Source organism: Liolophura sinensis, chromosome 1 (assembly GCF_032854445.1).
Source record: "Liolophura sinensis isolate JHLJ2023 chromosome 1, CUHK_Ljap_v2, whole genome shotgun sequence".
Classification (NCBI taxonomy): domain Eukaryota; kingdom Metazoa; phylum Mollusca; class Polyplacophora; order Chitonida; family Chitonidae; genus Liolophura; species Liolophura sinensis.
The window spans coordinates 94825726-94897814 of record NC_088295.1 but is presented as its reverse complement, the minus strand read 5'-3'; the positions used below and the strand labels follow the sequence as shown (position 1 = coordinate 94897814).

Genomic DNA, 72089 nt, shown 5'->3' with positions numbered 1-72089 from the left:
TGCTGGTACATTTGTATGCGTGCTAAAATAAGCAACTTGATTTCATGTAAATCATAGGCTGACGTCTTGCAAAATAATGTGATATTGTGACAAATTATCATTTTATGCTTTTTACATTTTTTTATATAATTTTATCAGGTTGTGTTAATGCTTTCAGTATCAGGTACTTTGAATTGTACACACATGTAGATATGTAGTCTTTTTATGAATTTAACATAATTGTTTGACGTGATAAACTACTTACGCGAGTTAGACATGAAGTCCTGCAGTTTGACCTAACGCAGGCAGCTGTCGAGTGATAGGAGATATTTTGCTCTGACATTTAATAACTGTAATAAAAAATATTTCTTTGTTTTCTAAATATACATTTGCATCAAGTATGGGCTTATAGCTTTAAGATGAATTAAATGATGGCACAAAATAACAGTAAAGCGTTTTTTACACGCTGAGTTTGGGTTTTCACATAAGTTGCCTCTTGATACATTATGCGGCAAATAAAACTTGTAAAAATTTACTGTACTGTTCATTCACGCGCATCAAGATTATTATCACTTTGATAAAACTACAGACATAAGACTTTTAATGTAATTGTAGTGTCATTTTATGTCCACAAGTCAGATGTATATGTACAAATTTCAACCTTGCAACATGGTCAGCATTAAGAAGGTTGTTAGTGTGTTTTTATATTTTCAAATTGTATGAGTTAAAAGTTTTAAACAGACATCAGGTGTCTAATACAGTGACAGCGAATAAATACATATTGTTGGAATGAATATTTGTGAGATATAAAGAAAGTTTGGATATGAGAACAAAGCTGTATGTTTTGGCTATTTGTAAATATATATACTTTGGAATTCTTTTTTACGACAGCTTCCCCAGTTTACAGTCAAATTCCTAAAAATAATCGTACACTGACTGTTGATTTAAACATGGCATGCATTTAGAGGTAACTGGATGTTTGCAGATGTGGGTTCATGCAAGACAAGCTTGTGTTCGCCTGAAACGGGCTAGTGTTCGCCTGAAACGGGCGAATACAGTTGTTGTATTTTCGATATATCTATAAGAAGACAGGCTTAACTTGTCCTAAAATCAAACATCTATTTGGTCAGTCCTTTGAACCTACATGCATGTATATCACAGTTCTCATGGCGGCCTCATGCAGTTAACCGCAAAAATGTGCACTTCCTCAAATCCTCTCAAAATTACCAATAGAAATTACACAAAAATCACAAGTCACAATAACATGCACCATGCTGCTTCGTAAACCGGGTGGGAGTTTACCCGCTGCTTCGTAAACCGAGTGGGAGTTTACCCGCTGATTCGTAAACCGGGTGGGAGTTTACCCGCAACTAAAGCACTCTGACTATCCTCTATTTCAATAACATCTCTTCGCAAAAAAGTCTTCCATACACATGGGTAAATGATCAGAAGTACATATATGGTATAGGCAAATTATTATGTGTTGTCTTTATAAATGCAATAAAATTCAATGCCGGTATATTACACTAAGTTTGGTATTACCTCCCAGCGTATGTTACAATAGTTAGTATATTATACTAAGTTTGGTATTACCTCCCAGCGTATGTTACAATAGTTAGTATATTATACTAAGTTTGGTATTACCTCCCAGCGTATGTTACAATAGTTAGTATATTATACTAAGTTTGGTATTACCTCCCAGCGTATGTTACAATAGTTAACACCACGTCCTCACTTATTGATCATATTAATAATTTCAAATTATATTTTAAATCACTGCTCAACGATCTTTTTTTAAAATGTCCATTGGCTCTATACTTATTAGTTTTATTCACAACATTTATGTATTCAGAATTACAGGAAAACAAAAATAATAAAATATAACAATATATATGTGTAGCTTTCGTGTATTGCAGAAATTCGCAAGAATTCAGGTAATATAAGTCCATAATGATCTCATTCACTCTTGAGATGAATCGAAGTAGGAATGAATGTACAGTAAATATTGTGACTATCTTATCGATCAATAAGAAATCGATAATCTGGTAGTGCTCGGATTCATAAATTTCATAGTATATAATGGTAAATGTCATCAGCTCACAATAGCTGAAAAAAAAAAACAGAAAATTTATTCGTTCATTGTGACATTTTCGATGAAGGTGTTTTATGTATAGCATGGGATAAGTATGAAATTTAATACATTAATTTTATATTAATCACACCTGAGACTGAGTATCATTTACCTATAACAACCAACATTTTGTAGTTCATATACAAATCACATTTTGAGACTGCATCACACACAGCAGTTGACTTTTATGAGTGAAATCTCTGGAGAATGAAAGGCGCAATACTTTTTCCTACACCACCATTTTCGTTCTGTGTAATATGGGGCTACAATTGGCTGTGATGAATTATGCATGGTTTGGTGACCCATCGTGTAAGCGAAATGTCTACAGGCGATATGAATGGTGCTTCCTTGGTACGTTACGTTCAGACTTAAAGCAAAGCTATCCAGATATTACCTTTTCATTTAATCCTCTCTGACACCTGCAGAAAGGCATGCATATACGACAAGCCAGATAATATACTGGTAATTTGTAAGCCTACTAGTGTTTTGTGTAAGTACTTTGTATTAGTAATTTGTGTAAGTGCTTTGTACTAGTAATTTGTGTAAGTACTTTGTACTAGTAATTTGTGTAAGTAAATCTTGTTACATTGTTAAGCCGCGAATCTAGGGCCGTACTGAATTGTACAACATGTACGAGAAGAAGTTTAATGAGCAAACATAAGAAAATAATGAACTTCAGTCACAGGCTTCAAAATACAAATGGGATAACATGATGCTCATTGTAATAGGTAAGGAAATTATTCACCAGAATAAAGTCTTGTTATTGAAACTGCAGAAACAGACACAGTTAAAATGTAAAACAATCATGCTAAACAAATGGTGTTTGGAATTAAAATAGATTATCTAGGTATAATTATACGCCAAGCCGGAACATGAAGGAACACATTCAGAAAGCATTAAGATTGAGGTATTAAATTGCACTGTGCTTAGAAGATTGTTCCCCTCCCCATCCCCCCACCGATACACTCCCCCACCCCACTCCCCCACCAATCCACCCAACACCCCCACCAATCCACCCCACACCTCCATCCCGTCTTACTGTATTCGTTAAAAGCAATGTTTGCATGAACATGGATATTTTATTATAAAGGATATTAAACATTTCCCATACATACGCTATCTGAATGTACGCAATTGCATGTTTGAGTACCGTAATAAATTGTTTCAAACATGATCAGACTTAAAATGTTTAAAAAAAGATGCCGTCAGAGGTTATGAGGTTTTTTCTACAAGCGACAGAATTTCCTGGAATGGTGTGTGATCAGTGACCGTAACGATCGTTCGGAACAGTAACTGTCCAGACCATCAAACCCATATGAGTAGTAAATGTGCGATTGGAAAACCAAACAATATATTTCAAGACGCCTTCTGGGAGAGTGAAAAAATTCAAAAACCAAAACAGAATGTCCAACTCTCCCTCACAAACTTCAGCAACCAACAACAACAACAACAACAAAAAAAAAAACGTATAGGGGCTTACAAATTTGGACGTAACGCTCTGGGCACGTCCAGTAAGACAACAAATAGGCTTCTGTCTGTGACCAGCCAGCTTTACTACGGAGATTAAACTAGAGCTTATGGTAGTATGACCAAACAGATCACCAATAAGCACACAGACCCATACTAAACTGTACCGAGGTCAGATAAAAAGTTTGTGGGAGTCCAGTCGAGTCAGAAGTCGCTTGAATTATTAGTTCTCCTATTACACATACAGGCCTAACCTTTTTTTTCTTTGCTAGTGATTTCTTTCTTTTGTCCAGTATGTAGGCTAAGTTTACTAATGTGTGCCAAACAAAGAAGTACTATAGTGATTGATTTTGTCCTGGTTATGCTGACAGAATCCGATCGGGATGCGTAAAGAGTGCGCTGTATATTGGGGGAGTGATATATGGCCTAGAGGCTGGTTGGCTGGCAGCAATAGCTGGAGGCTTGAGACTGAGCCAGAACGTAACACAAAACTGAAGAGTTCCCCTCAGACACTACCAAAGGGAGGTTATCGTGTCAGAGAATCAGCACTGGGCCGTCACGCCGGGAATTGGGAAGGCTCAAATCTTACATAATATACACAGCTTATTACACGAGGTCAGCTTGGCAATGTGTACAGAGCAAATAACTGGATGGCAAGATGGCTGGATACTGATGACGTTCAGAGACTTGATTTCACTTCTCTGTGGCAATAAATGAGAGATTGTCACGCACTTGTCAAAAATATCACACTGTATTCTTAACTTATGGAGATTTGAATATATTTGATTACGTTTGTGGCGAGTGGGTCGGCGAGCATAGTGGGACACCCTTGACATAACGTTCACTATAAACCGGTGAGGTGCGGGTGACTACCGACAAATTTACTTGCAAAATGACAAAAGGTCACATCTCTACGAGTTCTTATCTCTTCTGGAAATGTAGCCTATACTGGGGTCTAGGTACCGGTATGTGTTCTAACAGTAAAATTTGGGAATAATCCTTCCGTGTAATCGTTTGCAAATGTCATGTATTTATAAGCCAGAAAATTAAATCTCCAATTTACCAATGTACACGTGAGTATAAGTCTATATTATACACACAGGTATTAATAATCGCGATGGAAAGGCTTCATGAGAAAACCTACCCTCGGTATATACATTATATGCAGTACATCAGACCCGTTAGTTTTCTGAGGGTGACAACCTGACTCTGGGAATACCGAGCCAGACTGCATTGCAGGCTCAGCTGTATACAAATAGTACATCAATTGCAGACAAATCCTCGCTACCGTCACACAAAACAGTCTGTAACATCACAATGGCTACCTACATGTATTTGAGAAAAGATATAAAAGTAAGAATAAGAGATCTTGCTTGACAATAATCCATGAATGATGCGGGCAGGTATAGGTGTGTACAGGATGGGGCTCTCACGTGGACATGACCAGATTACATAGACTGCCTACATGATGTGTGTAGCACAAACAGGCAATGTCATGTCTGCCATGTCAGTGTTATACGTCGAGATACATGAAAGCAGAATAAAAAGGGGAAAAAAACATTGTGACACAGAGATCATGAATCATAAGAGTAAGAGGTGGGAATTTCTGTACACAGAGTGATACGAGCCGTAACCGTTATAAAGACAAATATGCAGGTTATATGTTCAAAAATATGGTTCAAATATACACATATAAACATATATCTATACATATATAAATATATGTCTACACATATATACACACGTCACACTCCACATTTCACATCCCATTTCAGTGCTACTTACAGAGGGAAAAATTTGTACCTGCATGATATTCCGTGCTTAATAATGAAATTTGTACCTGCATGATATTCCGTGTTTAATAATGAAATTTGTACCTGCATGATATTCCGTGTTTAATAATGAATACATTACTGTTGAGGATTTTAACAACTGATGTGAAGACACACGAGTATACAAAACTACATAGGTGTTTTCACATGGTAGAATTATCATTTAAATAGTTCAAAGAACAAACATGTTTGTTTTTGTTTTTTTAATTTTTACTGACTCTCCTTGGCAGTCTTTATCTTTTATCCAATATTTATTTATAAAATCTTTCCCAGTTGATACCTATAGCTTTAGATATGGGCTTTGATTTCGATGGGCGACCATGCATGTCTGAGTGTTCAGCAAACAGTTGCGACTTTCCCTAATGCTGTCAGCCATAACACGATTTTTAGGCAAGTTAGCTTTGGGCCTGACCATTCACATGCGAAAAGGAAATCGACCAGTCCACTGTCGAAAAAATATTTTAATTTCTAAAAATTGGGATGTTAAATTTCTGATTCACACTTTGAAAATTAAAACACCTTACTCCCTATTTAATTCATGTTTGTTATAGTACATAAGTGATAAAATTGAGCATCATGTAGTGATGTTCAATTGCCGCCTAACTGACCGTTACACTGAATATAGCGATGTTCTCTTGTCGCCTAATTTGACCGTTACACTGAATATAGCGATGTTCTCTTGTCGCCTAATTTGACCGTTACACTGAATATAGCGATGTTCTCTTGTCGCCTAATTTGACCATTACACTGAATATAGCGATGTTCTCTTGTCGCCTAATTTGACCGTTACACTGAATATTGCGAAGTTCTCCTGTCGCCTAATTTGACCGTCACACTGAATATTGCGAATTCCTCTTGTCGCCTAATTTGAGCGTCACACTAAATTGTCCTGGTGGTCTTTTCCAGGTGACTTCGTAAATCAAGGTTAAATATACACGTACAAAAAACTTTCACGACGCCGTATCAGTGAAATATTCTGGAGTAGGGCGTAAAACACCAGTCAAATAAATAAATAAATAACTTCCACGTTGAATAGGACATTAAGTTTAAGGGATTATTTTTCAAAAAAGTAATTAAAATAAGAGTCATAATGAACCAATTGTAACTTTTTGGCACAAATATATTTTTTTTTTTTGGTTTTTTTTTAATTTCTGCGAGTGTCTCTCACAGAGAAATATTCGCTGAAGGGACACAAAATGGAGTCACTGCGTAAGTGAAAATCAGCTCAGCGTGTTTTTATTGCCTGTATGTCCTTATTCCTTAAACAGTGATCTGTACTTGAAGTTTTTGCTAACACTTTGCTGAAAAATAAAACAGACCTGACAAAGTATCTAGCGTGTTGAAACACACCCCCATTTGTTGTGTTCACATAATATTCTCAGCTCCAGTATGTGTACTGTAATATGTGGACAATATAATATGTGTACTGCAGTATGTGTAGGTCTACTGCTAACAATATGTGTACTGCAGTATGTGTAGGTCTACTGCTAACAATATGTGCACTGTAATGTGTGCACTGCAGTATGTGTAGTTCATGTCCAGTGTGCTGGTTGAATAGGCTGTAGAGAAGTAGATGGGTACGTGTCACTCCATTGACTTGGCAGATGTGGAAGCAGCGCCCGTTTGTGCATTCCACGCCACTGTGTTGTAGTTGTCATATATAGGCCTACATGTACCCCTGGGAAACAATTCCGGCTAACTCACTTCTAGGTACCTCCAGCATTGATTCCCTGCGAACTAATATGTTTGTGATTTGACCAGTAAATAGTAAGAAATGATTGGATATTTTTTAAAACCTGTTTTTGAATGATGACCAATGGAAAATAACACACAGCGTAGAGCAAGTCTTAAACTTACACACACGACCCACCAGCAGGTTTTACTCACCTGTTTCACACTGCAGGTAGTGTTATTTTTTTAAAAATTCATAGTGTACTTTTTGGTTGTTTTTTTTTTAACTAACTTACCATAGTTGTTGAGTTCATAAGTCCTGTGGTGAAGCTCAGAACCCGCTATATGGTATAGTCTAAGATTCATCCCCTACGTTACAACATTATCCAGCCTCATCAAACCAAACATTCATACATGTATTTCTGCATGACGTATTTAGCAAAATATAAATAATTCATAAATCCACTAATTACATGCATTCTTGACAGTGTATACACTTTTCAATTTTCGTAACTTTTTTGTACACTCCACAAATGTAAGAAAAGTTAAAAATTGACAGTGATCATACAAGTACAGGCACGACTGTGACTGAAAACATGAACGCAATTCACTGTCCCAGATCGCGGTCGTTGATGTGCATACAGGTATAACAGTAGGATTTCTGATGTGGAGAAATAAGACAAAAGTATTCTCACATCATATATATTTACATATATATATATATACGTGTTATATATATATATATATATATATATATATATATATATATATATATATATATGATTGCAAGTAATCTGTGTACATGTAATCATTTTAAACCATGACTAACACCAGGCATTTAAGACCAGTCAAATAAATAAATAAATAAATAAATGAATAACTGAATAAATGAATAAATGATCTCAATGATCAAACGGTACTGTGAGAAATGTTTCGGTTGCAAGACGTTAACAATATACTTCCACTTATGTACCGGTAACTTTTGAGTTCCTGAATGCGAATTAACATCCTACATTAATTTCTACAGAACGTGGGAAAGTTCGTTTCTTTCAAAATCTCCTAATATGTTATACCAAAGCTTAAAAAATATTTTAACTTCCTCCACAGCAGAGAGGTATTTATAGGAATGGATGTGACAGAACAAAATAGAAATGTAAATTTAGAGAAAAAAAGACAAGCATAATAATCCTGGAGATTAAGAGAAACCATCCCTGGCCATAGGGATAGATATACTTATATACATTGGGAAGATGGGGTGTGTTTATAGAAAGATGTTACGGTCATGTCTCTGAATATGATACTGACGAATGCAGACAAATTAGACGTAGTTCTTAACTGGCCTGGGATCTCATTGATAAGGCGATGGGGGTACATAGACATGTAGTCAGGGATCTCTGCTCCTCTCTCAGGCTAATCACAGGGCAGGGCAAAAACTGTGCGCAATTGAGAGCGGGAGCGGCGGACCAGTTGGTGCAGCGAGAGCTCACCGCTCCGCAGTTTGACCTCCCATTGGATAACGGGCCCGACATTTTGGGCGGGGTGATGCACACGTGGTCCTGCATTATCATATTCAACCGAATGGCCTATGCTGGGGACTAGCTACAAGCCGGCTCGCTCGCTCTGTCTTCCTTCACCCCTCACCACCTCCGATCATGTAAGTATGCATTCACTTTAAAACATAAATAACAGGCCCAATCAATACATTTTGAAGAATTTCTTCTATTCCGACTGATTACGTATAGTGGCCATGGTATAGAAACATGTGAGAGGCGGGTTGTGTGTGTAGTACGGCCGTGTCGTGGTCAGTATCGGCGCTCGGCACCGGCTTCGTCCGCCGCTAACAAGCCATAGCGTACCCACAAAGAAACCCAAACAGAACTTCTCCACTTCATCACACTTCCATTGCGCTTTACTTTTAGTAATTCTGTCTAGATGTAACTTAACACCAAAGAGGCAGACTTAAGTGGGTTTTTTGTGCTACGACAAGGCAGGGATCATATATCTCCAAAATGCCAGCATCCAATATGGCGCCGGTCTGTGGTTTGAGGAGACCCTGGTCTGCCCTAAGACACTGCGCTGCGACGGAAATCTGCTCAATGTACAGTCTATCAACAACATTCAGATCTTCACATATTCAGAGTCCCCAGGGCTGTTAAGTGCAAAAAAAGCCCAATGCTGCCCGCTAGCCAAGAACGGGAGTAAGGTATAAGTCACGGTGTGAGTGGAGGGGATATGACAATACCCCAGAGATGAGACCTTCCAAGCAGCCAGCATATTTATTGCAGAGGTAGGCATGGTCTGAGGTCAGCTACTGGTGACTGGTGATTACAAACATTACTGTGAGAGACTTTTGATAAGGGCTGTACTGAGGGCTGCCAACAGACCAGCTCTCCCATTCTCCCTCCCTCCCTCCGGCCCTTCGTCATGACAGCCTCCTTGTCTTGTCTGTGCGAACCAAAACTGTAGGTTCAGCCTTGTGTCAGGCATCAGACAAACATTGCATACAGGTGTGTTCATCATCACAGGTTCACATCATCACAGGTACTGAATGGATGTAGCATTACATAGATACGGTGATGAATAAAGCTGAACTGAGTGAGTGGATTGTGTTTTGTTGTCATTGTTAATGCATGTGTATACGATTTGTGTTTATTGCCTGCAGAACACAGGTTTCTGCTGGATAAAATGCTGGAACAAGTATATAATACATTATATTTTTTGTTAGCAAAAATGCACTGTCGTATTTACATATATTCTCCAAAACCTTAGCATTGTACATGAAACCTTTAAGTTAGGTTTTACTATAAAAACAAAAAGCCTGTCACAACCTGCACAAATGTTTCCTTAGACTCACAGCATAACCAGTTTAGTTCACGAATGCAACCTGTTACAAAAATGTACCATCAGTATGTAGAGACCTGAGCCTTCGAATATCAATGTTCTTTAGTGTGGTTTGAAAATAAAGCCATGTAGCAATAAACCGTACTAGGAAAGTGGAGTTATCACGTATTATCTCACCCTTTTTTAGAGTTTAAAATGAATATTGTCATGCTATAGCACTTCGATCCAGGTTCCCATGTCTCATCAATTTGCCTTGTATATTACAGCTGTGCTTGCCTAAGCCCATCCCTCCAAAACAATCGTCACTGCTGCACCGTACACTGATGGGAGATAATGGCGATCGTCATTGCAAATACTGTTTACATTGTTCTTTGTTTATAGAGTAAACAATCATGGCTTACATGTTAGCCAGATCTGCATAACAAGAAGTTTTGGGGACTGGGTTAGTTGTGATCAGGATGGTCTATCGTCATGTGCCAGATTTGTGGCGCGGATTTATTTTGTAACGCCTTGATTGAACATCGAAGATCGCCCCGTACCCCTCTCCCCGTATCTCCATCGGGTTGACTCCCCGAGTCCCCGTGGCCTACCCTTACAGGTGTCCGTGCACTCCATTTGATAGCCTCCACGCTGATTCACGGTGTGAGTGCAAGAGCCGTATTCAGACCCTTACAACTGACGACCAAATCAAATTGGCAGACAAAGGTTTGCGTGTTCTTTTGAGGACATTTATGCATCCGATGTGGTTTTCTCTCCGTGCTACCTTTCAGCCCACACTCTCCCCATCGCCACACCGATAACACTATGATTTACATCCGTTTTCAGGTCTGTTTGCGATTTGCACTTTTTAATATCTGGGTCAGATCGATCTGAAAATAGCTGAGTAGTTTTCTAAATGTCACGGTGACCCGCTTACGCGATCATTGTTAACCGTAGTCTGTTTATGGAGGAATGTCAACCAACATACACGACAAAGTTAACAGCGCCATGCCGTAGCTCCCTTCTCACTCGCACCTCCGACAACGCCCAGTCACTCCCCTGAACGTTGCAGTCACCATCATTGGTAGATAGATGCTAATATTATTGGTCACGTGACACTAAAATAGCAGGACATCTCAAATGTATTTGTGAAAAGAAAGTAGCGTGTACTATAATGTTTGGATATACACAGCACTTTACACGTAGTCATCTAATTTCTAACATCATGATGAATGGTGCACAGCCGTCACCCCTGAATACAGTCTGTCCAAACAACAAAGTATATGGTAAATCACAGCTAAATTAACAGACATAGTGTCCCAACATAAAACAATTGATAAAAAAGATAAATTTGCTCTACTAAGCCAACTTCATCATGGTTGAATGAAGTCCATATATAGTCCCTGTATATTCAATCCAAAAGTAAAATTCTAGCTGCTCCATGCCCATATATGGTCTCTACATATTTAATCTAACACCAAAATTAACTGCGCGATGCCCATATATGGTGTTTACATATTCAATCTCAAAACAAAATTATTGTTAAGGGATGCCCATAAATAGTCTTTACATATTCACTCTCAAAACAGGATTATAGCTGAGCGATGCCCATTTATGGTGCCTACATATTCAATCTCAAAACAAAATTATAGCTGAGCGATGCCCATTTATGATGTCTACATATTCAATCTCAAAACAAAATTATAGCTGAACGATGCCCATATATAGTCTCTACATATTCAATCTCAAAACAAAATTATAGCTAAGCGATGCCCATATATAGTCTCTACATATTCAATCTCAAAACAAAATTATAGCTGAGCGATGCCCATATATAGTCTCTACATATTCAATCTCAAAACAAAATTATAGCTGAGCGATGCCCATTTATGGTGCCTACATATTCAATCTCAAAACAAAATTATAGCTGAGCGATGCCCATTTATGATGTTTACATATTCAATCTCAAAACAAAATTATAGCTGAGCGATGCCCATTTATGGTGCCTACATATTCAATCTCAAAACAGGATTATAGCTGAACGATGCCCATTTATGATGTCTACATATTCAATCTCAAAACAAAATTATAGCTGAACGATGCCCATATATAGTCTCTACATATTCAATCTCAAAACAAAATTATAGCTAAGCGATGCCCATATATAGTCTCTACATATTCAATCTCAAAACAAAATTATAGCTGAGCGATGCCCATATATAGTCTCTACATATTCAATCTCAAAACAAAATTATAGCTGAGCGATGCCCATTTATGGTGCCTACATATTCAATCTCAAAACAAAATTATAGCTGAGCGATGCCCATTTATGATGTCTACATATTCAATCTCAAAACAAAATTATAGCTGAGCGATGCCCATTTATGGTGCCTACATATTCAATCTCAAAACAGGATTATAGCTGAACGATGCCCATTTATGATGTCTACATATTCAATCTCAAAACAAAATTATAGCTGAACGATGCCCATTTATGGTGCCTACATATTCAATCTCAAACAAAATTATAGCTGAGCGATGCCCATTTATGGTGCCTATATATTCAATCTCAAAACAAAATTATAGCTGAGCGATGCCCATTTATGGTGCCTACATATTCAATCTCAAAACAGGATTATAGCTGAGCGATGCCCATTTATGGTGCCTACATATTCAATCTCAAAACAAAATTATAGCTGAGCGATGCCCATTTATGGTGCCTACATATTCAATCTCAAAACAGGATTATAGCTGAACGATGCCCATTTATGATGTCTACATATTCAATCTCAAAACAAAATTATAGCTGAACGATGCCCATTTATGGTGCCTACATATTCAATCTCAAAACAAAATTATAGCTGAACGATGCCCATTTATGGTGCCTATATATTCAATCTCAAAACAAAATTATAGCTGAGCGATGCCCATTTATGATGTCTACATATTCAATCTCAAAACAAAATTATAGCTGAACGATGCCCATATATAGTCTCTACATATTCAATCTCAAAACAAAATTATAGCTGAACGATGCCCATATATAGTCTCTACATATTCAATCTCAAAACAGGATTATAGCTGAGCGATGCCCATTTATGGTGCCTACATATTCAATCTCAAAAGAAATTATAGCTGAGCGATGCCGTTATATGGTCTCTACATATTCAATCTCAAAACAAATTATAATTGGGCGATGCCCATATATGGTTCGTGAATACCCTATCTGCACGATGAATCATAACTAAGTGGGTACACAAATGTGGTCTCTGAATATCACATCTGAGTACTAAATCATAAGTAGGTAGAACACAAATGTGGTCCCTGATTATCACATCCCAATACTTAATTATAAATGGGTTGTACACAAATGTGGAACCTCAATATTACATCTGATTACTAAATTATAAATAGGTGGTCACAAATGTGGTCCCTGGATATCTCATATGGATACTAAAATACATCCATGGTCCCCGGATATTTGAAAACAAAAGCATAGTTGAATAACGCAAATATATTCTGTCTGAATATCCCAATAATGACGCCCGGATATAGTCCCATGAACATCTCATCAAACGACATGAATACATGGTTCTTGAATATCTCATCTGAAGGACAAGAGTACATGTTTCGTGAATATCTCATCTGAACTACACGAATACATGATCCTTGAATATCGTATCTGAAAGATACGAATATATGGTCCGTGAATATCCTATCTGAACGAGCTCATGGCTGACTGATGCATGCAAGTGATTCCTGACCATTCTATGGATATCGCTTGCATCTAAACACTAAAGCAGGGGTGACTGAGGCATATAAGTAAGTGGTTCCCGACAATTCCGTGACTATCGCTTGCATCTAAACACTAAAGCAGGGGTGACTGAGGCATGTAAGTAAGTGGTTCCCGACAATTCCGTGACTATCGCTTGTATATAAACGCAGCTAAAAGCAAGACTGACTGATGCACATATATTTTCTGGAATATTTTTACGAATAAGTAAAACCATGTAGCTAGAAATGTTGATGTGTTTTCAAGGTCAAGGTCGTATTCACAGTCCCTCGGATCACACCTAAGCCGTAGCATGAAAGCATTCGCAGTGGATATCTGCTGATTTCGAAGAGGATATTTTGACCTTGAGTTTGGCTGAAGTACTAATTGTAGGCTGGACAACCAATTCTAGACGGGTCTACCCATTCTAGGCGGGACTACGAGTTCGAGATTGGGCCATCAGTTTCCAGGCTGGACTAGCAATTCCCTGCTGGACTACCAGTTCTATGCCGAATGTGCCAATGGTTCATACCAAGACAGCATGTAAATAAAGACAGTATTCACACCATGTATTTTGGTTTAATCTCAATATGTTTGCTCATTTTGAAGACTTTTCAATTCCTTAACCCTGTATACCGCAGCAAATAAAACATTGCACATCACACTTCCATACAGTCCCTTAACACTGATTATCATCGCATAGCCTTGCTATCGCGCATTGTCGTTGAACATCCCATCTTTAAAATTGAACATCAGCCCTTCGCCTTCATACTGAGCATTATCTTTCGACTTCAGATCTTTATTGTCACTGTGCAATGAACATCTCCTTTGCTAGCCTTCATATTGTTAGCTATATCCCTGAATATGACATCATTACACACTGAGCATTAGCTCACTGCCATCGTTTTGTGCTTTTCCCGTAGATATCACATCCTTAGTCGTAACATTGGGCAAAACATCATCGCCTTCATATTCTTTGTTTTAGCCTTGTACATCACACCCGTATGACTCAAGAAACAACCCGTAACAAATTCCCCGAGATAGTGCATGTCTAATTCTGACTCCAAAAACAACTTCTAACAAATTCACCTATATAATTCATCTCTAGTTGTGACTCTAGGAAACAACCTGTAACATATTTACGGATATAATTCATGTCTACTTGTGACTCTAGGAAACAACCTGTAACAAATGTACGGAGATAATTCATGTCTACTTGTGACTCTAGGAAACAACCTGTAACAAATTTACGGAGAAAATTCATGTCTACTTGTGACTCTAGGAAACAACCTGTAACAAATTTACGGAGATTATTCATGTCTACTTGTGACTCTAGGAAACAACCTGTAACAAATTTACGGAGATTATTCATGTCTACTTGTGACTCTAGGAAACAACCTGTAACAAATTTACGGAGATTATTCATGTCTACTTGTGACTCTAGGAAACAACCTGTAACAAATTTACGGAGATTATTCATGTCTACTTGTGACTCTAGGAAACAACCTGTAACAGCCTCACCCAGATAATACAGTTGCTCACAATTCCAGGCTTATTTTTTAAATCCCACGCCATTTTACGGCTTACACAAATATAAACCTCATAGCCGTATTGTATAATTATATATTTAGATAGACACATTTAGCCAAAACCGAATTTACCAACGCTTCACGGTATATGTATGGGTAATTCGTGTAGCTTTTTGAGTCTCCACCGAACTCGTCAGGGATACAACAGTACTACAAAGATGTACTACAAAGTAATAGCATGTGTCCTGGAAAGGCATGTCTACACATGACAATTTTCTGAGCTCAATAAACGACGATACTGATAAAAGTTATCGGGGCAATTATCATCGCTTGTCTGCAGTAATGTAGACGTAGAAATCTGCATCCTAATCACAGCAGCGCCATAGTTAATTATAAGTAAAATAAAGTAAATAATAAGTAAAATAATTATAAGGGATATAAGTTGCTGTAAGATGTACATCAGGAAAACGACCGCTCAGTTAGGTCACATGTTAACCATAGAAGGTGGGCTCTATAGGTCACATGTTAACCATTGAAGGTGGGCTCTATAGGTCACATGTTAACCATGGAAGGTGGGCTCTATAGGTCACATGTTAACCATGGAAGGTGGGCTCTATAGGTCACATGTTAACCATGGAAGGTGAGCTCTACAGGTCACATGTTAACCATGGAAGGTGAGCTCTATAGGTCACATGTTAACCATGGAAGGTGAGCTCTATAAGTCACATGTTAACCATGGAAGGTGGGCTATATAGGTCACATGTTAACCATGGAAGGTGGGCTGTATAGGTCACATGTTAACCATGGAAGGTGGGCTCTATAGGTCACATGTTAACCATAGAAGGTGAGCTCTATAGGTCACATGTTAACCATGGAAGGTGGGCTCTATAGGTCACATGTTAAGGAAGGTGGGCTCTATAGGTCACGTTAACCATGGAAGGTGGGCTCTATAGGTCACATGTTAACCATGGAAGGTGGGCTCTATAGATCACATGTTAACCATGGAAGGTGGGCTCTATAGGTCACATGTTAACCATGGAAGGTGGGCTCTATAGGTCACATGTTAACCATGGAAGGTGGGCTCTATATGTCACATGTTAACCATGGAAGGTGGGCTCTATATGTCACATGTTAACCATGGAAGGTGGGCTCTATAGGTCACATGTTAACCATGGAAGGTGGGCTCTATAGGTCACATGTTAACCATGGAAGGTGGGCTCTATAGAAAGCTCTTTAGATCCCCATGATTCTTGAAATATATCATTATGCACATCTCAGCCCGCCTCTAGTTTTACCGGAAATAGATTTCACATACTTCTTGTGAAGCTTATCCCGACCAAAGCCCGGATAAATATGCCATTTCGTGTGGTCAGATGTTGGATTCTCACCTTGTAACAATTAGATCGTTTAGTACGAATACATTAGATATAAACTATTGAAGATTCCTGTATTTTGCTCGACCCTGACTTAAGCTTTGGAGTTCTATTTGTCTAGTCGTGAAGCTAATACAATTGTTTGAGGATAGGCATGTAGTAATGAAGCCTGATGAAAACAGGAGAAGTGTGAAGATCAGTGTGATAATATCGACAAAGTTGGATAAGATTCAAGTTCAAACTTCTACTGAGGCAACAGTGCTATTCATACCGTTATCACTGACATTCCATGTGATGGTGGCTGTACATTATAACACACATTAACGTTGAGACTCTCCAAGTGGCTTACAAAGAAATCTGCGATTGCTTGTCACAGAACTTCAGGATAGCAGCACATTTGTATACCCAAGGTTTTGTGTGAAGACACAGACCGTAATCTTCTGTCAGATAATTACATGTAGTCACATTAGTTTGTGACATGACATTAAGCATTCTGGTTCCTTGGTGTTAAGAATCGTGCAAAACGATCTAATGTCTAAATGTCGCGCTCTGTCGTTGCCTCATATAAATGCTTCAACCATGTAGATGAATTAAACAGAGGTATTCCATGTTGCTACAATAGTCTGACAATGATGCTTGATTTAAAACAGACTGGCGTTGTACCTTTACAAAAACTAACATTCTGACAATGTGACCTTTTAGAGGGTCTGGAAATGCAACCTTGTAGAGAACAATCTGGCCTTTTGGCCTTGTAGAGTCCATTCTGACCCTTTGACCTTGTGCAGTCTGGTCCTTTGACCTTGTAGATAATAGTCCGGTCATGTAACCGTGTAGAAAACAATCTGGTCATGTGACCTTGTAGAGAACAATCTGGCCTTGTGAACTTGAAGAGAAGTCTGGCCTTGTGAACTTGTAGAGAAGAGTCTGGCCTTGTGACCTTGTAGAGTGTGGCCTTGTGGGTTTGTAGAGAGGAGTCTGGCCTTGTGACCTCGTACAGTCTGGCCCTGTGCCCTTGTAGAGAACAATCTGGCCTTGTGACCCGGCAGAGAAGAGTCTGGCCTTGTGACCTTGTAGAGAAGAGCCTGGCCTTGTGACCTCGTACAGCCTGACAATTTGCCCTTGTAGAGAATAGTCTGGCCTCGTAACGTTGTGCAGAAGAATCTGGTCTTGTGATCTTGTTGAGAATAATCGAACCCCTTGATCTTGTGGAGAACAATCTTGCCCTTTGACCTTGATCTTGTAGTCTGACTTTTGTGACCTTGCATGAAATAGTCTGGCCTTGCAAACAACTCTCTAATCACACGACCCTGTGTTTCTTATCTATTGTTCTTTAACGCCATAGTCAGGACTTTTTCAGTTCCAAGATGGCGGGCAGCTTCATTGGTGGAATAAACCAATATGACACTGTATAAAATATTCCGAACTTGTAATGAATAATCTGACAACAGTTCACCTTTGTACAAAAAGTCTTGTTCTGACATTATGCAAAGCGGTTAAGAGTTTTGAACTTGTAGAGAAGAGATGGTCAAGTAGAAAATACTTTTGTACAATCTTTTGACCATGTAGAAAGCAGATTGACTTTTTGGATTCGAACATTGATGTTTTTCCTTGTGATCTTGTAGAGTACAATCTTACCATTGGACCTTGCAGAGTACAATCTTGTCATAAGACCCTATAGAGTACAATCTTACCATAAGACCCTATAGACTACAATCTTACCATAACACCTTGTAGAGTACAATCTTGCCATAAGACCCTACAGAGTACAATCTTACCATAACACCTTGTAGAGTACAATCTTGCCATAAGACCCTATAGAGTACAATCTTACCATAAGACCTTGTAGAGTACAATCTTGCCATAACACCCTATAGAGTACAATCTTACCATAAGACCTTGTAGAGTACAATCTTGCCATAAGACCCTGTAGGTACAATCTTGCCGTAAGACCGTGTAGAGTACAATCTTACCGTTGGACCTTGCAGAGTACAATCTTGTCATAAGACCTTGCAAAGTAAAATCTTGCCAGAAGGCCTTGTAGAGTACAATCTTAACGTAAGACCTTGTAAAGTAAAATCTTGCCATAAGGCCTTGTAGATTACAATCTTGTCATAAGACCTTGTAGAGTACAGTCTTACCATAAGACCTTGTAGAGTAAAATCTTGCCATAAAGCCCTACAGAGTACAATCTTGCCATAAGACCCTACAGAGTACAATCTTACCATAAGACTTTGTAGAGTACAATCTTGCCGTAAGACCTTTTATAGTACAATCTTAAGACCCATAAGACCCTATAGAGTAAAATCTTACCATAAGACCTGTAGAGTACAACCTTGGAATAAGACCTTGTAAAGTACAATTTTGCCATAAGGCCCTGCAGAATACAATTTTGCTATAAGACCCAACAGAGTACAATCTTACCATAAGACCTTGTAGAGTACAATCTTGCCATAAGACCCTATAGAGTACAATCTTACCATAAGACCTTGTAGAGTACAATCTTGCCATAACACCCTATAGAGTACAATCTTACCATAAGACCTTGTAGAGTACAATCTTGCCATAAGACCCTGTAGGTACAATCTTGCCGTAAGACCGTGTAGAGTACAATCTTACCGTTGGACCTTGCAGAGTACAATCTTGTCATAAGACCTTGCAAAGTAAAATCTTGCCAGAAGGCCTTGTAGAGTACAATCTTAACGTAAGACCTTGTAAAGTAAAATCTTGCCATAAGGCCTTGTAGATTACAATCTTGTCATAAGACCTTGTAGAGTACAGTCTTACCATAAGACCTTGTAGAGTAAAATCTTGCCATAAAGCCCTACAGAGTACAATCTTGCCATAAGACCCTACAGAGTACAATCTTACCATAAGACTTTGTAGAGTACAATCTTGCCGTAAGACCTGTTATAGTACAATCTTAAGACCCATAAGACCCTATAGAGTAAAATCTTACCATAAGACCTGTAGAGTACAACCTTGGAATAAGACCTTGTAAAGTACAATTTTGCCATAAGGCCCTGCAGAATACAATTTTGCCATAAGACCCAACAGAGTACAATCTTACCATAAGACCTTGTAGAGTAGAGCCTTGCCGTAAGACCTTGTAGAGTACAATCTTGCCATAAGACCTAATGAACAATATTCTGGCCTTGTTGCCTCATGGGCAACATTCTGACCTTGTAACCTCATGGGCAATATTCTGACCTTGAAACCTCATGGACAACATTCTGACCTTGTAACCTCATGGGCAATATTCTGGCCTTGTAACCTCAAGGGCAATATTCTGGCCTTGTAAGCTCAGGGGCAACATTCTGGCCTTGTAATACTAAATGATCTGCATTTCTGCCCTTATACTGAATGACCCTCACTGAATGATCCTCGCTTTTGATCTTGTATTGAATTATCCTCGCTTATGGCCTTGCACTGAATGATCCTCGCTTATGGCCTTGTACTGAATGATCCTCGCTTATGGCGTTGCACTGAAAGATTCTCGCTTATGGCTTTGCACTGAATGACCCTGGCTTATGACCTTGTACTGAATGATCCTCAGTGGATGATCCTCGCTTATGGCCTTCCACTGAATGATCCTCGCTTTTGAGCTTCTACTGAATGATCCCCAATGGATGATCTTCGCTTTTAAGCTTGTACTGAATGATCCTCAATTTTGACCTTGTATTGAGTGATCTAACATGTACTGTGCAATGTGGACTTCGTTGTCCTCTAGCTGGGTCATGTGCCTATGTATCGAACTGTATTTAGAGTAAAGAGATCCGCCTGGCCCTGTTGGCGCCGAAACATGCCTTACTCTTCCCACTCAGGATTACACTCACCCAACACTACACTCACCAAGCACTACACTCACCCAACACTACACTCACCCAGCACTACTCTAGGTAAGTAGTGTGTACGTGAAACAGGACAAAATCCTGAGCAAACCAACAAACTTGAGTCGATTAAAGTAAACGGCTTGCGAGCTGGAACAGATGAAGGACTGGCAATTTCTGTGTCGAAACTGCCGATCGCTTTCGGTCTGTAGCATGATTTTATTGCCGCCTGAATCATTAGCGATTTTAAAATCAGCAATTTGTATGTAATGGGGTTGAGGGCAGACCTCCCAAATTCCCATCAGGCAACTTTTATGGTGAGGAACACTGAATCTGTCTGCGATTTATACATGTATACTCCAAAAACTGCAGGACGAGTTACCATAATGTAACGCTGTGAATGAACGATGAATGAAAGAGTGGCAGAGCTGATTTAACAGCAAACTGCGGTAGCAAGAATAAAACATAGTCTAGTTATCATTCAAGAACGTAACGCTTAGCATAGAGCTGTTGTTCTGGTCCGTCGTGTTTTGAACAACACGAACTTTACAGAACTGGGGCATTCATAAGGCCACACGCTGGTCACTACATATTTCATTAAATTGTCTTCAGAGTTCACATCCTGTTCTAAAGTACATTCTATACAATAGCAGCAGGTCTTTACAAATCACTGTGCACCTATAGCGTGACCCTGCATCATTGTACACCTATAGCGTGACTCGTGAATCACTATACACCTATAGTATGAACGGTGAATCACTGTACACCTATAGCGAGACTCGTGAATCACTGTACACCTATAACATGACCCGTGAATCACTACATATAGAGCGTGACCCGTGAATCACTGTACACCTAAAGCATGACCTGTGAATCACTGTACACGTATAGTTTGACCCGTGAATCGCTGTACACCTATAGCGTGACCCGTGAATCACTGTACACCTATAGCGTGACCCGCTAATCACTACACCTATAGCGTGACCCGTGAATCTCTGTACACCTATAGTGTGCCCCACGAATCACTGTAGACCTATGATGTGACCCGCGAATCACTGTAAAACCTACAGTGTGATCGTGAATCAATGTATACCTATAGGGTGACCCACGAATCACTGTATACCTATACCAGAACCGGCAAATCGTTGTTTAACTAGCATCTAGGCGTCAAAAGAGGGGCCTCAATTCGTTTACCAGTCATGAGCCAAAATGGATGTTCCAGGACAAATCTCCAAAACAAAATTCAACACAAATCATCAAGAAACTCAAAAAGTACCTGAATATAAACTAAGAAATTAACACGGATTCCAAAGAGGCCGTCAGCAGTCAGTGATGATGGAAAGAAGCAAGGAATGTTCTAGGCGAATGAAATAAATCGTGTACGGCACCATGCCAGTTTAGGTTGTCCATAATCAAAATACATATCTCAGTTGTCCTTTGATTTCAGCTGTTGATATATCCAACGTGAAGATCTTCTTCAAAACGAGGAATAAGCCCAGGGTTAAGAGGAATAGGAAACTGTTGTCGGTGTAAATTTTAGAGTGAAAACGTTTGATGGAATATCTTTGATACGCTAGTTTTTGCACTAATGACTGGTTACATTCATTGAAATGAACACACAGAATCTAACAAATGCTACAAGCTGAGATATGTATACGCCTTCGGTATATTTTTCTCCAAGTAAGGATAATTTATAAAATCCAATCTGAAACTATCCTTATTGTCGTTTAGTCGACGTAACAAAAAACCCTTTTCGTCTTTGTACAAGTCCACATAACGTGTAACATCTGGAGAGTCTGTAGTTTCCTTGAAATCCGGTAAAGGTAGAGATATGTATCTTTCACAGGTAAAGCTATAAACATTGTTTAAAGCTATCAGATCATCAACATAGCGTTTGTAAATTTTACGGAACTTAAAGTGAAGACGTTTGATGGAAAATCCTTGACACACTAGTTTTTCAGTAACAAAATTACGACGTTGATTGAAATCGTCACGCAATACACAGTATCTAACAAGTGTTACAAGGCGAGATATGTATAGCATACACGAATTACAGTATTCCTATAGCATGACCCTCGAATTACTGTATACATATAGCAGACATGCGAACTACTGTATACCTGTAACATTGCCCGTGAATTATTGTATGCTTCTAGCATGACCCGCGAAGTACTGTATACCTATAGCATGACCCATGAATTATAGCATGTCTATAGCATGACCCTCGAATTACTGTATACCTATAGCATGACCCGCGAATTACAGCATGTTTATAGCATGACCCTCGAATTACTGTATGTCTATAGCATGAACCGCGATTTACTGTATGCCTATAGGATGACCCACGAATTACAGTATGCCTACAGTATGACCGGGGAATTACAGCACGCCTGTAGCATGACTCGCGAATTACTGTATACCTATAGTGTGACCCGCAAATTACTGTAGGTCTATAGTATGACCTGCGAATTACTGCATATCTATAGCATGACCTGCGAATTACGGTATGCCTACAGTATGACCCGCGAATTACTGTATAACTATTGCATAACCCGTGAATTACTGTATACCTATTGCATGACCCGGGAAATACTGTATGCGACAGTATGACCCGCGAATTACTGTATGCCTATAGTATGACCCGCGAATTATAGTATGCCTATTGTATGACCCGAGAATTACTGTATGCCTATAGCATGGCCCACAAATTACTGTATACCTATAGCATGCCCAGGGAATTACAGTATGCCTATAGTAGGACCCGCGAATTACAGTATACCCATTGCATGACCCGCGAACTACTCTATACCTATAGCAGCGTGACAAGTTTATTACAGGATAAAACTAAAATACATCGGCAGATCCTTGCCAAGCGTCTGGACGTGAAAGTGAAAAAAAAAACAACCTACAACATGGAGACAAAATTCAGAGGAACTATGAGAGTGTGATAGCTACCTCTTGTCCACTTCCCTCATTTATGGGATTTAACAAATGCTTGAATTATGGCAACTTAAATGCCCCATACCACTGACCCAACGGACGCTCTTGGTGTCCATCGCATACTTATGAATGACCTTGCTCAGTATTACATGTACACACTGGTCCAAAGTAACGGTTCCTTGTCTTTACTCGGTGAAGTACATAATATACATATATGTTAAACTAAGTAATGATCCGTCATGGGGATCCGTCATAAGGATCGAAAGCTTGAGAAATCTTTCGCATTTACTTGGTGATGCCCAGACTTCATTATTAAAAGTAATACAAGGCTTGTTCATCACTATACATCTATACAATGCTGTGTTGATCACTATGCACATATACAACTCCCTGTTCATCACTATGCACATATACAACCCCCTGTTAATCACTATGCACATATACAACCCCCTGTTCATCACTATGCACATATACAACCCCCTGTTCATCACTATGCACATATACAACCCCCTGTTCATCACTATGCACATATACAAGCCCCTATTCACCACTATGCACATATACAATACAATACATTTTACAATGCCCTGCTGTGAACATTGATGCAATGTCCATCAATGTGAATTTACAAAATCAGCTGATCATAACTATGAATCTATGCAATATAACGTTCATACACCATACATTTATGTAATGAAGTGTTCCCTATGCGTTCATACATTGTCACGTTCATCACCATACATTTATGTAATGAAATGTTCCCTATGCGTTCATATATGGTCACGTTCATCACCATACATTTATGTAATGAAGTGTTCACTACATGGTCACGTTCATTACCACACATTTGTGTAATGAAGTGTTCACTACGCGTTCATACATTGTCACGTTCATCACCATACATTTATGTAATGACGTGTTCACTACGCGTTCTTACATGGTCACGTTCATCACCATACATTTATGTAATGACGTGTTCACTTACGCGTTCTTACATGGTCACGTCATCACCATACATTTATGTAATGAAGTGTTTACTATGAACTACACCAGGACTATTAGGACCCACATTTTTTGTGTTCCTTAGTAATGTCCTTGCTAAGACGTCTCATGTTCGCCTAATATAGGATATGTCAGCAATTTCTAGATTATGGGACGCAAAAGAGCACCCATGTGCACATATACATGCTGTGTTCATCGCTGTCCCCATATACAGTTCGATGTTCTTCACTGTGTACATATCAGTTCATGTTCAATGCCTGGCTCGTTAAATTACTTACATAATATTATTACATTACAATGCCCAAATACAATGTCCCTGTTCATAACTTTGCACCTGCACAATGAACGTTTACATTAGAGTGCACCTGAACAATGCCCCTGTTCATAACTTTGCACCTGCACAATGAACGTTTACATTAGAGTGCACCTGAACAATGCCCCTGTTCATAACTTTGCACCTGCACAATGAACGTTTACATTAGAGTGCACCTGAACAATGCCCCTGTTCATACTTTGCACCTGCACAATGAACGTTTACATTTGAGTGCACCTATGACCGGCCCCAATAGCACAGTTGGTAGAGCGTCCGCTTCGGGAGCGGTAGATCCAGGGTCAATCCTTGGTCGAGTAACAATTTAACTAAGTCGACTAAAGACTTTAAAAGAGGAAGTTGTAACTTCCTCGCTAGGCGTTCAGCATGAAGGGGATAGTGCAACGACTGGTTTGGGCCCGTACCAGTATAATGGCTCGGTCGGGGCGACTTACTTGCCTTAGCTAAGTGGTCTCAGTGAAGCAGCACTAAATAAAAGAGCGTGGAAATCCGGTCTGCAAACAAGGAGGCACATTACATACATTCTAAGGTCTCCTCGTCATATGAATGAAAAATTGTTAAGAGCGATGTTAAACCCCAAGCATTCACTCACTCTCTCACTCACTCACATCCCCTATACAATGCCCCAGTTCATAACTTTGCACCTGCACAATGGCCGTTTACCCCATTACAATGTACCTATACAATGTCCCTGTTCATAACTTTGCACCTGCACAATGGGCCATTTACATTAGAGTGCACCTGAACAATGCCCCTGTTTATAACTTTGCACCTGCACACTCGCCGTTTACATTAGAGTGCACCTGAACATTGCCCCTGTTTCATAACTTTGCACCTGCCACAATGAACGTTTACATTACAATGCACCTATAAAATGCCCCTGTTCATAAATTTGCACCTGCACATAGCCGTTCAATCAGGTGTCTGTCACAGCCAGTCACGTGCCATCCACAACCAACCATGTCACCGTCACAACCAATCATGTGTTCATCACTAACGCATTGAGCCTGTATGTGCTCTATTTACTTATTGTGGAACTCTGTCCATCATTTCATCTAAACCGATCTCCTAACTCTACAGCTGTGTGCACATTTGACTAACAAACCTATGCTCGGTCTTCTAGCTCAACATCTCTGAGCACATTTGTCTAACAAACCTATGCTCGAACAGTAATGGACGATACATTTTTCTTGGTCTTTTATTAAGTGAAGATGTTGTCTTATTATTAATTTTTCTCGAAAACCAATTGGGTTAGCGGCATAGTCACATTTATATGTGCAATTGTTATTCCGTATATTTATTTCCGTTTATCATAACAACAATCATGATGTAATCATGTTAGTAACAACAATCATGATGTAATCATGTTAGTTACAACAATTATGATGTAATCATGTTAGTAACAACAATCATGATGTAATCATGTTAGTAACAACAATCATGATGTAATCATGGTAGTAACAACAATCATGATGTAATCATGGTAGTAACAACAATCATGATGTAATCATGTTGATGACAGCAACCAATATAATCATTTGGTTGCATAACCAGCGAGAAAGCAAACTTGAGCCAAATGGGTGTTTGGGGTACCTTTACCGCTTGCGCAACGATGTCTGTGTGACCTTCTTGCCCCAAGAAGCACTGTACAGGTCATTTATTTTTCTGAATTTGCCCTGAGGCAAAGTTTGAGGAGGAGGTGGAGGTTTATTACAGTTTGAAATCGGAATAAAGTGGAAATTCCATGCCATATTTATAGTCTTTCCATGTGCACGGGTATTATATTTTCCCATTAGAACCCCCTCCATCCTCCCCTCCGCTTTCACTTGTCCTAGAGTAGTGCGCGTGACCTGGCTCGGAAGGACGTATTGGGAATCTTGGTCTAAGGCTTCCTAGTGAGGCCTGCTACCTGAGTGTGCTCCATTTCCGTAAGTCCGTGCCTTGGCTATTTTCTTTCGACACGCGAGTATAAGAAATGTCAAACACTAAATGGCCTGGTCAAATGAATGGTGATCCATGGGGGCGCAGATGTAGGACCTAACCCAAAGATAACCCAACTGCCCCCAGTTCCTATCCTGTCTCACGAGACAATATAGTGTTAACCTTGCAGTCACGCGGGAGTTCCAGCGATCTCCGACGCGTTAACATTGCCTAGCATCTTGTTTCTGTACGATGCATGCAGTTCTGTGCAATTTGTAACCAGACACTGAAATATAGAAGCTAATAATGCCTGCCGAGGACAGTAAGGGGGTGTGCATTAAAAGACAGTCACGAGCAGCTAATTCTGGGGACGAGCGATTTATCGAAAATAGATCGAGATATTTATTAACTGCTCGTTAAATTGTGTGAAGCGCACTTAATATCGAGTCGTCTTAAACTCTTCCCACATATCTCAACACCAAATTTCTCAGCATTTCGGCCGGTATTGTTTTACATAAGCAACCCTTCACGTTTATTCTAAGTTACTGCCATCGGTACAGTGATGGGGGATGTCAGACTTTGGTGAGGTGTAGGGGTGAGGATTTTAACTGCTTCTTCTACAAAAAGTAAACTCTCTCAAAGAAAAGGCAAAGTTCTAGTAGAGGTCGTGCAACAGTGGATCTGCAGACAATCATCAACTCATTCGCTCCAATATTTTGGGGCATAATAACATTTAAAACAACTTACAGGATGATTAAAAGTACGCAGCCAGTCGAACAAACTATGGTAATATGTGTAAAAAAGTCATAGTGCTTCAGCCCGGTTATCGGAATTTGGCAATCGTAGGTGATAGTTGCTATTCAGTCCAGTCTGTAATTGTTCTGTAACTTGCTGGCACGTGTCCCAACTCTTCCTCGGAGCGACATATTTGAACGAGGATAGCGTTGCCTCCAGAAAAAAGCAGTTGTAAATCTGTGGAGTTTTCAGACAGTAGCAACTCGTCTAAGAATGCCAGAAGCCGCTTGTTCTGTGCATAGGTTTATACCCTGCCTCAAACCTAGGGGGCAGCGAGCCGTCCAACCAACTAGGATAGCCCTCAGCCAATCACATCGCTGAAATGCTACAGACATAAACATCTCATGAATATGTTAACAGGCATGCATATGTGTATACCTTGGCTAGACAGAAGGAAATTATTGGCGAATTACTTGGCAGTTGATTTTGAAATGCAGCTCGATTTCATTCTATACTTGTTTAAGCAATTAATACAGTGCGTTTACTTTATTACCGATTGCAAAAGTAAACTTGCGATGAAACCATGTCGTTTTTCGTATTCATTTATTTCCTACCTTTTCAGGTTTAATTTTATTTGATTTATTAAAACGCTAATCCTTATTATAATTATTATTAATCCTTATTAAATATTATTATAATCAGATCATGATAAGCATCTGAATATCATATGAACGACTGTGTCACAGTGACATAATTCAAAAATTTTATAAACAAGAAAAACATTAAAACATCATCATTTAAAAACTTGACGTTTCGTTTTACCATGTACCAAATAACACTTTTTTTAAAAATAAAATTATATATATATATATATATATATATATATATATATATATATATATTCATATATTCTATTTCTATTATATTTTATTAACTCACATTTTATATATATATATATATATATATATATATATATATATATAAGCAGCACATGACAGTTAGGGTACCTTAGGGTTATTTATGCTGAGTAACGGCGTAACACGTTTTGAGCATTCAGGTGACTCTTGAACAGCAACCTTCTGTGTATACCCCTCAGTTATGTCGACAACTACGTATAGCTGTAAACACATTTTAGAGCTACTACACGTGCATGTATTTACACATGTATGTATTTTTAAAAATTGAAAAGACTAATAACAGACATCTGATATTGTAAATTAGTAAAATTCTAAATGTTGGTTTTCCTTCCGATTAAGGCTCCAAGTTTAGCTTAAAATCCCCTGATTACGTGGATCTAGTGTCCACTACCTTTGCACAAGCTTTTTGCACGGAATATACAAGAAACAGCAGCGTTCAGTGTGGGGCAGACATTGGCAGAGGACATCAATATCCTGGAATTCAGCCGTGAAATATGCATTTTTTATTTTGTTTTCTCTTTGACTTATTTTTATGTTTGATAACTAGATGATGGTCGGATAATATTGTGCGGATTAAATGTTGACTACATTTCTTTGCAATTCATAAAACGACAGTGCGTATTAGGACTTATAATCTAACGTGTATACATCAAGGCGTGAATATCAGCTTCGCACTCTAATCTGTGTTTGTACTTGCGTAAGACTGTCTTCGGGACTGTTTATCCAATGGTATAAACTAGAGAATAGTGGTTAGAGGATTACTGTAGAAGAGATTGGTTAGGAGATTAGTGTAAAGCTCATGCTCAAGTTATAAGTATACAAGTAAGTGCTTTGTTCAGTTCATTTAGCGGACGGTCGAATCTTTCACAAAATTCTACATCTAATGCAGATCTATAGCTATACAGTCACAGATTATACTTTAAAACAAGATGACTTCAGCCCGGTAAAATGACAGCCGTTATCCCAGGAAGAGACACGTCAGTTTGTATATACCTGTACTGCATCCAACCTTGCTTCGACTCTTATTAATACAGGCTGTTTAATTTAACATATATATATATACATGTGTTCATGTGCAATTACAAGATCAGCTTCGTCGATATCTTTGCGTAAAGATAATATAAATCCCACAGAAAAAAGCGGTATGATATAAAATAGTCCTTTTAATTTTTAAACACATACTATTTTAGTTTATACGTATGTGCCGAATAAGTTTTCTAAAAAGTTTTTCTTAGAAATATGTAAGCTGTACTGTAGCTTCAAAGTATATACATGTGTGTGTTGAATTCAGATTTCTAGAAATGCACGTCTATTTTTCACACTTAAATAAAATATGAAAACTAAAAGCAAAAGAAGCAGAAGAATAATATTCGTTATATTTCTTCTGAATAATTAAAGCTTCACATATAGTAATTATTTTAAAACACGTATACATTTAACACATGTTTTTCGTGTAATCAGTGATTTTGGCACTTCACAAGTGATATATGTGATCTAAGTAAAGCTGTACCAAGTGACTGAAGAAAACGGGGATAAGGAACTGGTAAAATTCTGCCGGTGGTGAGTCCAGCTTTGTAGTTGTGTGCCCCCATTGTCACATCGTCAGTCTATATTGTCTAGTGAATCGAACTGAATTATTGTTCCAGATTAAACATTAGACAAAAGATAGGCTTCAATATAATGAGTAATAAATATTTAATAAGCTGAGACAAGCTACTAAAGCATAGACTGGCAGATGTAATAATATTTTATCGCATATATGTGGGGTTATTAGCGTTTGTCAACTTGTCGAGAGGTTATATAAAAATTTAAATATAGCATTTTACACAGCTATACTGCTCATATAAATTGTTATCCGTAACGGATAGTATCTTTAAGCTTTAGTATATGTTAGGGTGCGTGACCGAAATAGCTGGCCGCAGTGTGACGTGATGGTTTGCTCGGTTATGTGTACATAATATGAGATCTGCTGAATGTTTTAAGCAAGGCTTTACATTGGTAATGACCACATTGGTAATGACCACTTCAGATTGAGGAAAAACTTTCATAATTTAGCGGAAATGGGATTTGGGCGTCCGGGTGTGATAAGCGGGGGCGTGAGGGCTGGGGGTGGGGGTGGTTGAAGCTGATTAAGCCTTTACATGTGTAGATCTATACAGCCACATACTCATCATGGGTGCCCATCAACTTCAGCAGAAAATGTCCACAAGTACTTCATCATGATTTAGAAGCGCATAATATGAGCAGATGAAACGGCTCTCATGAATTGGAATGCTTTATCGTAAGTTACTTGGTAAGGTAATCTCGAATAATAAACAGGAATAAACTTTTCTGAAGACAGAAGCCTCGGGATTGTTGCCAGATCTAGTATTAAGAACAACTTTGTTAGTATTAAGAACAACAGCTTTGATTTCAAACAGCAGTGCTTGTACCATATTAAAATCATACTCTTTTGAATTTCTACGTCAAATACACTCAAAACAATAATTTGTTAATATTAACAGAAGGTTTGTTGTCTGAGAGACGCTAGAATGTATTCTGTTATTATAACATGATACTTTGTCATATTCAACATAGCATATTGCTAGTTTAATAGAATCGTTTTATGTTGTATTAATATAACGTGTGTTATATTTAACAGAATAACCTGTTACAATAGCAGAATACAGTCTAGCATCACTCAGACTTTCTGTTAAAATTAACAGATTAGTTTCTGAGTGTACACAGTGGCCATTGCAGTATTTAAGTTTGGCAGCAGAATTACCACAGATATTTCAAATCAAAAATTCTTCATTTTTTATGACTGATGAAATCAATAATTCCCGACTTGTACCATATAGAAAATGACCCTTAACACCAGGTTTTCACCATCAGAAAACAGGTACGCATGAAGATGCTCAGAAAACAGAATATTCATGATTTTCTCCCAAACTTTCACAATTCCTGACTTTTTTTATAATAATTAATGACTGGGGAATTGATTCATGATCATTCCTGCTTTTTTCTGACTCTGATAACACTGTGACAAACAGTTGACCGATAAATCTCCGGACTTTTAACATTAACATTCGGCTTATTAGAAAAGACTCTTCAGTGTGTACTCAGTGAAAGGTATAAGACATGCCTATATCAAATTAGCATTACTAACAATTTAATTTTGATACGTTTTTGTGTGCCATCACATTTCGCTTCATGTAGTTAAGTATCAACAGTTTTTGTAATGTAATGTATTTAATGAAAGACAAGCATGCATGTTTTCTTGTTTCCCTATCTCGTGGAATGCCGTTTTCATAAAAAAAAAAGATGGTTTCTTCTGCACACTGTTTTAGACGAATGTTTTCAAAAATAAATTCCGGATAAAGCTGTCTGTGTGAAAGTGCTACACACTTGTCCCTGCTTTGCTCAAGTTTCAAACTAGCCAGACTTCCACGGCGTATTTGGGTCAAAGAGAGCAAGATGTCTGACGGCCCCCAATATTAAGGTCTTGTCAATCATGTACCCCAGAAAACACCCCTTTGAACGATGGGCTCGTTTGCATACGTAGTCACGCCCCTTAATGCCTTTATATGGTGATATATCCACCCAGTAATGGCGGCGAAAGGAACAGATTTAGAATGAGGAGGAAGGTCACAAACGTATGTGAGCTATTTCTGACTACCACGTGATTATTAACGGAATTTTATATAGAGAGAATTTCGAATTTCAATTTCCATCGTGTACAAAAAAGTTACATGTATATGGGTGTTGATTAACAAATCAATAAATATGACATGTCTTCACGGTTTTCAGAAGAATCCTTTTCAAACTAATAAGACTCTGTATAATTAAAAATGCTGCGTTTTTGCCAGCCATTATGTGAACAGTAGTTGCAATGATTGAATTAATGACAGACTTATCTACCCATGCTATTGTCTTCCATTATAAAAATATCTAAAATAGCATGACTGTTGACTATTATGATTGAACTTAGCAAATAGTCAAAAATGCAACAAAGTGCAGCGACATAAATACATCCAGCCTTTGTAGAAAAATTGTGAAAAAGTTTTCAAACATCTTTGTATAAACACACAAATGTACATAGAGCTCTATAATAATTATATGTGTACAAACACACAAATGTAAACAGGGCTCTATAATAATTATATGTGTGCAAACACACAAATGTACATAGAGCTCTATAATAATTATATGCACACAGAGCTCTATAATAACTATATGGGTACAAACACACAAATGTACGTAAAGCTGTATAATAAATATATGTGTACAAACACACAAATGTACATAGGACTCTATAACAATTATATGTGTACAAACACACAAATGTACATAAAGCTCTATAATAATTATATGCACATAGGGCTCTATAATAATTATATGTGTACAAACACACATATGTACATAGAGCACTTCAGGGTACCTAATTTGCGAATCTGTGTGCATCAGCCTTAAAAATATAAATCAGAAAATTGTGACCAATTCAAAATACTATTTTCCAAAATTTTCTTCATTTATTTTATTGGTTTTTATCGCTGTGTACACTCGAGGCGCTTTTGACTTATATCGCGATTTTCAGGCGTGTGAAGAAGAGCAAAACTGGGAGACCGCGGCGGAAACCACGGCTGGTACAAACCGCCTGACATAAAGCCGAGGCTGTGCCTGTTACAGATGGAGTCGTACCTGCTACCTACAGGTCATGGGCTAAAGAACTGAGAAAACACTTGACATATGTCACTTCTGTCGAAGCGGGATATTTTCCCAATGTTTGTGGCGAGGAATGATATTAGAATAATAAACGAAGTTGCATTTTACGTCAGTTAATCTATTTCTTACCAATATTAAATGCCTATATCTATTACAATAGTTTTAATATGGTATATACAGTGGTTTTGATGTAGTTCTTCTCACCCATAATGTCGATATCATGAAGTGTAAAAATAAAATAATTATCATGTTGCCTGAAATAATATCTCATAATTGACAGCAGTTACTCGGTGGATATCATCAGTCAAAATTGTAGTGTATATCATGATATAAAACTTCCATAAAAATATTAACATAATCTTTCAATGTCGAAAATAAAGACAAAACAGTAAAGGAATATGGCCAATGAAAAACCGGCGGAAATACATATGCAAGAAATATGCAGAGCTATTTATGTTTGATCCCTGTTCTGGAAACTGTCAGAAATACAGATATTTTAGATCTACAAAAATGCACAAATATATATATATTTGATCCAAACTCTAGAACTACAATAAAAGCAGAGGTATACATGTATGATCTAGATGCCCAAGATCCTTGGGAAAGAGACGGGTATATATGTTTGATTTATACCAAATACAAGTTCGGGAAATATAGCAGGTATATATACGTTTGACATATGCCCAAGAGCACGGGATATACACGTGGTTTGATATATGCCCAAGAGCACGGGATATACACGTGGTTTGATATATGTCCAAGAGCTCGGGATATACACGAGATATACACATGGGTTTGATATATGCCCAAGAGCACGGGATATACACGGGTTCAATATATGCCCAAGAGCTCGGGATATACACGTGGGTTTGATATATGCCCAAGAGCTCGGGACATACACATGGGCTGGACATATGCCCAAGAGCACGGGGTATACACGGGGTTTGATATATGCCCAAGAATACGGGGTATACACGGGGTTTGATATATGCCCAAGAGCACGGGATATACACATGGGTTTGATATATGCCCAAGAACACGGGATATACACGGGGTTTGATATATGCCCAAGAACACGGGATATACACGGGGTTTGATATATGCCCAAGAGCACGGGATCTACACATGGGTTTGATATATGCTCAAGAACACGAGATATACACGGGGTTTGATATATGCCCAAGAACACGGGATACCCAGGGGGTTTGATATATGTTCAAGAGCCCGGGATATACACATCGATTTGATAAATGCCCCAAAACACGGGATATACACATGGTTTGGTACATGCCCAAGAACACGTGGTATACACGGGGCTTGGTATATGTCCAATAACACGGGATATACACGTGGTTTGATAACTGCCCAAGAACTCGGGATATGCACGTGGTTTAATATGTCAAGAACACGGGATATACACATGGGTTTGGTATATGCCCAAGAACACGGGATATACACGGGGTTTGGTATATGTCCAAGAACACGGGATATGCACGTGGTTTGATATATGTCAAGAACACGGGATATACACGGGGTTTGATATATATCCAAGAACACGGGATATACACGTGGTTTGATATACGTAAAAGAACACGGGATATACACGTGGTTTGATATATGTCCTGGAACTACAGGAATGAAGAAAGTGTAACTATATGTTTCATCCCCAGCAAGTATGAGAGAGGCTCAGTCTGACATAAGGGTACAGTAAAGTTGTATATGAATTTAAACAGTTTGTTTTAGACAAGAGTAAAATATTCAAGTTTTCCACATTGCGCTTCACATCAGTTGCGCCTCCTAATTCCCCTTGATTTTACTTCCTTGACGGATCACATCAGACTACTTCTCCCGGTACAATCGTGCATGCATAGCATTTAGTATATGCAACATTAGATAGATCTATAAATACTTTTTTAAATACATATTTCCATTCAAATATAGAACCCAGGGTTTTTGTCATTCCATTGACCGTTGTTCTGGACTTAGAACCCTTTTCCCATGGCATTCTTGCTTAGGTCTGGGAATTTCTGTGTGAAATCAAATGCATTTTATATCAACATAATAGACTTATCCAGGCCTGAGGTGTATTTACATTGATAAAGTTGTGGGCTTCTGCCCTAACCCCACACCGATCCGATCCGGCCAAACGATAGCTACACTAAAAAAAAATTAACCTGTTAATTTTAACAGAAAATCTGTTATATGAGTGATGCAAGAATGTATTGTTATGGTCACAAATTATTCTGTTAACTATAACACACGTAATTTATTTATTCAACATAAAGATTTAATTAGACTAACAAGATATGTTGAATATGACACAGTATTGTGTTATAATAACAGTATACATTCTAGCATCACTCAAACAACAGACTTTCTGTTAAAATTAGCAGATTAATTTTTTGAGTGTACAAGTAGCACTCTTTGTATATAGTATAGTCATTAAGATTACATTAATAGTCAAAGAGATTTCTTGGTGACCTCCATAAACGTATTAACCGATTTTCCGCTTTTGCTTGTCTTCAAAAATTCTTTAGATGAAGACAACATTGTTTTTTGATTGCCCCTTAATTCCGCTAGACACTTCCTCTCTGTTTGACGCAGTTTTCCACAAGAGTTTGTTTTTCTTTTTCTTTATTCTTTCTTTTTTAATTTAAAATGTTATACACCCACACAGACATGAACAACTCATCTGAACAGCTCTAGAAAACCTTACTATCCCAACATTCGCCTGAAAAAGGTAAAAGATTGTACAAGGCCGGCAGTGTCTGAGTGTCTGGTAACCTCCCCACCCCTCTTTTCTCTCCCCTCCCCCAAACTCCCCCGGCTAACAGCCTGCGCTCTGTACTGTTTGACACAACCCGCGCAATCATGTGATCCAACAGAATTAGGTCAGCATTTGCCCGCGTCTGGCGGGGTCTAGCCTGTTTCATTATTTCGCGAATTACTGCTCTTACCATTGCGTCGCCACGATCTACAACAAAATAAAATATAAATTCCATTCCGGATGGGATTTAATCACCAGGCAATCACACTATGAGTCCACACTGCATGCTGAAGACAAACTTCAACTTTTCTCAAGTTTCTCCGTCCACACTGTACTTGGGATCGGTTGTGGTAAGTTTCAAATACGTGACACAGACATAACTAAATTTTACACGTGTATCACTTATTTCAAAAACAAACTTTGGCTTGATTCGAATGCAAAAGTAAGTAACTGCTGTGTACCACTTGTTTAGTATTGAAAATTATTATGATGAATATTAACGGAGAGATATTATGATCGTCCTAGATCAAGTTGTAACCCCAGTCAATGTGGACGTGTATACACCTCACTGTTTGGTGCGTTAAGCCATACTCATTCATTCAATCATTCACTGTTTGGTAGTCTAAGCAAAAGTTAAACCACTGGTGACGAATTTTGAATATGTATACAAATATTGCTGTATCTTTATTAAGACTAGTTTCATCTTTCTTGAAATCGATTTGTTGTTCTTCTCACAGTTGATTATATTCTATTTTCCAGGCGTTTAGGCCTACACATATGAATAAATATGCTAGTATTCCCGTGTCTCTTAAACTAAATAATGGCCTTATTGGGCAACATTTATCAGCCAAAATGTATGTATTTAAATAGGACTTTGCTGGATAAACTTTTCCTTGCCAGTACTTTCCACCTATATAACAGACACGCCAGAGGATATCTGCGCAGCAGCACACCATAGTTTTACACAATCGTAAAGTCCTAGCCACTCAAAATTTGTCATAGTAAATTTGGGTGGAATGTGGCTGGCTCTATAGCATGGGTTTTAACATAGAACTGTCGATGCACCAGAAAGAAAATACAGTGTGGTTGTTTGAAAAACCATACTGGTTTATCTAATGTAAGATGTTAGTCTATAAGCCAGTATTTACAGGCACAGTGTGTAGAGCTTGAGAATTTCTCGTAAGTTAAAAGTTGTTATGTTTTCTTTAGGTTTCTTTAGGAAATATGGACAAAGTTTCTTAAATGCACATTTGTTTGTGGGTTATTAAAACTCATTAAATGTTTGCATTCTGGAGGAAATGTACAAATTCAAATGTAAAGAAACCATATTATTATATGAACTGGATAAAATTACGTCCGTAAAAAATTATGGAGCCATTCTATTTATGGTGTATATGAACAATGTTCCCCACGAGATGGCGGTCTGTGGAATATGCATTCTGAGGTACACTGCACCTTCACCAAACTGACCCTGGCTTCGCTATACAGAGAGTCACTACATTTACAGCATGGAAATAGACAACTTCTCCTTCTCCAGCAGCCATTTTGCAAACTTAAAAAATACGAAAAAAGAAATCTCAGCTGACATTTTTATGGATTTGATTGTAAAGAAATTAGATGTATTAATCTGCCCTAGATGGAACGCCCAAACGTTTTCACGAACTGCTGAATCAGCTGTTATGTGACTCGTGAGCATTTTATACTTATTTACACCCCAGCCATATGTACATCCTAACCAAGAGTTCAAAACCACGAATTTACAGGGTTTAGCAAATTTAAGAGGAGTCTTAATGTGTTAGTAATTTTCACATTTCTACCAACTTTCTAGACAGAAGACCGATCAGGATTATTGTTTCGCATTTCTCCCTTCCGTCTATAGTTTTAGGAAATGTATACTGAAGGAACCCGAACTTTTACTTATAACGTAATTACATCAGCACGACTCCCTTAAGGTTGTTAAGGTCTGTCCTATAGAGAAATAAATATATAAAAATATATGTATTTATGTATTGAAGCTAAAATTTTAATCGACGAATTCAAAAATGGGTCAGAGTCCAAAATTTCCAAATATACGTATACGGAAGGCCAACATTTGAGAGTTGTATACTGGATTGGTGGTTAGGTGTGTGAGGGATTTGGTATGTACATGTATCTAGTGTAAGCCGAAACACACTGCTTGGGCCATTCAGGGACAAAACTGTGGTAAAAGTTGTAGTTCTCATGTACCCACATGCGAAATCGACTATTTTCTAAATAGTTGTAAAAGTAACTTTGCACCACTAACTGCGGTTATAAAAAATTACTAAATTCTGAATGACGACATGAAAATTATATGAAACAAATAAGTGTCAATATATTTTATACCTCTGGTAAAGTGTGTCTAATTTATTGTGTAATGTTTTATAGAAAGAGCAGCAACAACAACGACATGCCCATCACTCCGGGACTACAAAAACACAATGTCCATGCGGATATGTTCCAAGATAGACTTCGCTATTGTGCCAGAGATAATGTGAAAACATTATTATAAATAGCTCGGTGTGTACGTGACAGTTACATAACCATCAGCAACATATTTGTTGTATACAAGGCAATACTGCCCACTACCCCCAGCCCCACAACCATACACAATAGGCCTGTGTATATTGGTCCACAGACCTGAGAGAGAAATATGTACCTACCTATACCCATCCAAAATTCTACCAAAATATCTAATACAACAGCGAGTCCCCAAATGAGTTAATATCAATTGTAGCCAAACGTTTAAATCCACAAAACGTGAACTGATCGATGAAAATACTGAAACGGCCTGTCATAAAACGTCCCTGCATATACCTGTACCCTTGACGTCAAAAAAATACATCAGCAATATAAGCCTTCTTAATGTAGCTATGTTGAGGCTGTGTGAGGAGTTAAATATATACATAAGATATTTTAAACGTTTTGTTATGTGAAAACTTTTAAATGGCATCATGGCAAAATGTTGTGTTACAAAATCTGATGAATCAACAATAATATATCACACTTCTTAAGCAAGCCATCAGGAAAAAGTATTAATTTAAATATTTGAAAATTTAACCAGCCTTATAATCCAGTGGAGACGGGGGCCAATGACGTTTTCGTTTGATTTGTGTATCCGACATTTTCACGAGCAAATATTTGAGTATGTCTAGACTAGTGACGGATGTCTGAGAAGGACGGACTTCCTATTCAAATCCTGGGGCCTCGGCCTGAACTCTAGGCCGTTGGCCGATCAGCTCCGCCAGGTCCCGCTATCCTCATAGGAGCTAAACTTAGCATAAATTAAAACCACACCACAATTTTTAAAAATTCTCATCAGCCACTTGCTTGTTTGCTCGATTGTTTGACATTAGTTAATAACTAAAATAGACATACATGTTATTTAGCTAAAAGTCCCCCAACTTGTGGGAGTATGCCTTGTGCATGTCGGCTCCTGACACTGTCTATACAAGCTGAAGCAAAGAAAGATATATGAGAAAGACAGACGAAAAGGACTGGGTTTCGTGAATGCACGTCTGTACGTTATAAAGGAGCTGAAGACTTGGCCCGATTGTTTCTTAGACGGACAGAATTATGCATGGCAGACCCATCCCTTTAATATTTATACCGATATGTACTCTGCATATCTTCTAGTTCAGGCGGTACATGTAGGCCTACGTCCTAGTCGCGAGAACTACCATCCCCACCTCCAAACACAATTGTGTATTATCCTCTCGAAAACCTACAGACACTTTTGTAAGGTTGCATCCATTTCGCGACGTGCATGGTCGTCCATGTGGCAGGCCTAACCTAGATCAGAAAAGGTGAGGCCGTCGTCTGTCTTAGTCGACGGGCTGACAGAAGAGCGCAATGGCGGTCACCTAAGCTGACAAGCTCATCCACGTGCAGCAAGCGGAATTTGAACAGGCCACGTGCTTGTGTTAGTCAAAATCTATCATTGCGCAATTCTCCTTACATCATGTAATCTTAGTGACAAAACGCTTTTACATCCCCTGTTGAACCACGTGACCAATCTCAGCTTCATATGAATAGGTTTTAGTAGGCCTATCGCGGAACTAAGAGGGCCGAACCGTGGTTTCTGTCTGTCCGTGTCCCCTCAGCCGTTACGGTGGGGGCTCGTTTCACTAGCTTCATCAGCCCCTGCGCGAGAGTTCCTCTACCACTTAGATAATAACCTGAGAGCTCCCCGATCTATAGCACCATCATATCTCCTTCATTTTAATAACGTTTTTTGACCAGGAGTGCTAAGATACGCGGCCAGGGATGATAATGGCGGGTTGCGAAACGCCCCAAATCGCCATTCTCGTTATATCTCTACTCTGGTGAAAATCTACCGTAAGCTGCATTAATCCCATCACAGACATTTATTTGCATCAGCAGATTGTCCTGTAAGGTTTCTACGCGAATTATCCATATATCTGTCGTTTAAAATCGCCTTGGATTAAAATATAGTCCGCGTGTTAAAATAATTACCGCGCTGGCTTCCGGATATCACAAGTTCGCGCGAAGAATAGCCAGGTTGAGGTTCATCGGAGAAAAACGTTATGTATTTAAATATCAGCTTGAGAATTCAAAACTAAATCCCGTCTGGTGATGTGTGAATATATTAGGCCATTTATAGTAGGCGAGTCTGGCCTCGGAGGTTTGAGATTGGCAGTGAGGTAAAGCATTACCAATCAGCGGTCTATCTGGTCCGCAAGCCCCGCCCACCGCTGCCACGACCATGGCGAGGTAGGGAGAATTTACTAACTGTCTGCTAAAAGTAGCAAGAGGTCATTACAAGCAGACAAGGTTGTCTACGGGGATAGCTGCTACCATGCTACAGAAATTAGGCCAATTTCAGGAGCGACTGAAAGAGAACTTTCGGTACGTAATACCATACAAAATGATCTTATTCGGGATGTGCTGTGTGTTTTTTTCGCGAGGCGGGAATTCTCTAAGATTTGGGCATACTGGTTGAAAATGGCCTGTACGACCACAATGCTGGCCACTGTTTTCCTCTCGTGTTGGTCGCTGGTGTATCCCTGTTACTCCTTATTATTCTGATACGACAGAAGGCCTGTCCGAGCTATTGTTTCACCGAGGTAAGAGAGTGTGATGCGCGGTTATTAGCGCTCCCGACGGCACGGGTACATTGTGTGGAGGGTAGGGGCTAGGGCTTCGGTGTAGATGAGAGTCAGACGGAGTTCTGGCCCCTCATGTGCACAGCAGACAGGCCAGATCTCCGCCCGTTGAAATCTCCCCGAGCTATAGCTCTATCCATGTTGGACAGATCCCGACAACCGGCTTACGTGAAAACAGGAGAGAAAATGGAAAAGGTGAGAGAATTCTCTTGAGGTTGAAGAAAGGCTTTTCTCTGCGGTATTCGGCAAGCGGCTGGAAGCGCATTTCTCCTCACCGGTACCGCATCTAACATCATCGCAAGTGCAATCAGAATTTATATTTGGTACTGAGATGCATTTGGTGAATTAATAGCAAAGTACAGGGAGCTTAGAAATGGCCAAATGGCAGCATGAGCTCAGCCCACACGTTTGAAGAGGTAATGTCCAGCTGAGAATTGCCTTGACGGCAATCTGCCATCCCTGTATTGCACTGGTCAGGTTCGGACACTTGCTGTTCCCAATCAGCTACTCCAGAGGGTAATATATATATATATATATATATATATATATATATATATATATATATATATATTTATGGGGGGGGAGTCCCGGCGTCAGGCCGGAAAAAACACAATCTAACGAAGGTGCCATTTTTTGCTGAACCTCTCTTGCATTACATTAATGTAATCAGTCAGTCGAAGGGTTACAACCGAAATTTTGCCATTGTATTAATATTACATATATATGTTCAAAAGACCACGGTGTCCGTAATAAATGCAGATCAGGATATTAGTTCAAAATGACCAAAGTGGCCTGATAAAACAGTTAGATCAAGATGTATGTTATTACAGATCAAAAGAGTATATCAACACAGATCAACACAGATGACTGTTGATACCTTAATCAATGTATCAGTTAATATAGACCAAAACCTTGATCAATGTATTAGTTAATGCAGACCAAAACGACTGTCGATTCCTTAATCAATGTAGGAGTTAGTACAAAGGAAAAACTACTGTTAATACCTTGATCAATGTAGGAGTTAATTGCAGACCAAAACTACTGTTAATACCTTGATCAGTGTATGAGTTAATGCAGACCAAAACTACTGTTAATACCTTGATCAATGTATGAGTTAATGCAGACCAAGATGTCAGCTGAAGTGGATCAATGTGACTATCTTGTAACTCAAACACAAAAATTTGATTGATATTCTTAGATGGAAAATTATTACGGTACCCTTTCAGCCAATATCTGATAATTCTGATTACATCACCAAAAACACTGAAAGCCACTCCTCTGTTAAAATTTTCGTTGTTGTATTATTAAGTTTTGTCATATTTATTCAAATGAATTTCAAAAATTTCTTGTTCATATTTTTTTTTCGTCATGTTTACTCGCGGAAATATAAAAAAAAGTTGCTTGTACAGTCATTAATTTTATTTTTAAAATTATTTTTATTTTTGTTACAAAAGCCTGTCTGCTTCCTCTGTGTTAAATCCACAAATACTGTATACTGTCGCTTGAACATCTGTGAACTTCCAAGGCAGATTTTGCTAGATTAGTAATTATGGAAAGTCTCGCGGTTTTACGACATGAACGGGCGAGAAATGTGGTAACCAGATTTTTGGAGTTTGAGTCTGAAGTCTCTCCAAGCTGGGATGTTCGCTACATTTGCGCAGGTGTTGTTTTCGCGGGAATTCCCCTCGCTGCTTCACTCCCTAACCACCTATGTTATTTATGGTACACACAGCGGACGATACTTGCTGCTTGGTGGATGAAGACAGGCAGACAATTGGGACCTGAAAGCTTAATTTTTTTTATGGTCACCCGTCTCTACGGAATTTAGATAATTAAACAGCATTTTGGTAGACAGCTCATTTTGACTGAAGTCATCTTTTTGTTCATATTTTGGAAGCAATATTGTTTTGCGTTAATCCAGCAAATCATTTGAATTTACCCTAATACTTCAGTGAAGAATGTTGAAGAAACTCCATATTCTCCTGCAGCTAACCCTTCTCTACACAACACTGTTATCTCTCTCTTGTTTGTGGATTATTCTGCGTGGAAAATGATCTCAGTGCAATCGTGTACAAATGGTGTAATCCTAGGCACTGCCGTATCTTCATATATAATTTATGCAGGTACTCCAGAAAAAAGTTAGGACTGCTACATGCTCACATCATCACTGAAGTCTCTCCCATGTACCTGTTGAACGCGACCTGCGCGTTGCATACACTCATCGGATTAGGGGTTAATATAGAGTTGGTTACTGGAAAATTTACTCCAGTCATTTCGACGTAAACATAGTCATATGCATACGCGACTGTTCATGGTATCATTGACGGCTAAAAGGCCACCAGGTATTTAAAGATGGTAAACATGTCGCGGCGTATGCAATCTGCGACGGTAAGCTTGCTTTCTGATTAAAACTCTGTTAACATTTTGTATAAATCCACTCTCAATGCTTTCCGACAAAATACGATTTACAGCGCTTCGACGACAAAGGCTAAATGGAAAAGGAGATAAGACATACCGGAGAGGATGGATGTGAAGGCAAGCAGGTTATCTGCCCGGGTGTTCCTCTACAGAGTAGCTCTCCAGTGCTCGCCTTGTCACAGCCATGCTGCACTTAATCTAGTGCGTTTGGATCGGCCATTGATTTTCCCATGCGCTAGTAAATGACGTCACATTCGCCATGTTTATTATGCAATCTGGATTTAGGACTAATGGCTGTTGGGAATCGATAGTAACAACGCCCTATCCGTTATATGGTCCAAAAATTAACAAACAACAAAGCTCAAAGTAAAAGTAAATATACTTAGTATGCTTCAGAAGTCACTAGCCGATAGAATGGAAGAATTTTACAGGCACCATCAAAATGCTTACGGTCACTTTGTCAACATAAAAATGTTGCCTTTTCAGAGGTATTCATAAAGTGCCTCGTAATTTTTATAATAAACGGCGAGGAAAAGGGCTGGGTTTTTGCTCCAGGGCCGTTCTCCAAGAGGCAAGCATACCTGCTCATCCTAAGATATGAATTCTAATGAGCCTGGCCGGGTTAGAGCTTAATTTCAGCTCTATCCCTCACACCCCTATATTTCACCCCCGATCGCCTTCCATGGCATTATATGTCTCTTATATATACAGGTGTATGGAATACGCACGTAACAGGAGATAAGTCACGGAGCCGAGCCGACTGTCCACAGGTCTTGGAGGGGTTCGGCCAGTCCACGGCCCTCCTCAGACGGTACTCCCGCCAGCTGGGCTATCCTGTTTAGCGGACACTGTCCCTGTCACACGCGCATTACATCAGCGCGATTACGAGCAATGGGCCAGCAGCGCTGTGTGTCGTTTTGACAGACAAACCTCCACTCTGCCAACTCGCCCTTCAATTCGCTCACTACTGCTGCCTTTACACTCCGTCACTGCCATGTCCCCATCTGAACTGTTACCGGATCATTTGACATTGCCAGTGCCGCTACACTTCGCCCCGTACTCTCCTTCCAAGCTTTACTATGAAATACACTGTTGTGTACAGCGTACTAATACACTGCTGGCTCAGGGGTTGAAGTTGGCTCGCCGGAGCAGCCACGTAATCATCCAAGGCTTGTCGGCGGCGTGAGGCGATTGTATAACTGCAGCCTAAATCAATTCAGCGACGCTGTGAGCTGAGGGAGGGAAGTCTGGCGAGGTACTTGTGTTTTGCCGTCCCTCCGTATCGGGCCGTGTGTCTGGGGACCTGTCTAGCTCCGCAGCTACACACACCATTACGTCAGTCTGGCTTACCCGCCAGTCATATCCAGGGAACTCCTCGCACTCACTGCCATTACTCCCCGACTCCATGCGTCCCGTCCCTCTCCTGTCTGCCCCGACCATTGTTTCCTTTCCGCCTCAGTAACGTTTATGCGCACCTTTGCTCGTTGTGTTCTCAGTTCGGGATTAAGGGTATGAAGGTAACTGGTGGTGGCTGATTGGCTTTGCTGTCAGACTTACCTGAGCTCCCTGGGTGACGCGACACTAGCTTACAGCCTCTGTTTTGTTCATACCTGTAGACTCACAAAATCGATGAGTGTCCACAATTGTGCGCTGTCTGGGTCAAGTGTGTTCACTAAACTATGCGCGCTGTGCTTAGTTAGAGATGGTGCCGCACCTTACCTGACAAACCTAACCTGACGGACTCGCCTCCCTGCGCAAGATAATTCACAATTTAATCCACCGGAAAACCAACTGGTTTTTCAGCTCCTCGGATTCTTTACCACGGATCATTTAGGGCACCAGATTACCTCGATTCCGTGCAATTTCAAAGAGGAGAGCTGTATAAGAAGGATTCAGGTAAAACTACACGCTTTGTGTGTATCGGTTACACAGTTTTTTTCAGCGTCGATTGCCTTCACTGATTTTTGCAACCTTCTAATCTGTAGGGTCGTTTTAACCAGATTTTCTTGAATGATTTGGTGGCAATTTATTGGATAATTACCGGTCACGTATTTGTGATGAAGACATTACAATGACGAATTCATCAATACTGGACATGTAAGGGGTGAATGATGATTACAGAAGGGATGCTACAGTAGTCATAGTTCACAGGGCAATATCGCCTGCTGTATTTTTTATTTTTATATATGTATATATATATATATAATGTGTGTAATATATTTTCGTTGAAAGTTATGTCCTGATAAGCTGATATGTGCCCGTTTACCCAGCCTAATTATGATCATGATAACACAAAGTAATGGTGATACTGAACAGAGTGATATATCCTCTTTACATCGATAAAAAAACTTATAAGAACATAACTTTAAAGAGTTTTCTTTTGTATGACATTCGCACTTGACGTTTCAGTAAGACAGACTTCCAAAAGGCTAAGGAGAATGTCGGCCGTGGACAGATCTGCCGGTAAGGAGTGTGTCCTCGCTCATGAACCCCAGTTGAACCCGGGGATTTCTATCCAAACTCTGTATATTGGTGCATACAAGCCATCTATTAAGAGGCGGGTCGGAGGTCTAAAATATTGGCTTCCAACATCCAATGTAAGCTAAGAAAAGGACAAAACCAAAATAATTTCAAATACTATAGGTTTGGATTTATTATAATCTGGACGGGCCCATTGTATCATTACACTTTGGTCAAGTGTCTATCAACTGTGGACGGGTCCATTGTATCATTACACTTTGGTCAAGTGTCTATCAACTGTGGTGTGTTTTCCAGACGTCTGCCCATTGTGGTGTATCTTGCAGACGTCTGCCCATTGTGGTGTATCTTGCAGACGTCTGCCCATTGTGGTGTATCTTGCAGACGTCTGCCCATCGTTGTGTATCTTGCAGACGTCTGCCCATTGTGGTATATCTTCCAAACGTCCTGCCCATTGTGGTGTATCTTGCAGGCGTCTGTCCATCGTGGTGTATTTTCCAAACGTCCTGTCCATTCTGGCGTATCTTACAGGCGTCTGCCCATTGTGGTGTATCTTCCAGACGTCTGCCCATTGTGGTGTATCTTGCAGGCGTCTGTCCATTGTGGTGCATCTTGCAGACGTCTGTCCACTCTGGTGCATCTTCCAGACGTCTGCCCATTGTGGCGTATCTTCCAAACGTATGCCCATTATGGTGTATCTTGCAGACGTCTGCCTATTGTGGTGCATCTTCCAAACGTCTGCCAAGTTTGGTGTATCTTGCAGACGTCTGCCCATCCTCGTATATCTTGCAGACGTCTGCATATCGTGGTGTATCTCCCAAACGTCTTCCCAGTGTGGTGTATCCTCCAAACGTCTGCCCATTGTGGTGTAACTTGCAGGCACCTGTCCATCGTGGTATATTTTTGCCGACGTCTGCCCATTCTGGCGTATCTTACAGACGTCTGCCCATTGTGGTGTATCTTACAGACGTCTGCCCATTGTGGTGTATTTTCCAGGCGTCTGCCCATTGTGATGTATCTTCCAAACGTATGCCCATTGTCGTGTATCTTTCAAACGTCTGCCCGTCGTGGTGTATCTTGCAGACGTCTGCCCAGTGTGTTATATCTTCCAAACGTCTGCCCATTGTGGTGTATCCTCTAAACGTCTGCCTATCGTGGTGTATCTCCCAAACGTCTGCCTATCGTGGTGTATCTTGCAGACGTCTGCCCATTGTGGTGTATCCGCTAAACGTCTGCCTATCGTGGTGTATCTCCCAAACGTCTGCCTATCGTGGTGTATCTTCCAAACGTCTGCCTATCGTGGTGTATCTTCCAAACGTCTGCCCATTGTGGTGTATCTTCCAGACGTCTACCCAGTGTGGTATATCTTCCAAACGTCAGCCCATTGTGGTGTATCCTTCAAAGGTCTGCTCATTGTGATGTATTTTCCAAACGTCTGTCCATCGTGGTGTATCTTCCAAGCGTCTGCCCATAGTGGTGTATCTTGCAGATGGTTATCCGTTGTGACAAACATAAATTTTTACCTCCATACCTCTACATATAGTAATATGTATCATTCAGTCTTCAGCTATAGATCGTCCTGTCGTTCAGGTCAGTAATCTCCCTTACAAACTCCCGTTCATGTACATATCGTGATGAACGATTTTCCGGCTCTTGTAACCTTAGACGACAATGCTTACTGGCTCCGATCTTAAGTTCTTTGAAAACAAGTTGTTTTCTGTTAATTATTTTCTAATTTGAGTATCATCGTGTATGTTTTGGAAGATCGGTGGTTTACCTCCGGTAGGCAGTCCGGCATCCTCCCTCCTTAAAAATGACCTCCATAGCATAATTGAAAAATGATAGAATTGTCAAAACCGAGATTTTGTTTCCGTGGCAAGCGAACCGAATGCCTTTTTGAACGTTGAAGAAGATTGAAGGCATGACAATGGACCAAAACCGGTGTATTCATTCGTGTAATGAATGGTCAGAGCAAATGTATTCTTCGATCTCTGACAGAGGCTTAGAGCATTTCTGCCTGTGCTATTATCTGTGTATTCAAGAAACTTAAAATATAGAAATTAGGAATAATTCGATTTCTGAATGGTTCCATGTGAAAATCTGTCGATATATGTTTTAAAAATTTTCATATTTTATTTGTTATTATTTATGTATTTATTTATTTCACTGTAGTCTAACCCTGTCCTCTAGAATTTTTTCATTTCTAGGCCCTATATATTGATATTCTGTAAAACAACAACGTATAAATGGACCTATATGTACAGCAGATTTGCACACTGTAAAATGTAATAAAGTAGGAAAATCTACACATACTGTTTGGCTTTTCTCTAATTTTTATTTTTAATTATGTCTTCGATTTAAAATTCCTCCCATGATGTGGCTTGCGGATTTCTCTGGTCGAAATCTACCGAATAAATCTCTACATATATGTGACATTATTTCAGTTATAAAGCTGAACTAAACATACTAAACGTAACTATATAAGCAGCTGTGTGGATGAACAGTTCATGTAACACGACGGCATTTCTTGATCGTGTCGACCGGCTTGACACTGATACAGCATCATGACTCCTCATTCATGTATATCGTATGAGATCGTCCTGTAAAACACGAAACTTGGAAACGTCCTTTAACTGGAACAATTTTCGTGATACGTGATATTTTCTGTATAGGTGAAGAAACAAAAATATGTATAGACAGTCGTTGGGCCAGATGGCACATGACATTGATGTATGGCATATATAGATCATTTAATTTTAATGTGGTTTATATCAGCATGTACAACTTTAAGGAACTCGCAAATGGTTAATGTCAGTGCAGATGTTATTTAACCACTTACTTTGTAGATTAAAGCTAGTTTACATCCACCATCTTAAGATGTATCTAAGCATATAGTAAAATGCTCAGGTAGATGAAAGTTTATACAAGACGAAGAAATAAAAATTTTCTTAATTTTTATTTTCTTTTATTTTATTTTTTTGTATTCTTTGCTATTTAACCCAATAACCTGCGTTTTGACGCACCTGTTAGGCTCTGTATAGAATATAAGGTTTGCTCCAGTACCTTGCTGTACGACACTTACCTGTATATGCGTATATGGCGGGTCAGTTTCAGTCTGTTTACGTTCGCATTTCAAGTACATGATAACCCCATTATTCAACAACTGTATGGTGCATAACAGCGTACTTTAACTGCAGAGCTTTCATGCATGACATACCTATTGTTATATGTATATAGACAGTAGATCTCATTAGACATTTCATTTGACTTTCCAGTTTGAATTACCGCTTGCGATGATGCATATATAATCCTGGAGGATACATTTCCTCTTTATTTACTCTTCTGCTCTTCCCATCTTGTTTTCACCTACGTGTATATAGTCCAATTCAGTTCCTTTGCCTACCCATCCCTGTACTTGTTCAGTTCATTTCCTTTGCCAACCTTTCTCTGTACTTGTCCAGCTCAGTTCCTTTGCCCACCTTTCTCTGTGTTTGTCCAGCTCAGTTCCTTTGCCCACCCTTCTCAGTACCTGTCCAGTTCATTTCCTATGCCTACCCCTCTCAGTACCTGTCCAGTTCAGTTCCTTTGCCTACCCCTCTCAGTACCTGTCCAGTTCATTTCCTATGCCTACCCCTCTCAGTACCTTCCAGTTCAGTTCCTTTGCCTATCCTTCTCAGTACCTGTCCAGTTTATTTCCTATGCCTACCCCTCTCAGTACCTGTCCAGTTCAGTTCCTTTGCCTATCCTTCTCAGTACTTGTCAAGTTCAGTTCCTTTGCCTACCCTTCTCAGTACCTGTCCAGTTCATTTTCTATGCCTACCCCTCTCAGTACCTGTCCAGTTCAGTTCCTTTGCCTACCCTTCTCAGTACCTGTCCAGTTCATTTCCTATGCCTACCCCTCTCAGTACCTGTCCAGTTCAGTTCCTTTGCCTATCCTTCTCAGTACTTGTCAAGTTCAGTTCCTTTGCCTACCCTTCTCAGTACCTGTCCAGTTCATTTTCTATGCCTACCCCTCTCAGTACCTGCCCAGTTCAGTTCCTTTGCCCACCCTTCCATGCATTCGTCCAGTTTAAACCCTTTATCTACCTTTCCCTGTACTTATCCAGTTTAATTCCTTTGCCTACCCTTCCGCTGTACTTGTCTGTTCTCCCAAATCCTGTGTTCTTCTGGTTTTGAATTTGCATGGAGTCCAGTTTAATTGTTCTGTTTACTGCTTTGTGTAGTTTCAAGGCGTCGCCACGGCAGTGATTCTGTCCTGTTTTAAGAAACGAGTACGGAATACAGCACTATTCCCGGCGGCCACGGACCTGCATTACATCCACAAAAAGGCCAACATATCTCTGTCACTTCGCGAGTTATTCCCTATGTCTATTTATGTCCGGTGTAGATGATTAACGCGGAGGACCTGACTGTGACACAGGCAGATGTAATATCACATCTCGCGTGTTATCCCCATGTCTAGTTATGTGCAGTGTAGATCATGAACGCCGAGGACCTGACTGTGACACAGACAGATGTAATATCACATCTCGCGTGTTATCCCCATGTCTGGTTATGTGCAGTGTAGATCATGAACGCCGAGGACCTGACTGTGACACAGGCAGATGTAATATCACATCTCGCGTGTTATCCCCATGTCTGGTTATGTGCAGTGTAGATCAGGAACGCCGAGGACCTGACTGTGACACAGGCAGATGTAATATCACATCTCGCGTGTTATCCCCATGTCTGGTTATGTGCAGTGTAGATCATGAACGCCGAGGACCTGACTGTGACACAGGCAGATGTAATATCACATCTCGCGTGTTATCCCCATGTCTAGTTATGCGCAGTGTAGATCATGAACGCCGAGGACCTGACTGTGACACAGACAGATGTAATATCACATCATCTCGCGTGTTATCCCCATGTATAGTTATGTGCAGTGTAGATCATGAACGCCCAGGACCTGACTGTGACACAGACAGATGTAATATCACATCATCTCGCATGGTATCCCCATGGTATCTAGTTATGTGCAGTTTCTGTGAGAGTATGTGGCAAATTGAGGGCAAATATAAAAATAATTAAAGGTATCTTCACATGTATTATTACAGTAAGAGCAAGTAGTATCTTCAATAATATTATACTTAAAAAGGTCTGCCCGAAGAGCGCCGAGTCCCATTCTCATTCAGCAGTGCTGGACAGATGAAAAGTTGCTAAAGTCATTATATAACGATATAAAATCACTAGACGTAGTAATAATTGGTGGGGATAGAAATTTTTGAAGTTCTTTAATTGAAGAATGGCGAATATGTTTAGGTAAATTATTCCAATCCTTAGTTGTTTTCGGGAGGAAGGATGATTTGTATATACTGAGGCGGCATCTAAATATACGTATATATTCACTATACCTTATATGTATTATTAACTTATATGTATTATACTCTGTTGATCGTCTTGGTAATAGGGACTGTAAGTAAGGCGGGGAAAGTCCATTTACTATTTTAAAAAATAGCAGAATCCTATGTTGTCTACGCTGAACATATAGTGGTGTCCAATTAAGTTCACTCAGCAGAGCTTTATCTGATGTACGTCGCATTCCACTTGTACAAAGCAAAGCTTCGGGCTGTTAAACATCTTGCAGGCTTAGGGAAAGCGCAATACTACAGTTAAAGTCATTAAACACTTCCTTGTTCATATCCTCTTCACTCTATTTATAATACCTAATTTCTCATTACATTTATTTACGAGTGATCTTATATGTTGGTCCCATTTACCATCGTGCTGTAGAATGATACCAAGGTGTTTATGGTACTGAACTCTCTTCACTTCAATACCATCTAAATACAGTTTTGGGTACATCGGGTTCTTTTGTAAGGAAACAAGTAAGTATACAGTTTTCTGTGCATTAAATGTTATCAACCATTGTTTGGCCCGTTGTGACAAGCGACCTTGATCTCGATTTATTTTATTTTCAGATGTAATAAACTCAGTCATCTGTTCGGACAGATGTATCATCGGCAAAAATATTGATATTACATTCAGTGTTCACATTTATGTCATTTACAAAAATCAGGAAAAGAAGCGGTCTTAGAACGGGGCCTTGTGGAACTCCACATTGAATAGAATATATGTCTGAATCAACTCCGTTTAAACAAACTTTAATTTTTCTGTCAGATAGATAATTCTTACTCCTTGTCAGTAATGGGTCCCCAACACCCAACTGTCTCAATTTAAACAAAAGACCTTCATGCCAGAATTTACCTGTGGCATAGACATGAAGGCTTTGCAGAAAGTGGCCTAAACCACAGTCATTCATTCATTCTTGCGACCATTCGTGTATTCATTCGCACTGTAGATGTACATCTATTAAACGTGCTCATATATTTTTCATTTCTGGTCAATGAAGATGGGAATGTATACAGGTGAATAAAACAGTTACAACGAAGTTCAAACGTTATCTTTGAAAAAGTTTTTAGTTTATACGGTTTTCATTAAAATACTCACCTTTGTGTGTATATGATATGCAGTTTATGTATGTATGGAGGTTTTGGCAAACCTGGACGTTACTTGGGACAGCCATTCTACTGTATGCATGACTCGGACATGCGGCACCTTATCGTGTAGATCTTTGTCGCCCTGTGCTTCCTATGTGTAAATTTCCAGTCGATATTTGAAAGGATTCAAAATATTCACATTCAAATACACACGAAGACATTCTATACACCAGATCTATTTCGGCCATTTCATAGAGCAATTCTCTCTTTCTTTTCCCTGTACGCCAAAGGTCCCCGACAATGGAATAAATTGCCTCACAGTCTCAAAGGATCGCGATCCATATTTGCTTATACAAAAGGGAACCTTAAATTATATTTACTTGAAATTGTGGTTTAATTCAGAAATATGTTTTTCTTATACTCTACATACAGTAGTATTTGTAGGCATATTTGTATTACTAATTTTCACCTTTGTCTCAATTCCATTAAAACAAATTTTATTAAAGTTTTAACAGGGATAGAACGAGCCCCAGGGCTTTTATTCCCGACTTTCCAACTGACATCTCATGTAAACATGTTGTAAATATCTAGTTAAATAAATCAAATCCTATTATTTTCTCGCCAACATGCATACAGTTTGTGGAGAGCATGTGTATATGAAGCATCTTAAATGCTCGTCGAGTTTGTGTTCAATCCAAGCTTCAATCTATTCAAGGATTGAGGAGAATTCTTTAAATTCAGCACAATTTACGCTTATCAAGTGATCGTAGATTAGTGAGCAATTTAATTAGAGTTATGCTAGCAGCATTTTATTCCGGTCCATAGTGCTATTAATACCGAACCATTCGAACGCCACAAAACATCTTTGAACAGGGATATAGCAAGGTCAGCAGATCTTTCGCATGCATATTAATTACACTTGACCGAGCAAATCTAGTGCACTCATACCCGTTAAGGTTCTTTTACTCTGATCTACTAGCCCTGCTGTTTTCAGCTTGGAGGTGGGGGGGTCTGTATTAAGATGCAGACCTGCAAGAATAAAATCAAAAATAGAGTAAATAACACTGCTATATTCCGAGTTTTTGTTTTGTTTTTTTTTTTCTATCTTTCTTTTGTGTTTTAAATTTTACTTGCATGTCATAATAAACGGTGTGTTGAGCGTACAGCGATACAGAAATGGCTACACGTGCCGTCGTACAGCTACACAGCCTGTTAGGTATGCACACACAGACATACCTATCCACACCTATATGTGTATCACAACTCGTGGTTATCGAAAGTTTGCTGAGTTACATCTAATATTAAGGATAATAGGCCCTAAGTTAACAACCGTTATTTCTGTGAGCTTGAAATGTTCCATATATATAGCTGTAAAGATATGTCAGTGATTTGTGGATATTATAGAACAAATAATCACCCGATTAATACATGTGAACCTAATTAAAATGTGAATGTGCCAGGTTTCAGGATCACGAAACTGAAACACAAAGTGAGTCTCCACTTCAAAATAGTTTTACTGCCAAAAATTGCGATTTACCCGAGGAATTTTTACTTCAGTACTGAAAATAGCCTTGAAGTTCAAATTATGGAGGAAGAGCACAGATTAAGGCTAAGTCCCGTTAATATCTAACATAGTCTCCTTATCCTGGTTTTTCAATACACGTTTTAAATTATTTAGTTTTACATTGAGAATTATAATCCCTGAGTGTTTTTATCATGCTGGAATTTTCTTTGTCGATTCAATCCATTTATACAAGATATACAAGAAGAACCAATATAAACTATATTTTCCCTGCATGTATATTTTTATGTATATACTTTGTTTTGTATATTTTCATATAAAAGTATTTGTGCGAAAATGTATTTATTTTATATTTTGTGATTAAATAGCCAACAAGGAATTTATAGAGTCCTGACAAGTGAAGTTACAAGTTTGACAAATTTGAGATATGATGATCCGTCGAGATTAGATCAGCACGGAAGTGCCCGATAGCGTGGCTGCCCGCTAAAGAAGGCTGACATACATACAACATTTACTGTAATATACTATTATCCCAATGACAACGAAAGTTCGAAACTGTGCTTGGAATATTTAGGTAGCAATATAGCAATATAGAAATTGCTATGTTTTCTTTTTTTATTATTATTATTATTATATTGTTGGTGTATACTATGTACAGGTTGTGTAGTGGTTAAATTTTCTTTTCCTTTTGTGTTTTAAAAATTCAAGATATCTTTTCTCTTTGCAGTTACTATAGCCACCTGTCCAGAAAAACACTTCATGCACACGATGAAGAGGTGTGGCAGATGGGGAGCTCGCGCAGCTGTCGTCACCCTGACCCCTTACACGAAACTGTTCGTTAGGGTAAGGGAGATTGAGAAGAGGCTTCAGCCCAGTCACTTCTTCAGTTTTCGTCGTAGAGTTATAGGCCCTATGCGTGAAATGGAAAAAAAAAAAAAAAAAAAAAAGACAGGGAAAAGAAAATCACGCCCAATCGTAAAAAGAAAACCTGAAAATTATATATTTAGCGCCTACGTTTTGCTTTCAAAAATATTTTCGTCATAAATTGCACCATCCCCCCCACCCCCACCCCCTTTAGAGCATGGTATGACTATATATAGGTCTTGTACAGAGTGTGACAGTGTGTAGTAGGTCTGTGTAGGTCCCCGGCGTCCTCACCCTATGTCTGCACTTTGACCTCTGACATAAGGTCATCTAGGCTCTTAGCAAGTGGCGGTCAATCCATGTTTAATTCTACATGTGGGCTATAGGTCTAATAACGAGAGTGTGGCGGATGTGTTTTATTAGATATTCATAAGGCATCGGATTCTCCTCTGTTCGCCTTGTTGGCAGGATATTGCTTCTATTGTTCGGGCAGTGATTTTATTTCTATTGTTCGGGCAGTGATTTTATATAGGCCCATTGGGCATTAAATAGACGAAATTAAACTAGGCCTACTGTTAAAAATGACTTTTACAAGTTGCACTGTCAAACACATAGATTATGTATAAAATACTGTTTTATTTATTTATTGACTTATTTATTTATTTATTTCATTGGTGTTTTACGCCGTGCTCAAGAATATTTCACTTAAGTAGGCCATACAATTACATCTAAGTCGGCGGCCAGCATCATGTTGGGGGGAAAAATTAAGAAATAAAACATCCACATTGATTGAACCTACCATGGGTAATTAGCAAACACCCAATTTGAAAGTTTTTAATATTTTTGAAAAAACTACATAGCTGGCCCGTGTGACAAATGTTTTCTAAATTGTAATTCAGGTAGGCGTAGGCCTATTATTCTCCAACTCAGATGTTATGTTGCGATAACATTTTAGCGCGTAAATTGGAAATCCCGTGGGATCTCGCTCCCACGTGACCACCGTGGGGAAGTCCGACAATTATGAGAAAAAGGGCAACGGAGCTTGTTGCTTCTATAAATTAAGATACTAAAACAGCAGAGAGTTTACTTCCACCAAATTGTTTGGTATGTTCAACGCGATTATATGTCTAGGGCGAAGCATATATTTCCATTATTTGTCGTGGTCACGACAGCCAATGATGAGTGTCCGTATCAAAATTTTGGCAGACAACTTTGCTCACTGGACGCTGGTGACATCCCATCGTCTGCTAAAGTTGCCCAACTTTCCTTTACTGTCATTGTCTGCAAGCATGTGGTCAGAAAATGGACAAAGTTTGGAATAAATTAATGTCAGTGCCATTTTGTATCTACAGTTTCTGTAGTCCGAGTTAAGAAAAAAATGTGCAAAATATTGTGGCACACATAGATGTGCTAAAACGCGAAAGTTTATTGTAGAAACATAGTTAAGTAACTTGTGAAAGGGTTGTAGTGCGAAACCAGTGACTTTAGTTTATCTATACCTTTGCTTTTTCGTTTCTCTATCCAGGAAATAGTGGGTTTGGTAGATCTTTTTGCCTTAGTGATCATAGATTTTATAATGTATTAAGGTATTTATTAGGGTGTTGAGTTAATGGTTTTGTTAACTTTTTCTACTTTCAGGACCATTATGGATGTCCTGAAGGTCCCAGAAATTTGTATGATACAATTAGGTAAGTCTTAAGCTTTCTAAATGTGTAAAATTGGAACATTGTGTTTCTTATTTCCTAAGCAAGATTGCATGTATATGTTAACTATTACACCCTGGTCACTTTTATATAAATGTTTGATGAAAAAAACTAATAATAAAAATTCAAAATAAAATTTGATTTGTTTAATTTGTATGATTTTTAGTGGCCTTTGACTTACCAGGTATTTAACATAAATTCGCCAAATAAAAATTTTTGCCCCTACATCATCCGTGATTCTCGACTTGGCTGATCAAGCAGGTCAAATCACATTAAAAGTTGAAAAGGTGTCTAAGATTTAGATTGACATCAGTAGGAAATATGGATTATTTGATGGAAAAGTAATGAATTTGAATCGAACATGAAACGAACATGAATTTTATTTTGTTAAATAAGAAATAGTTAAGTATTCATATGCAAATGGTAAGGTTATTCAAGTGATGAAGGGTGGAGATCAGGCCAGCTGCAGGGTGATGTTACATTCATTTATATGTAAATTTTGTGTTGAGAAGAAACAAAATAAAGTATTTTAGCTTTTGTTTTCTGTGTCACTTCCATCAAAGTCAACACAGTTTAAATTAAATTACCTGAGTGACAATAATTAGAGGCAGTCAGGGCTATTACTGATCTGAAGAAAATGGATGTACATTTATGGATACTGTTGTTAAGGTAGGAATGGTTAATGGCTGTGTAGTGTGGAGAGGAGAGTTCAAAGCTGCTGATCAAAACCAGTTTTATATCTTTGTACAAAATGCAGCATACTTGAGGTGAAGTATGTCTGTGTTTTGTACAAAATAGAAAAGCTTTAATCAGTCCAGGACTTCTTGTGGCCAATTCAAGTAATCTAAAATCTCCGGGCTGTAGTCTGTCACTTGCTTCAGGGGACATACCATTAACACATGTAATTCGTTTATTGGAGGTGTTAATTGTTATCCTTGACATAAAAGAGCTGTAGTTTATTGAAGCAATTTGTCAAAGCTAACCATGGATAAAATTGGGCAGTTTGATTTATGTCCAGTGGTGAAAGAGCTTTACAGCCCATTAATTGTGGTGTTCTTTGGTTCAGCTATCTTGGCCAGGCTGTCAGGTTGAGGAAAGGGGTAGATGACTGTATTCAGGGTCAGGAAGGGCTTGTGGAGGGGAGGAGGAGAGAATTAAAAAACACCTGTTTAAGTGGACAACCCAGTCTACACAGCTCCGGCCAGTCCCCTGGGCCAGGGCTGTAGACCAGGGATCCTAACCTTGCATTCATGTAGTCAGTCTAGGCTTAATTACAAAGCAGAATAGTTCAGTGCTCAGGGGAGGGGTAGCTTAATAACTTTCTGCTTTAGCACATCCAGCAAGAGGTAATCCAGTGAGAAGTGGCCCTACAGGTCACTGTCAAGTGGACAGAGCCTGCCTGCAGTGTTAGTCATGCTAACCAGTCTGTTTCACCATTAGTACCTTCTAACACAAGCCATATAATTACCCTGTCCTCCTATGCTATTAATGACTCCAGTAACTTTATTACTATCTAGAAAGTGAATAAAATAGTAATTGTGGCCTTTCAAGATTTCTGGATAGTGTTCACTTTTAGAACACACAGTGTTATTCATTGGCACTGTAGTGTAGAACAGTGGAACGGCTGGCATGGTACGTGTATAAATACATGTATGCATGAAGAGCAGAGAGAATAGATGCTCATTATTCACCTCTCATGGATGTGGAAGGTGTCAGAGGTTATTAAGTACACAGCTGTGATGGTCCAACTGGGGAAATCAGTAGATGTGTGTCTAATGTTAATATCAATCTCTGATTACAGTGCCTAGCTGGACTTGACCACATGGAACAATAACCAGTCTAGTCTGTACTAGTGTTCTGTTGTGTCTGGCTTATACATGTATATTAAGTGGCTCGATTACATACGTGATTGTAGATTTTATTCTATTTTAGTTTACACATCAACAGACAACTTTTTAGTAATATTTACAAATAATGGTCTGGTCATGTCTGGTCATAGACTTTATATCCTTGGGAATGGTGGAAGACCCCACTCTGATAAATAAAGCTTGCGCTCTCATTCCTATGTTATAAATTTTCTGAGGATAGGCTGGCACATGGGCTTCCCACTGATTAAGCCAGGCTTTTAAAACCTATGGTTAACATTTGAGCATTTTTATTGAGAGAGGCAAACTTAACCCTTGTTTATCATCACCAGAGTAAAATATGTGCTAATAAACAATATTGTAGGCTTCAAAGGACATTTCAAGTCTGTCATTGATTTAAAATATTATCTGAATGTGCAAAACTGTGGTGAAAATTATGCTTATTTATTTATTTAATAACTTGTGAACTTTTCACTAATGCAGCCAAAGTCAGCTGTGTAGGTAAAGATGATTAGCGTGGCAGCACTAAACTACTGCCCTTTGCCTGTACAAACCTCCCAACTTAAAGCCACATCCGACCTAGAGATAATGAAAACTATAGTTTAAGAATCTGTTTGTGTTGAATTAACATTGAAATTACTCTTGCTCAGTGATGTCAATTGCATGATGTGAATGTAAGAAGGCTAATTAGTTAATCAGCTCTGGCCCTAAGACATTTGACTGGCTTGATGCAGCAGCTGGCCACTGCCATCAGCTTGTCATATAGCTAGTATAAAATCCCAAATTCAATTAGTCTGCAGCTTTATCCTTTGCCACAAGCTTTCTCTTATAGTCGCCAGTCAAGGTAATATGTTATATCTGTCTGATAACTGGACCCTCTTATAGCTTATATTTCATTTCTCTGTGATAGGCTGGAGGCTTGCGACAGGACGGATTATACAGACTGCCTATTGAAGGTGAAATGGAAGTGGTTGGCAGTCGGGTCATCTCCACTGGGATTATTCATCTTGTGATAGTGCAGCATGCGCTCAACTCCCTGAGGTGATACAACAGCTTAGCTCTGCTTTATGACTACTCATTAGTAGCCTATCACATGGTGCCCTACTTAAAACCATCCCAGCATTGTACATACATATAGCAGTTTTCTCTTCCTATTCTATTGTAGGGTAATAACAGTGTGTTTTTTGTTTAGTGTGTCTGGTTAGAATCAGATGATTTGTCCAGCATATTGTCAGCACCAGCTCCACTTTGGCTGTATCTAAACAAGCTTTACCATCAAGTCTTTATCGGTACACTTCTGTCCCTTTTCTGTGTAAGTACGTTTAACCAAGATTCTCTAGCCTGGTGGACAGAACTTGTAGCTCTGATACCAGATTTTCCTTTTACAGAGTTTTCATCATATCTCCCAGAAGATCTGTCAATGAGAAGAGACAGTGATATGTGCCAACTTTAGTCCATGATGATAGTTGTTGTCCAGGTATGTACCTGTAGGGAAGGACACCCGTGTTGTCCAGGTATGTACCTGTAGGGAAGGACACCCGTGTTGTCCAGGTATGTACGTGTAGTGAAGGACACCTGTGTTGTCCATGTATGTACCTGTAGGGAAGGACACCCGTGTTGTCCAGGTATATATGTGTAGTGAAGGACACCTGTGTTGTCCAGGTATGTACGTGTAGTCAAGGACACCTGTGTTGTCCAGGTATGTATGTGTAGGACACCTGTGCACACATGGACTATTAAATTTCACTTCCGTCAGCAATAAAAAATGTTTTGGTATGTATTTGTTTTTAACAATTGTAGTGTGAGAAATAATAAATCCAGTTAATTTTTAGAAATACATGTATCAATTCTGTGTAAAAGCTAGACTCATATATACATTTAACCATACACTGCTAATGTAAAGACTTGCTAGATTGCTCCATTTTCCAGTATTCTCAGTATCATTTTAAGGCTGCTGTTACCTGTTTTGAGGTGGCAGAAGGGAGAGAATGAGAACTGAATTGAAATTTTCTATGTAGAATAGAGTTGTCTCCTGGAAGTTTATTGCTAGAGTAGAATTGTTGTAGTCCTAATTCCTTGCTGTATGGGTTGTAGGTTGTCCAGTAGACAGACTGGTGAATGATGGAGGCAATGTATATGTGATGAACAGAGGTAATCTCCATAAAAGTTTTACTCTGCAAAATTCCAAAGTTTTTTGTGATTGTAAATGCACTGTTTCATGTTCATATAAGTACTATTGACTGAAGCTGTAAATACAAACTTTGTAAACTTGTAATGATTATGCTGCATTTGAAGTTATGACCATGGGTGTAACCTCTTGGCCTTATTATTTACTATATTTTATTGGTAATGTACACATATACCAGACTTCTCATTCATATTAACCAATGTAATAAGCTTAATGGTTTTATCAACAATGTTGCATTGGGAGTGGGTTGGTGAATGAGAGGATGTGAGTATTCTGATGTGTCTGTGATTTAGGTGATCTAATGACCACTGTGCTTATAGGCCCTCACTCATTGGCTGCTGACTCCTGTTGTTTTCAGTTGCTAACTGGCCGTTTTGTGAACTGCCTTGACCACAGTAGAAGTCTAGCCTGATCCGAGTATGCTCTTTCTGAAGAAGGCTGTGGATTGTTGGTGAGGGCCATAGTGCTTCATGTATGAGCTACTGCAGATCAGAGCAGCAGTCCCAGGGGCTGTGTCTTTGCCAAGTGGGTCTAGGGTGGCCAGTTTGTGATTCAGGGCTGGGTATCCTCTACCAGTCAGCCTGCACAGAGTGGCCAGTCTGTAATTGTGGACTGGACTTGAGAACTTTACCACAACCTAGATATACATCTGTAAGAGAATATAGAGGCCTGTGTGGAAATGTGATTCTGATGACAGACTGAAGGGGCTAGCTTCCTCCACCAGGTGAGTGTTTCCCAGGTCCTACTGCATGGATGTGTTAACCTGTACTCACAACACTCAGATTACAGTATCGTGGTAACATGGGTATAGTTTGCTGATACATTTTAAGATTATACGTTTAAGCCAGGATACTTGTAGTAGCTTGTATTTTTCTCTCTTGCTTGCTTGCACACTTGTGGCATTTTATTGTTTTGTGCATGTACTTAGTTTGATAAATTAAAGATCGAACAAATATCCGTACGGTCTTTTGCTTTGTTCTTTTAAAATATTCATCTGTAATATAGGGGATAAAGATTGACAGAAAATTCAGTGTTGGAGAGAAGGGTTGATTAACTGTGTGCGTTATTAGAAGCTTTCACATCTGGCAGAAGTACATCCCCCTGAGGAGCCCCTGGTCAGGACACAGTCTGAGTGTCAGTAGTGCTCTCCCTCAGGTCAGCTATTCTTGCTGGTCAGTGCTGGTCAGCCCTGCCTTGTGGTCAGTTTGGAGGTCACTCAGGGTCGGTCATCTTCTGGCTGGCTGGCTGGCTGGCTGGCTGTCTGGGCAGGAGGTTGACACAAGGGAGAGTCCATAAGGAGAGCTGTCTAGGGGGAGCAACATGCAGGCAGTGCACACAACCTGGGTGACTAGGCCCACTACACTGGGATACCACCCAGGGGCTGTAATGCCCAGTCGGACAGGGACAAGTACTGATATTCTCCAACCCAGACAGGTTTGCAGCAGATAAATCTATTATTGCTGTTACGCCTTTGACACAGTTGCCAAGGAAAGATAAGTAGAGGCGGGTCATTGGTGTGGTCACTCAATTAGTCCAGAATCAGCTACGCTTGCCAAGACTCCTTCCCATCAATGACCATAGCCCAGCATCCCTGCCATGTAGCCAAGTCAGGGGGATAATATAAGAGCGTCTATTAGGTGTGAGGCCTTGCCTTGTTGAGGCTTATCAGAGAAAGGAGAGTTAGTACATGCATTAGGCTGATGTGTCCACTACACTTCCTGTTAACTTTATTTTTAGGCAAGTCAAAGTGAAAAAAGTACTCCATTCTAGTCAGTGACTTCTGATAGGTAGAGGAGAAAAGAGCGTGGCTCATCTGTCAAGAAGACTGGCACATGCTCTAGACATTTCACTTCTCCTGCCCTTTGGCAACTTAAACACTTTAGATAGGTATAAAAACAACTATTGCTCAACATTCATCATAATACAGAACTATTTTTAGACATTTGCATAAAGCTTGTTTCAACACTGTCTACAGAGAATGATATTTATAGAATTTCTGTTAGATAGAAGGTAACTCTGTTGTGTGTTTTTCCTGTTTTTACTGCCTTCTTTCCTCATTCCCAATTTATCACAGTATTTGTTTTGTGTGTTAACTGATTTCTTTTCTTTTTTTCGTTCAAGTTAACTTAGCAGGTATGAATAAATTCTTCAGAGTTTTTGTGAGTGTAACAAAGTATGTAAACAAGTTTTGTAGGAAATTAGCATATATGTATCCTGTGTTCTGTAAAACTTCTTTGAATTGCAGGTACAAATGTAAGCAGGCGTGATTATTTAAAGCACTGATGAGTTATGTCTACCTTTTTGTGCAGAAAACCCGATAAGGGGTCATTGTGAAGACGGAGCAGTAGTATGCTTATTAATCCATATAATACACGAGTGTACATCTGACAAACGACAGGTTCATTTCAGAGTTACACCACTTATGTATTGTGTTAAACTAATTGGTGGAATACAAGGTCTCTAATCAACATGAGTAACCTAGACTTACTTAATATTCACGTAAATGTGGATACATGTGGGCTGTGTTAAGTGTGACCATGGGCTGGTGTAAGGGAGTCCAGGTGTACTGTTGGCTATATTCAGTCTGGTGGGGGATGGGGGTTAGAGAGAGGAGCTGAGGGGCCCACACTATAGTATCTATACCAGTCTACCGTCCAACATGGATAAGTCTTCAGGGGAACCCAGCCAGCCAGCCAGCCAGCCAGCCTTCTGACAAGTGTGGGAAAGTTGTGTCCTATATTTTTTTTCTTTTCCCAGACATCAACATATAACAGGGGGTAAATGTGAGAAGCTGCCTGAAGGGAGTTCCTTCTGTTTACTTGCTTTTCTGAGAGCTTTCATACCAGCCCAGCCAAGGGAGCATGCCATGTAGCCCTGTGCTCTGCCATGTATATTACCTGAACACTTAACTAGGTGTCATCAGTAGATCTATTTTAATTACTTGTTTGCTTGTCTTTGTAGCACCTTTGATTTACATAATGAGTATGACTTAATAAGCTCTTTACAGGTCCAGTTATATCCATATACATGTAGAGAGGACTTTCCTAAGAAAGTTTCTAGCAGTTGTCTATGTTTGTGAGTGTGTAGTGTATTTGACTGAGCCATCAAGTAGCCGTCACATCAGCCATAGACAGGTAGATAAATATGTAGGCCCATCGGCAACTTTCTTAGAGCTGCCAGGTATGTACTGTGTTATATGGAACAACATAAGCCATTCCCATATTTGCGGGTAAAATCAACTGTGGAGATTGTGACAGGGCTAAGTTGTGTTAGATAGAGACAGTTGAGCTGGCAGTCTCTTGGTCTGTGTACCTCTGTCAAACTGATTGGAGCTCACAGACTCACGCCATGGATGTCAGCCTCACTCTCGACTTGCTGCCAAATCCCTAATGCTTGCCTGCTGCTTCAGCAGCATTTCAGCATTTTATTCTTCCTTGTAGAAGAAATAAAATTATTATATCAAAATTAAAATATCATGTTAAAGTTTCATGTTTGAAACTGAATTGTTATAAAAATATCCTTTGCTACAGGCCAGTTTGAAACAGCAAATAAATGACCCATTTTGGGGGATGAGGTGAAGAAATTCTTTATGGGATACATGTACATGTATATTCAGTTTTTTGTGAAACTTTAATGTTTGAGTCTTGCCTTTGGACAATATCAGATTTACGACTACAGTGCATTATGCTCATGCTGACATCACAGAACAAATTTTTCAGAGGTTTGGATCAGTTTTATGATGGCCAGATATGCTTGATATGTTTAAAGGTGTTAGGACTTCCAGCTGAACACAACTGCCAGCTCACCCCTGGCTTTGTCATAAGAAGTCCTGCTGAACAGAAGGCTGGCTGCCAGGAGAAATCAGCTGTCTGGCTGAAATGACACAGGCTTTCAAGCGGATTTTACCCAGCCATCATGCTCGCCCTGTCTGAGACTTCAAACACCCTCCTTTCTCCTCACTGTATATAGTATGCAGTCTGTTAATACTGTTATGTGGCCCTGACTGTTAACTCCTCCACTCCTGCTTCTGAATTTCTAAAAGTGCACACAAACTGTATTGTTTGACATGGGATAATTTGAGTAAGTTATGTTGTGGTTGTGAGGCTGTCTGCTGGGTGACTAAGAGTGACCCCTCTCGGAGCTCCCCTGTGTGTCTGCTAGCCCTGTCTGAGGACTGGCTGTGTGGAGTCTTGCTTGGCTAGCCTCACAAAACCATAGAGAGGAGAAAGGCAGAGAACTGAGTAACAGACAGCTATTTAATATGTCTGGGGTCAAAGGAGAGGCCCGGCTGGTTTGAACCAACCAATAGGCACCTGGTATCACTGCAGCTGACCCAGTTGTGGGCTGTTTGCTTCTGTAATCTTCCACATTCTTCCCTGTCTAGTGGAGGAGTTATCTGCTGCCGGCAGCAGACAGACATGGCCATGTGCTAGTTGGGGTACCAGCAGCCATCCAACAAATGCTCTTTTTCTGGAATTGCGTCTGTGCCCTTCACCCAACTTTGCCAATCTAAAAAGGGAGTCCATCTGATCACCAAATGATTACTGGTTCACATGATATGATTTTTCCACAGATTTGCATTTTTGCTGAGAACTTACACTTATAGGTGTCCCAAAGATGCAAAAATTAAAATACTGTATTTGTGTTACTTTTTTTGACACATGATACAAGATTGTATGTGAGTAGATTTGAGCTACCAGACTTTACAAATCCATATTCAGGCCATAAAACGACAGAAATAACTATACTAATTTTGTTGCCCATAACTGAATGTTGAAAAAATATGGGAAAACTGAATTCATAGAGCTAACTTTTCTAAAACAAATTAAAAATCGTTTCTCAGGTGAGCGGCCTTCACAGTATTGTACATTGTCTAATTTCCGTTGCCTAGTCACTGCCTGTCTACATGTCACTGATGCTTTTAACAGTAAGCTGTGTCATTATATATCAGATGATGTCGTGGTTTCCATTATTATACTACTAGCACGCAGTGTTCTACTTCTTCAGTGAAAAACAAAACAGGGTTAAAGTTAATCTTGATTTAACACAAACACAGTTAATCTAAGTATGTGGAGGTGACCTCATAGGTGGTGCTGTTTGTATTTGTCCCCACACTGTGCACACTTGGTCAGTCAGTGTGAGTGATGACATCTAGCTGTGTCACGTAGGCGTAATATTACAAATGTGTTGAATCAGCAAAATTGTAAGAAATTCTATTCAGATCAGAATTTAGAAGTTCAATTAGTTAGGGAGAAAAAAAGCAAGAAATCTAATGAGGCAAAGATCTTATACATTTTTACTACTTTTTCTGTCAAATAAACAAACCCACTTGGTGGAAGCCTAATGTTACGCAACTGCCTCTGAAATTGGGCAAAAATAAAGAGGGAGCTGAAAAGGTTAAGCTAAACAAAATGCCATTTTATCATGGAAAATAAAGCCGGAAAGTACAGTATATTAAAATTAAAATTAAAATAAAATTGCAGTATTAAATAAACAGTATATAAAGATGAGAAGCAAACCTCTAAAATGAAAATGTTATTTTGTACGCTATATGTCGGCATGAATCAAAAGTAAGTTGCTTTGTTATTTTTATTTACATGTACTACATTTCAAGCAGCAAAATGGATGTTATTAAAAATGCATAGATAATGGAACAACACAACGTAAAATTTAGCTTGGTTTGTAAAATATTTTTTGACTCAATACATGCTCCAAATTGGTTGGTTATTTTTTTTAAGCTCAATTTGGTAAAAAAAAAATCCATTTTTGAGTGTCGGTTTGTAAAAGTTGAACTTCAGTGAATTCTGGCGATATATGTGTTTAGCAGGGTTTGTTACGTTTACTCTGAGAATTTCCCTCCACTTGTCCAGTGGTATGGAGGACCGGCCCGGATAGCTCAGTGGGTAGAACTGAGGAGGTAGATCCAGGATCAATCCTGGGTCGGGTCACGCCTAATACCATAAAAGAGGGAGTTGAAACTTCGTCGCTTGGCATTCAGCATTAAGGGGATAATGCAACAACTGGTTGATCCGGCCAATTGTCCTTCTGTGACTTAAACTCAATGGTCATCCCTACATACAGTTTCCTACCATACAGTGTGAATGTGTATGTAACACAAAAGATCCCTTTCTGATGTGTTTTGCAGGATCCACACTATACAGTATCAATGGCACGCTGTGTCTAGATGTGAACATAACACACAATATCCTCTTCTGCTGTATTTTACAGGATCCACACTAAACAGTGTGCATGGCACTAAACAGTTCCAGTGGCACGCTAGATGTGAACATAACACACAGTATCCCCTTGTGATGTGTTTTACAGGATCCACACTACACAGGATCAATGGCACGCTGTGTCTAGATGTGAACATAACACACAATATCCCCTTCTGATGTGTTTTGCAGGATCCACACCACAGTGCGAATGGCACGCTGTGTCTAGATGTGAACATAACTCAGTATCCCTCTCTGATGTGTTTTACAGGATCCACACTAAACAGTGCCCATGGCACTAAACAGTTCCAGTGGCACGCTAGATGTGAACATCACACACAGTATCCCTTTCTGATGTGTTTTGCAGTATCCACACTACACAGTATCAATGGCACGCTGTGTCTAGATGTGAACATAACACACAATATCCTCTTCTGATGTGTTTTACAGAATCCACACTAAACAGTGCGCATGGCACTAAACAGTTTCCAGTGGCACGCTAGATGTGAACATAACACAGTATCCCCTTGTGATGTGTTTTACAGGATCCACACTACACAGTATCAATGGCACGCTGTGTCTAGATGTGAACATAACACACAATATCCCCTTCTGATGTGTTTTGCAGGATCCACACCACAGTGCGAATGGCACGCTGTGTCTAGATGTGAACATAACTCAGTATCCCTCTCTGATGTGTTTTACAGGATCCACACTAAACAGTACCCATGACACTAAACAGTTCCAGTGGCACGCTAGATGTGAACATCACACACAGTATCCCTTTCCGATGTGTTTTGCCGTATCCACATTACACAGTATCAATGGCACGCTGTGTCTAGATGTGAACATAACACACAATATCCTCTTCTGATGTGTTTTACAGGATCCACACTAAACAGTGCGCATGGCACTAAACAGTTCCAGTGGCACGCTAGATGTGAACATAACACACAGTATCCCCTTGTGATGTGTTTTACAGGATCCACGCTACACAGTATCAATGGCACGCTGTGTCTAGATGTGAACATCACACACAGTATCCCCTTCTGATGTGTTTTGCAGGATCCACACCACAGTGCGAATGGCACGCTGTGTCTAGATGTGAACATAACACAGTATCCCTCTCTGATGTGTTTTACAATATCCACACTACACAGTATCAATGGCACGCTGTGTCTAGATGTGAACATAACACACAATATCCTCTTCTGATGTGTTTTACAGAATCCACACTAAACAGTGCGCATGGCACTAAACAGTTCCAGTGGCACGCTAGATGTGAACATAACACAGTATCCCCTTGTGATGTGTTTTACAGGATCCACACTACACAGTATCAATGGCACGCTGTGTCTAGATGTGAACATAACACACAATATCCCCTTCTGATGTGTTTTGCAGGATCCACACCACAGTGCGAATGGCACGCTGTGTCTAGATGTGAACATAACTCAGTATCCCTCTCTGATGTGTTTTACAGGATCCACACTAAACAGTACCCATGACACTAAACAGTTCCAGTGGCACGCTAGATGTGAACATCACACACAGTATCCCTTTCCGATGTGTTTTGCCGTATCCACATTACACAGTATCAATGGCACGCTGTGTCTAGATGTGAACATAACACACAATATCCTCTTCTGATGTGTTTTACAGGATCCACACTAAACAGTGCACATGGCACTAAACAGTTCCAGTGGCACGCTAGATGTGAACATAACACACAGTATCCCCTTGTGATGTGTTTTACAGGATCCACGCTACACAGTATCAATGGCACGCTGTGTCTAGATGTGAACATCACACACAGTATCCCTTTCTGATGTGTTTTGCAGGATCCACACCACAGTGCGAATGGCACGCTGTGTCTAGATGTGAACATAACACAGTATCCCTCTCTGATGTGTTTTACAATATCCACACTACACAGTATCAATGGCACGCTGTGTCTAGATGTGAACATAACATGCAATAACCCCCTCTGGTGTGTTATTTTCATTTTCCTTCCATTAATCAGAATTAAAACACATATATCGCCAGAATTACCTGATGATAAGCTGCTGGTTTACTGTGGAGCTTATTCTGTGTTTCTCACGGAAAGTGTTACATGTATTTATGAGCATCTCTTGTGTGATTTGTCTAAAGTGTAGTATTAAATTGTCCTTTTTTTCAACTTTTATCTGATCAGAATTCTTCTAAGAGCATTTTTGCGGAAAAGAGGGTGGGTTAAAACTCCCTCCAATGTCTTGCTGTGTCTAGATGTGAATATGACAAGTATGAAATTATGCTTGACAGTGACATAACAGTGGTCAATTTGTGTGTAAAGTGTTGGCCAGAAAGCTGTGTTTGTAGGGGAGATAACTAAGGCTGGTATCATCAGCAGCTCTTCATATCTTGTGGTTATTGCACAGTTTTGCAGATCATTTTAGGCATCGCTGAAATCTCTAAATCATGATTTTGCATTTCACATGCTTTTGGTCAATGTTATTTGTCTTTTCTGGTGGCAAATTGTTTTTTTTTTGTCAGGGTACATGTAGCAGTTCGCTTAGTCTGCTCTTAGATTTTCCTGGACATTTGTCTTATCGTTAAGGTGGTTGTGATAGTTTTAGAACAAAGGGTATGCATTGTGTTGTCAAGGACTAAAAGTATGCATTGCGTTGTCAGGAACTAAAAGTATGCATTGTGTTGTCAGGAAATTTGTGTTTTCAGGAAATGTTAATGAGAGTTCAAGTATAAAACCATACGTCTGCCAACAACCTGCGGATGGTCATGAGTTTACCCCGGTAGGTTTCTTCCTACTATAATGCTGGACACTGTCATATACATGAAATGTTTTTGAGTACAGCGTAAAATACCGATCAGATAAATAAATTAATAAATAAAACCAAATTAATGCAGATTTAGGAAAATGAGAAAAATTTCTCATTGTTTCAAATTGAGCATGGTTCATCCACCTGGATTCAGTATTTGCTCAGTTGTTTGAAGTTTGAAAGGTTAACCATTGGTAGATTAAAAAAGAAATATCCATTATTATTTATCTGTTTTAAATTTTTTTTCTGAATTAGTTTTTAAAATTTCATTGGGATTCATATTTATTTATAATTGTTTGATGTTGAACAGCAAACATTTTTACAGACTGATTGTGAGACATATCCTTAGTCACAAGGCGTGGTGAAGCACATGTATAATAGCTCTGAAAGCAAATGTTGTAAAGTTGTGCACTAAAAGCCTTCGTTGACAAGGAGACATACATGTAGATTAACTGTCTTTATAGAATTAGATGGCTCATTAACATATATGTTTATGTTTTCATCTGTCTGGCCATGTTATTAATTTAAAGTGTAGATTAGTTAATGGCATGTTTTTGAGAGTTCTTGGTTGCCTTCTGAAAGGCTGGTTAAATGTGTCAAGCTATGACGGATTTGCTGCACAGCATGTGCATGGCCTTAAACTGACCTTTTCATATAAATCAGATTTCACAGCCTTATCTTTATTCAAACTTGTAGGAGTGTATAGACAGGACATCTGGCTTATTTAAGTCTGTGCTCAAGCAGTATTACATTGTTATTCTAGCTGGCCCACGAGGCTGTAACATTTGAATAACAGTTAGCCTTATTTTGTGTAATCTCCCGCCAAGACGCTGCCCTGAAGCAGTTTGGCTCTGCCCAGTTTGTGACTGGCCTCTGACAGTGTGACTGTACAACTGCATACACTGTAGTGTGTGTGTTTTGAGGCAGCTAATTCTCCCTTCCAGTTTATCATGGTACAGTCCTCTGACCCAGACAGGCTGTATTTATAGCAATTACATTAGTATGTCAGTAATTTAATCTGAAACATGTCTAGCAGTGTTCACTTTTTAGGGGCTGATGCGGCCGCGTGTGTGTTATCACCTTCATGTTTCCTGGAGAATTCTTCTTGTATAAGCTCTGGCTGAACTTGTGAGATGGAGTTGAGGCAAAAAGTTTTCAACATGATAATAACATCTGAAAACTTGTGTCAATGTGTTGTAAACTGACATGGAAATTTTCTTAGTGTTTTGTGGACAGCATAAATTTCTTAATATGATTGTCAAATAAATTATGATGGGACAGTCAGAATGTGGCGCTGTGTCTTACAGATTTAGATGTCTGCTTTCTACTTTTTCAAAGCTCACACATGTGGATATGAAGTTGTATGAAAGAATAACAAAAGCTTTTGTCTCCATTTTGGTTTGTATAATGTAGGTCAAAGCTGCTGTGAGAAAACTTGTGCAAATGGAATTGCCTCCCCTGAAAGAAGCTATTAAACCTGTCTGAAAATGTTGAAATCTGACATTTTGATGAGGCTAGAGATTAAATTTACCGAGCTGCACTACTGTTGAAAACTGTCATAAAAACTTTTAAAACTGTAGAACTATGACAACATTGATGAGGTGATCCAGTGATCTTCACTTGGTAAACTGGTATTTTGCTTTTTGATAGGACTTATAATAAGTTTTCTGTGTCTTAATGTTTAACTGTTAAAAAAGCTTGTACAAACCTGCAAAAGAGCTGTTTGGTTATTCTCACAGAGCATATGAAAGAATCAGTCCCTAGAGGAAAACTGACAAGCAATACATACATGTAAACATAAAGCCACACCCCCCCACCCCCCCACCCCCCCAAAAAAAATGACTTATCTGTAGTCACAAACTGCAATAGGAACATATCTCAGAACTGCACATCATCAAACCTAAAAACAATATAATTGACTGATTAACAATTAGTTTCTCTACAGTGTTTTTTCTCTGTTCGGGACAAATGATTTATCAAGGAATCTTGTATTACACTGTACACCAGTATTTTTGACATGGAATGGAAATAATTAATTGTGAAACAATTTGTAAAGCCATTTTAAATTTACATTTTTATAACAACACTGTCGTCCCGTAGAGCTGCTCATCTCATCTAATATGAGTTTCAAGAGGACATCACACTTGCATGTGGCTATGTTCTCTTTTTATTTTATTCATGTATCTGTGGAAAAGTACAATTGTACATGTACCGTAATTGAGCGATGTTTTGTCATTTTATATTGGAGAGGCGGCATATTTTTGGAACCCCACGAGGTGATGATAGTGGGAGGTAATAACATCATTCTATCTTCAGTCTGATGTCATTAAGATGATCTGGGGAAAGGAAACATTTGACATCATTAAAATGGCATACCACCTGTGTGGTACAGGATGTGTCCTCACACCTGTGTGGTACAGGATGTGTCCTCACACTTGTGTGGTACAGGATGTGTCCTCACACCTGTGTGGTACAGGATGTTTCCTCTCATCTGTGTGGTACAGGATGTGTCCTCTCACCTGTGTGGTACAGTATATGTCCTCTCACCTGTGTGGTACAGCATGCGTCCTCTCACCTGTGTGGTACAGGATGTGTCCTCTCACCTGTGTGGTACAGCATGCGTCTTCTCACCTGTGTGGTACAGTATATGTCCTCTCACCATTGTGGTACAGCATGCGTC

General features: G+C 39.3%; 1 long non-coding RNA gene across 2 annotated transcripts; it reads left to right on the top strand.

Moving 5' to 3' along the window:
* Nucleotides 1-42138: 42138 nt before the first annotated feature.
* LOC135481865 (uncharacterized) lies at nt 42139-63184 on the top strand. Of its 2 annotated transcripts, XR_010446189.1 has the most exons (7): nt 42139-45175; nt 54486-54601; nt 56261-56310; nt 59101-59231; nt 59579-59667; nt 60285-60341; nt 60737-63184. It is a non-coding gene; the product is annotated as an uncharacterized LOC135481865 (long non-coding RNA). The 2 variants fall into 2 exon arrangements; XR_010446188.1 differs by lacking the exons at nt 42139-45175; nt 54486-54601 and adding an exon at nt 55645-55726.
* The last annotated feature ends 8905 nt before the right edge of the window (nt 63185-72089 follow it).